The 72,089-nt window shown below is 40.9% G+C and overlaps 1 protein-coding gene across 1 annotated transcript; it reads right to left on the bottom strand.

The window, feature by feature from the left end:
* Nucleotides 1-32,900: 32,900 nt before the first annotated feature.
* NUDT10 (nudix hydrolase 10) lies at nt 32,901-37,808 on the bottom strand. Its single transcript, XM_055268810.2, has 2 exons — nt 37,037-37,808; nt 32,901-34,196 (listed from the first exon to the last, which is right to left on the bottom strand). Coding segments are annotated over exons 1-2 (495 nt in total). The 5' UTR covers nt 37,531-37,808; the 3' UTR covers nt 32,901-34,195.
* Between the last annotated feature and the right edge of the window lie 34,281 nt (nt 37,809-72,089).

Here is a 72,089-nt window from a genome sequence, read left to right as displayed (position 1 = left end):
AAATGTTCTCCAGGAGCTAGGGTCTGGAATGGGGACCTCACAGCTCTGACTGGTGCCCTATACTGTTGTGGCTGAGCTGGTATCCCAGATGTAAGACAAAGTCCTACCCACGCTTCCCTCTCCTCTTCTCAAATGAAGGAAGGAGTCTGTTTTGTAGCCATGAACTGTGCAGCTTGGGGGTAGGGGAGGGGTGATGTCAGCACTCCTTGGCTGCCCTAACTCCTTGTGTCTCAGTAGGTCGAGTCCCCCCACCCCTACTTACTAGTCCACTGTTTTTGGCCCTAGTTCAGCCCTAGGACTGGCCTCTCCCCTAAGAGTTTCACTCCTTATGGCCTAGAGTGCCCTTCACGTTTACTTGGAGACACAGAGTGGTGTAGCCCTTGGTGGTGAGGTCTGTAGGTACTCAAGTTCAGACTTCTGGGATGGGTGATTCCCCTCTGGCTAGGACTGGTTTAAAATGCTCCCTCCGTGGAGAAGCATCAGCTCTGTTTGGTCTAATTTTCCATTCTGCTCTAACAGGACAGCACTGAATTCAATGCCTCAAAATTGTTGTGTTGTTTCTCTTCCAGCACCCAGAGAAGCTCTGCACCACTCTGTCACTCCTGGGGTAGGGGAGGGGTAGTGTTGGCGATTCAGGACTGCTTTTTCTATCTCTTCAGTGCCTCTTTCAGTGATATGAAGTTAAAACAAGGTACTATATGTACTCACCTGATTTTCGATTCTTATGAAAGTGGTTTTTTTTTTTGTTTTTTTTTTTTCCTGTGTAAATAGTTGTTAGCCTTGTGTCCTTGCTGGTAGTGGTGGGTAAGGTGGGGGAGCAATCAGGCAGCTTTCTATCCAGCCATCTTGCTCCACCTTCTCCCCAGCATTTTTTTAAAAATTACTTCTAAGAAAAAAAGGGATACAGGTACAGAACGTGCAGATTTGTTACAAAGGTATATGTGTGCCATGATGGTTTGCTGCACCCGTTGACCCGTCCTCTAAATTCCCCCCTTCGCCCCCTGCCCCCCAACAGGCCCTCGTGTGTCCCCTATCTGTGTCCGTATGTTCTCAATGTTCAACTCCCACTTATGAGCGAGAACATATGCTGTTTCATTTTCTGTTACTGAATTAGTTTGCTGAGGATGATGGCTTCCAGCTTCATCCATGTCCCTGCAAAAGATATGATCTCATTGCTTTTTATGGCTGCAGAGTATTCCATGGTGTATGTGTACCACATTTTCTTTAGTCTATCATTGATGGGCATTTGGGTTGGTTCCATGTCTTTGCTATTGTAAATAGTGCTGCAATAAACATACGTGTGCATGTGACTTTATAGTAGAATGATTTTTATTCCTTTGGGTATATACCCATTAATGGGATTGTTGGGTCAAATGGTATTTCTGGTTCTAGACCCTTGAGGAATTGCCATACTGTCTTCCACAATGGTTGAACTAATTTAAATTCCCACCAACAGTGTAAAAGCATTCAAATTTCTCCACAGCCTTGCAGCATCTATTGTTTCTTGACTTTTTAATAATTGCCATTCTGACTGGTGTGAGATGGTATGTCATTGTGGTTTTGATTTGCATTTCTCTGATGATCAGTGAAGTTGAGCTTTTTTTCATATGTTTGTTGGCCATGTAAATGTCTTCTTTTGAGAAGTGTCTGTTAATATCATTTGCTCACTTTTTGATGGGGTTGTTTTTTTCTTGCTAATGTGTTTAAGCTCCTTGTAAATTCTGGCTATTAGAACTTTGTCAGATCGGTAGACTGCCAAAATTTTCTCTCATTCTGTAGGTTGCCTGTTCACTCTGATGATAATTTCTTTTGCTGTGCAGCAGCTCTTTAGTTTAATTAAATCCCATTTTCAAATTTGGCTTTTGTTGCCATTGCTTTTGGTGTTTTTGTCATGAAGTCTTTGGACATGCCTATGTCCTGAATGACATTGCCTAGGTTTGCTTCTAGGGTTTTTATGGTTTTGGGTTTTACATTTAAGTCTAAATCCATCCAGTTAATTTTTGAATAAGGTGTAAGGAAGGGGTCCAGGTTCAGTTTTCTGCATATGGCTAGCCAGTTTTCCCAGCACCATTTACTGAATAGGACATCCTTTCCCCATTGCTTGTTTTTGTCAGGTTTGTTGAAGAGCAGATGGTTGTAGATGTGTGGTATTATTTCTGAGGTCTCTGTTCTGCTCCATTGGTCTATATGTCTGTTTTGGTACCAGTACCATGCCATTTTGGTTGCCATAGCCTTGTAGTATAGTTTGAAGTCAGGCAGCATGATGTCTCCAGCGTTGTTCTTTTTGCTTAGGATTTTCTTGTCTATACAGGGTCTTCTTTGAGTCGATACGAAATTTAAAATAGTTTTTTCTAATCCTGTGAAGAATGTCAGTGGTAGTTTGGGAATAACACTGAATCTGTAAATTACTTTGGGCTGTATGGCCATTTTCACGATATTGATTCTTCCTGTCCATGAGGATGGAATATTTTCCCATTTGTTTGTGTTCTCTCTTATTTCCTTGAGCAGTGGTTTGTAGTTCTCCTTGAAGAAGTCCTTCACATCCCTTGTTAGCTGTATTCGTAGGTATTTTATTCTCTTTGTAGCGATTGTGAATCAGAGTTCATTCATGATTTGGCTCTCTGCTTGCCTATTGTTGGTATAAAGGAAGGCTTGTGATTTTTCCACATTGATTTTGTATCCTCTGACTTTGCTGAAGTTGCTTATCAGTTCAAGAAGTTTTTGGGCCAAGATGATTGGGTTTTCTTAATACAAAATCATTTTGGATTTTATATATATATAATATAAATTCTTCTGTAAACAAAAACAACTTGACTTCCTCTCTTCCTATTTGAATACCCTTTATTTCTTTCTCTTGCCTGATTGCCCTTGCCAGAACTTGCAATACAGTGTGGAATAGGAGTGGTGAGAGATGACATCCTTGTCTTGTACCAGTTTTCAAAGGGAATGCTTCCAGCTTTTGCCCATTCAATATGATATTGGCTGTGATTTGTCATAAATAGCTCTTATTGAGATATGTTCCATCAATACTAGTTTACTGAGTTTTTAACATGAAGGAATGTTGAATTTTATCAAAGGCCTTTTCTGCATCTATTGAGATAATTGTGTAGTTTTTCTCTTTGGTTCTGTTTGTGTGATGGATTATGTTTATTGATTTGCATATGTTGAACCAGCCTTGCATCCCAGGGGTGAAACTGACTTGATCGTGGTGGATAAGCTTTCTGATGTGCTGCTGGATTCAGTTTGCCAGCATTTTATTGAGGATTTTCACATCAATGTTCATCAGGGATATTGACCTGAAGTTTTCCTTTTTTGTTGTCTCTTCCCAGTTTTTGTATCAGGATGAAGCTGGCTTCATAAAATGAGTTAGGGAGGAGTCCCTGCTTTTCAATTGTTTGGAATAATTTCAGAAGGAATGGTACCAGCACCTTTATGTATTTCTGGTAGAATTCAGCTGTGAATCCATCTATCTAGTCCTGGGCTTTTTTTTTTTTTTTTTTGGTTGGTAGGTTATTAATTACTGCCTCAATTTCAGAGCTTGTTATTGGTCTATACAGGGATTCAGCTTCTTCCTGGTTTAGTCTCAGCAGGGTGTATGCATCCAGGAATTTATCCATTTCTTCTAAATTTTCTAGTTTATTTATGTAGAAGTGTTTATAGTATTCTCTGATGGTAGTTTGTATTTCTGTGGGTTCAGTGGTGATATCCCCTTAATCATTTTTTAATGTATCTGTTTGATTCTTCTCTCTCTTCTTATTAGTCTAGCTAGTGGTCTGTCTATTTTGTTAATTTTTTCAGAAAACCAGCTCCTGGATTCATTGAATTTTTTTTGGAGGGTTTTTCCTGTATCTGTTTCCTTCAATTCTTCTCTGCTCTTAGTTATTTCTTGTCTTCTGCTAGCTTTTGGATTAGTTTGCTCTTGCCTCTCTAGCTCTTTTAATTGTGATGTTAGGGTGCTGATTTGAGATCTTTCTAGCCTTCCGATATGGGCATTTTAGTGCTATAAATTTCCCTCTTAACACTGCTTTAGCTGTGTCCCAGAGATTCTGGTACATTGTCTCTTTGTTCTCATTGGTTTCAAAGAACTTCTTGATTTTTGCCTTAATTTTATTATTTACCCAGGAGTCATTCAGGAGCAGGTTGTTCAATCTCCGTGAAATTGTGTGATTTTGAGTGAGTTTCTTAATCCTGAGTTCTAATTTGATTGCACTGTGGTCTGAGAGACTGTTTGTTATGATTTCTGTTCTTTTGCATTTGCTGAGGAGTGTTTTCCTTCCAATTATGTGGTTGATTTTAGAATAAGTGCCATGTGGCACTGAGAATAATGTACAATCTATTGATTTGGGGAGGAGATTTCTGTAGACATCTACTAGGTCCACTTGATCCAGAGCTGAGTTCAAGTCCTGAATATCCTTGTTAATTTTCTGTCTTGTTGATCTGTCTAATACTGACAGTATGGTGTCAAAGTCTCCCACTATTATTGTGTGGGATTCCTAGTCTCTTTGTTGGTCTCTAAGAACTTGTTTTATGAATCTGGGTGCTCCTGTGTTGGGTGCATATATATTCAGAGTAGTTAGCTCTTCTTGTTGAATTGTTCCCTTTACCATTATGTAATGCTGTTCTTTGTCTTTTTTGATCTTTGCTGGTTTAAAGTCTGTTTTGTCAGAGATTAGGATTGCAACCCCTGCTTTTTCTTTTTTTGCTTTCCATTTACTTGGTAAATTTTCCTCCATCCCTTTATTTTGAGCCTGTGTGTGTCTTTGCATGTAAGATGGGTCTCCTGAATATAGCACACCTATGGGTCTTGACTCCATATCCAATTTTTCAGTCTGTGTATTTTAATTGTGGCATTTAGCCCATTTACATTTAAAGTTAGTATTCTTATGTGTGAATTTGATCCTGTCATCATGATGCTATTTGGTTATTTTGCACACCTAGTTGATGCAGTTTCTTCGTAGTGTCATTGCTCTTTATATTTTGGTGTGTTTTTGCAGTGGCTGGTACTGGTGTTTCCTTTCAATATTTAGTGCTCCTTTCAGGAGCTTTTGCAGGGCAGGCCTGGTGGTAACAATATGCGTTAGCATTTGCTTGTCTGGAAAGGATTTTACTTCTCCTTTGCTTACAAAGCTTAGCTTGGCTGGATATGAGATTCTGGGTTGGAAATCCTTTTCTTTAAGAATGTTGAATATTGGCCCCCAGTCTCTTCTGGCTTGTAGAGTTTCTGGTGAGAGTTCTGCTGTTAGTCTGATGGGCTTTCCTTTGTAGGTGACCTGGTCTTTCTCTCTCACTGCCCTTAACATTTTTTTATTCATTTCAACATTGGAGAATCTGATGATTATTTGTCTTGGGTTGATCTTCTTGTTGAGTATCTTAATGGTGTTCTCTGTATTTCCTGAATTTGCATGTTGGCCTGTCTTGCTAGGTTGGGGAAGTTCTCCTGGATGATATCTTGAAGTGTATTTTCCAGCTTGTTTACATTCTCCCCGTCTGTTTCTGGTACTTCAATCAATTGTAGGTTTGGTGTTTTATGAAGTCCTATATTTCTTGGAGGCTTTGTTCATTCCTTTTCATTTTATTTTTCAAGTCTTGTCTGCATGGCTTATTTCAGTAAGGTGGTCTTCACACTGTTATATCCTTTCTTCCACTCTGTTGATTCAGCTGTTGATACTTGCGTATGCTTCCCGAAGTTCTCATGCTGTGTTTTTCAGCTCCATCAGGTCGTTTATCTTCCTCTCTAAACTGGTTATTCTAGTTAGCAATTCCTCTAACCTTTTATTTTTTTTTAGACAGAGTCTCGCTCCGTCACCCAGGCTGGAGTGCGGTGGCGCGATCACAGCTCACTGCAAGCTCCACCTCCCAGGTTCATGCCATTCTCCTGCCTCAGCCTCCTGAGTAGCTGGGACTACTGGTGCCCGCCACCATGCCCGGCTAATTTTTTTTTTGTGTATTTTTAGTGGAGATGGGGTTTTACCATGTTAGCCAGGATGGTCTTGATCTCCTGACCTCGTGATCCACCTGCCTCGGCCTCCCAGAGTGCTGGGCTTACAGGCGTGAGCCACCGCGCCCAGCCTATTCCTCTAACCTTTTACCAATCTTCTTAGCTTCTTTGCATTGGGTTAGAACATGTTCCTTTAGCTCATCTTTGTTTTTTGTTACCCATCTTCTGAAGCCTACTTCTGTCAATTCGTCCATCTGATCCTCTGTCCAGTTCTGTGCCCTTGATGGACAGATATTGAGACCACTTGGAAGAGAAAAGGCACTCTGGCCCTTTGGGCTTTCAGCAATTTTTCACTGATTCTTTCTCATGTTTGTGAGTTTGTCTAGCTTTGCTCTTTGTTCTGACCCTTGGATGGGGTTTTTATGGGGGCTTTTTGTTGCTGTTGTTGTTGCTTTCCACTTGTTTGTTTTTCGGTCAGTGGTCAGGTCCCTCTTCTGTAGGGCTGCTGCCGTTTGCTGGGGGTTCACTTCACGCCCTATTCATCTGATTCACTCCCACACCTAGAGATGTCACTCGAGGAGGCTGGAGAACAGCACAGATGGCATGGGTGCCTGCTTCTTTTTCTGGGACCTCTGACCTCAAGGGGCACCAACCTGATGCCAGTAGGATCACTCCTGTATAGGGTGTCTGACAACCTCTGTTGGAGGGTCTCACCCAGTTGGGTGGCATGGGGGACAGGACCAATGTAATGAAGCACTTTGTCCCTTGGTGGAGGGGGATGTGCTTCACTGGGGGAAAATCCACTCATCTGGGCTCCCCATATTCCTCAGAACTATCAGGAGGAAAGGCTAAGTCTGTTGGTCCACAGAGACTGGGCCTACCTCTCCCCCTAGGGACTTAGGCCCAGGGAGATCCGGGTTCTGTCCCTGAGCCTCTGGCTAGAGTTATTGGAGTTCCTGCAGGGAAGCCACACCCAATGAGGAGGGATGGGTCAGATTCAGGCCTGAAGAGGCCCTCTGGCCTCAGACTACCACAGCCTGTGTGTTGGGCTGTGGGGGACAAGTCTTGGGACCAAGCCATCCAGCCTCCCTGGCTCCAGCAGGGGAAAAGCGCAGCCTGGGGCTATAGAGATGGGTGCTGCCCTTCCCCTGCCCAGGGAGCTTAGTATGTTAGGCAGTTGTGAGTCCCAGTGATAGCTGCTGCCCCACCCCCAAAGAGCTCAAAGGGCTTAGACAGCAGGCAGCAGCAGCCAGTGCTCATTACCCCTCCCCCCAGGAGTTCTGTAGGCTTAAGCAGATTCTAGCTGAGAGGCTGTAAGAATCTGTGTGTTCTGGGGTTGGGATGCTAGGCCCCGGTGGCATGGATTCATGAGTGCGATATTCTGATCCGTGGGTTGCACAGTTACTTGGGAAAAGCACGGTTTCTCTGGCTGGGTAGCAGGCTCATCTACCACCTCTCTTGGCTGGGGGGAGGGGGTTCCCCTTCCCTGTGTGGCTCTTGTGGCTCTCAGGTGGGCCGCTGCACCACATTGCTCTTCCTTCTCCGTGGGTCACACCAGCCTTCTAGTCAGTTTTGATGATAGAACCTGGATACCTTGGTTGCCAGTAAAGGATTCACACGCTTATTATGTGTTTTGTTTGTTTGTTTCTTTGTTTTTGTTGTTGTCGTTTTCCATGTGAGCCTCAGAACGCCACTGCTTCTAGTAGGCAATCTTGGCCCCGCCCCCTCCCCAGCATCTTTGAAAAGACTCTTTCCAACCAAAATGGAGGGCCCCTTACCAAGTGCTTCTTAGTAACCGTTGTGTTGTTAAATTAGAAGGAATAGACACAAAGATCCACATTTTTCTTCTAAAGAATGTTACATCTCCTGAGTAGACTGTTTCCCCAGAAAGTGACCTCCAACTTAAAATAAGCTGATGCCAGTTCAAGAAGAAGATGACATCTGATTTAGACAGCTAAAACACAAGACTCTGGGTTAGGCCTCTATCTAAATGAATACTTAATATACAGTTATTAATAGATGGGGAACATTTTCCTTTACAAACTCCCACTAAACTTCTTTCCTTTTGTCCTTGTTTCTCCCATGTTGGCACTACTATCACCAGCTGTTGCTTATGAAGCAAATCTCTTTCTGCACTGAGACCAGGATTATGTAATAGATAACAAAAAGGTGCTTGATGGGTGTGTAGTCTCATGCCCCTTTCCAGTATTTCTAGCCTTCTGTGGTGAGTATCTCCTCCCTTCAGACAAGAGTGGATAAAACGTCAGAAATATATCCATCTTTCTCAAAACCAGTCATTGTTGCTTGACACTAGTGTAATTAAGAACAGTGTTCATCATTGGCCTGTTAGTACTTTACAGAAAAAGGGCATGGGAAAAGCTTCTCAGTAAAAAATTTAGTTCATTAGCTTTAACGCTGCCACTACCCCAACTGATATATGAAACAATAACACTGCCCCAATTAAAACCTAAGACAATACTATTTCAGGATCGTAGAACAAATTTGGGATGGTTTTATCTGGTTTAACCCCTCCTTTGGTCAGCTCAGCCAGCTTGGCCCTTTATATTGGGAACAGAGAAATCATACTAAAGATACCTGGCCCAGTAGCACTAGAGATATGGGATGGATACCCAAAGAATATTGTATCGACAACATTATGTTAAAAAGTACTGATTGACATAACACTGAATAGGCACAATGACCATGTATTTATTAGTTAGCTCCAAATAGAATGTCTTGGCTATGTGGCACTAACCTATGGCCATGGTTACCCCCAGGAAGGTTAGGACAATGTTCCCTTGGTTATGGTTGGGTGCAAGGTTAAGTAGTTCATACCTTGTCAAAACCTTCAAATTTTCCTCATTTACAATCTTGATGGATTTGTTGTGTCCCATTGGTATGACCATTTAGCTTCCATCTTCACACCACAACTAGGTATTGAGCATGTCATTTTGCCATGTAGAGACCCTAACCAATTATACACAAAAAGCACTAAATGATAGCTGCATGGGTATTTTGTTATTAAATAATGAAATTACTCTTGTGAGAAATGGTATATTATAGAACTGCATGGCTTTAAGCATATTCAGTGCTGCTGAATATGGGGGGAACCTGCACTATCATAAAAACTGAACGTTGTGTCTGTATCCCAGATGAATCAAATAATATCACTAAATTAAACAATGGCATGAAAACCCAACTAACCAACCTTTCAGATCCAAAACCCTCTCCAAGCAATTGGCTAAGCAGCTTGTTTGGATTTTGGGGAATTTGTGGCAAAATCTGTTATTTATCCTGGGAATTGTAATCATATGTTGAGTTTTGTCCAGTTTTTGTCTACACTGCTGTTATGGCATTTGTTTGCAATAGAGTCAATGCATGACTAAAAAGATTAGAATAATGATTGCCCAAAGAACTGCATTAATTGAAGGTATATCTGTTTAGCCTAACACAGGTCACAAAATCACTTTTTTCATGTTTCTTTAAATTTGGCCTATACTCCATCAACTTTATGGCTTGTCCAATTTCCCTTTGTCATGGCACATGACATTCTAGGAAAGAACCTTCCTAGTGACATGGGACTATACTCCTGAACATAAAAGGAGGCAAAGCTATTGTTGTGCTCATCTATGATGCTTTCTTTGAAATATCTTTTTTTTTCACATAATCTTGCTCCTTCTAATCTTTGAAAGATATTGATTAAAAAGAGGGAAATGTGAAAAATGAATAAGATTTAAAAGCCATTGGAATTTTAAAAAGGCCATTGGAACCCCCAAAACATTTTAAGCCTTGAGCAAGACGTGACTGTAATCTGAGTCACCTAGCATGATTATAACTCTACTTCACAGATAGACTATAGCTTAACTCTTGTCCTCATTGTTATTGTTCTGTAAATGACTAGGAAAGACCAGAGACAAGCCCTCCCCCTCCAATCACTGAACTTTGTTACAGATTAACTGCTTCCTTTATTGTCCTGTACCTAACTCAGACAAGATGGCACCTGAATAGGAACCCCATGACAGTTTCATCTTCACTGTGGAATGTTAAATATACCTTTCATGAAATAAAAGGACCTCCTTAACTAATCAGATCATTGTAACTGTGCCTTAAACTTTACATAGAAAGATACTGAAATTCTGTGAAACTTTCCTGAACTTTGTCTATATAAAAGATCCCAAACTTCTACACTTTGGAATACTGACTTCCATTCTTTGGAGCTTGTGCTTTCTTGGGCAGCCTGTCCTCAACTTTTGCTCATGAATAAAACTCTCTTTAAACTAGAATCTCATCTTTTTGATTATTTTAGATTGATGAGCCCTATTTTCATATTTATAAAAGACAAATAAATAAAAGGTCTCTATTATCTGATTCATGTTCTGCCCCTAAGTTTTCTTCTTTCTCATGGTCTCCAGTCCTCCTCCTGTTAATGTTAAGTTTTTAGAGACCATTTACTATTATTATTATTATTATTGTTATACTTCAAGTTCTAGGGTACATGTGCACAACATGCAGGTTTTTTACATAGGTATACATGTGCCATGTTTGTTTGCTGCACCCATCAACTCGTTATTTACATTAGATATTTCTCCTACTGCTATCCCTCCCCTAGCCCACCACCCCCCGACAGGCCCTGGTGTGTGATGTTCCCTGCCCTGTGTCCATGTGTGTTCTCATTGTTGAACTCCCACTTATGAGTGAGAACATGCAGTGTTTGGTTTTCTGTCCTTCTGATAGTTTGCTTAGAATGATGGTTTCCAGCTTCATCCATGTCCCTGCAAAGGACAATAAATCATCCTTTTTTATGGCTGCATAATATTCCCTGGTGTATATATGCCACATTTTCTTAATCCAGTCTTTCACTGATGGACATTTGAGTTGGTTCCAAGTCTTTGCTATTGTGAATAGTGCCACAAAAAACATATGTGTGCATGTGTCTTTATAGTAGCATGATTTATAATCCTTTGGGTATATACCCAGTAATGGGATTGCTGGGTCAAATGGTATTTCTAGTTCTAGATCCTTGAGGAATCACCACACTGTCTTCCACAATGGTTGAACTAATTTACACTCCCACCAACAGTCTAAAAGTGTTCCTATTTCTCCACATCCTCTCCAGCATCTGTTGTTTCCTGACTTTTTGATGATCGCCATTGTAACTGGTGTGAGATGGTATCTCATTGTGGTTTTGATTTGCATTTCTCTGATGACCAGTGAAGATGAGCATTTTTTCATATGTCTGCTGGCTGCATAAATGTCTTCTTTTGAGAAGTGTCTGTTCATATCCTTCACCCACTTTTTGATGGTTTTTTTTTCTTGTAAATTTGTTTAAGTTCTTTGTAGATTCTGGATATTAGCCCTTTGTCAGATGAGTAGATTGCAAAAATTTTGTCCCATTCTGTAGGTTGCCTGTTCACTCTGATGGTAGTTTCTTTTGCTGTGCAGAAGCTCTTTAGTTTAATTAGATCCCATTTGTCTATTTTGGGTTTTGTTGCTATTGCCTTTCTTAAAACCTAGAAAATAATCTTGGATCTATATTTCTTTTGACATATACCCTCTTGGTGTTACCACTTTATTATTGAGGGCCTTGTTGGGGAGTTTCTCTGGGGAATGTGTTGGACAGGGGAAGTTTGGAATTTGGCAGATTTTCTTCAGAGTTGTTTGATTTGCAGGTGCCTCTTTTTCTAGGAGTGGCTGTGGGGCTGTGATCTCTCCTAGAACCTCAGAGGCATGAAGCTAGAATATCTTCCCCTTCAAGGAGAATAAGCCAAGGTGAGCTCATTTTTTTTTTCTTTCTGGTCTGCCATCTGCTCTGCCTCACTGGCTCAAAAAAGTTCTGAGATCATGATATGGGAAGTACAAGATTCCTTTGGGTTCAGATTGTAAGTACTTTCCTTTTCTCTAGCTTCAGGAACAGCTCTTTCTCTGGTTTCTATGGTGGCCCTAACTCAGGGTCATCACATCTCCTAAGGAGGTTCTGTGACTGGAAATACCAACCCCTGGAACTGGTGGGTGAACCCTTGAAGCATCCATAGGGATGGAGGGTATATTCTGGGAGAGGATTCTGAGGATGGGAGTATCTTTGGATATATTAACATTTAAATTTATTTTTATTTAATAATATTGTTCAGTACCCAGAGGATTCATTTTTTGGAGTTAATTTAATTTTAAAAATATTAAGTACAGGCCATGTGTAGATGAGACAAAAACCGTAGGGAAGACATGAGTTACTAAAGTGATAGAAATGATGCTTAACATATTTTGTATTGAGAACTGAGCTAGTCACTGTGAGGACAGACACAGAAAATGGAGTCCAGTTTCTAGTCCTCAAATACCTCACTTGCCTAACAGAATTTATATAGCACTTGATGCACTAAAATCACAAACAAGACACATATAGCACATACAGAGAAATCATCTACTAATTCCAGATTGGATGTGATCTTTTTCCAATTAGTGTCAATGCTAAAATTAATTTTAATTCAACAAATAGCCTACCATATTTCATTCAGTGTGATATCTACTGGATATGGAAAAGGCAATGAAATGGAATATTTCCCCACAAACGTTTCAGAATCTAGACAGGGAGCAAACACAAACAAAAGTACACTGAAGGAGTATAGGTTCTCAATTTGAAGTTTGTATAGAGTAAAATGTTGAGCAGGGAGGGGAAAAATAGAAGAGACAGCAAAGTAGATTGAGAATGAATGGCTAAATGAGGAGGAGGAAAATGAGATATCCCTCATTATAAATGTGAAAGGCCTAAACAGACTTAGTAATTCTATGGATCACTGGATTCACATCTATGGTTTTCACCCAAAGGAGAATGGTTCTGTCATGGTGCCCTTGTGCCCTGTTTGTATCCACATTGGCAAAGGCTTGAACCACACCTAACCTGGGTTTTAGAAGAGTGCCTTATGATCCTCCTGGAACACAAGAGAATAGGAAGCATATAACAAGCTGCTATAAGGCGATCTCTTACCTTCCTAGCTCCCCAGGAGGCTGTCATGAGACAGTTTCCCATCTACTTCCTGGTTCTGAGGAGATAAGAGGCTTTCTGTCCCATCCTCTTCAAAATAGGGCTGCAAAATATAAAATTACTTAACTGCTATCTAGATTTAGCTCCTCATTAACAAAGTACTGTACAAATTGTGTTGTAGTCTCCTAGTCCCTTTTGTTTTGGTGTCATCCTTTTTGGTGTGTGAGACAAGGATCACAGGGATCTGGCACCTTTGGCTAATCTTTCTTTCACTGTCTATGTAAGTACTAAACTGCCTAAATCTAAAAGCAGCTTGTTGAATTTTTACTAGTCAAATCAGTCAGGCCTTGGCTTTGCCTTATTATTATTTGTGAGCCTGACAAATTTTGTGTCAATGTGAAGCCAGTAAATTTATAATGTCCTTTTAGAAAACATGGAGCTGCACAGTCCTGGTTAAGTGAAAAGATAGATTCCTTGGCATCTGGTTGCACATGCTTTTGCCTATGTGGTGGGCAAAAGGTAAAGGAGGGTCCTCCTATTAAGGGATTACATAGGCCATATTAGGAAGGATAAGACTCCCAGGATCTGGTAACATAGCCCTTGCCTAAGAGGTAGGTGAGGGAGGAGAAGTAAGGGTCCTCGCACAGGGTCTGTATGAGCCCTGTTAAGGGACAGGACTCCCAGGGATCCCATAGTGTTACCTTGTTACCTGCTGATAAACATTTGGAGGTCAAGTGGCTAGAAGTAAGATTGAAACCAGCTGTTCAATTGATACTTTGATGTTATTAAGAGTACATTTGTTGAAGCCCAATGAATGGCCACTTACAACCACAAAAAAGTAAGTGCAAAGATGCACTTATTGGTGTGAGTTGCTCACCCTGTGCCACCCTATTCCCCTATTCTCTGAGCTTCCAGCTACCCTGTAACTCTGGAGGTGCTTCTTGTTCTATGTTTCTGTGAAAAAAAAAGATGCCTAGTAGAGTTTGGGCAAAACTTGCTATGGAGACAGAAAAAAAGTAACTTGAGTGAGGCTTGAGAAGATCCATTGTGTATATAGTTGTAAAAATGTGTAATTGGTTTAAAATAGGTTACATACTTGAATCTTGAATGTTTATACGGTGTTAGGAAATTCCTCTGATGTCCAGAGTTTTCACTGTATAAATGATGTCTTGTTGGTTAACAAATTAAAGGTTTCATTATCAGCAGCCTTGGCTGCCCAGCTACAGGAAAAACTGATAAGCTCCCCCAAAATTCAAGGCCTGCTTTTCAAATAAAATTTCTTTTTATTATTATTATTATTATACTTTAAGTTTTAGGGTACATGTGCACAACATGCAGGTTCGTTACATATGTATACATGTGCCATGTTGGTGTGCTGCACCCATTAATTAGATTAGGTATGTCTCCTAATGCTATCCCTCCCCCCTCCCCCCACCCCACAACAGGCCCCAGTGTGTGATGTTCCCCTTCCTGTGTCCATGTGTTCTCACTGTTCAATTCCCACCTATGAGTGAGAACATGCAGTGGTGGTTTTTTGTCCTTGCGATAGTTTGCTGAGAATGATGGTTTCCAGTTTCATCCATGTCCCTACAAAGGACACGAACTCATCATTTTTTATGGCTGCATAGTATTCCATGGTGTATATGTGCCACATTTTCTTAATCTAGTCTATCATTGTTGGACATTTGGGTTGGTTCCAAGTCTTTGCTACTGTGAATAGTGCCGCTATAAACATACATGTGCATGTGTCTTTATAGCAGCATGATTTATAGTCCTTTGGGTATATACCCAGTAATGGGATGGCTGGGTCAAATGGTATTTCTAGCTCTAGATCCCTGAGGAATCGCCACACTGACTTCCACAATGGTTGAACTAGTTTCCAGTCCCACCAACAGTGTAGAAGTGTTCCTATTTCTCCACATCCTCTCCAGCACCTGTTGTTTCCTGACTTTTTAATGATTGCCATTCTAACTGGTGTGAGATGGTATCTCATTGTGGTTTTGATTTGCATTTCTCTGATGGCCAGTGATGATGAGCATTTTTTCATTTATTTTTTGGCTGCATAAATGTCTTCTTTTGAGAAGTGTCTGTCCATATACTTTGCCCACTTTTTGATGGGGTTGTTTGTTTTTTTCTTGTAAATTTGTTTGAGTTCATTATAGATTCTGGATATTAGCCCTTTGTCAGATGAGTAGGTTGCAAAAATTACTTCAGCCAAGTCTCAGGATACAAAATCAATGTGCAAAAATCACAAGCATTCTTATACACCAATAACAGACAAACAGAGAGCCAAATCATGAGTGAACTCCCATTCACAATTGCTTCAAAGAGAATAAAATACCTAGGAATCCAACTTACAAGGGATGTGAACGACCTCTTCAAGGAGAACTACAAACCACTGCTCAATGAAATAAAAGAGGATACAAACAAATGGAAGAACAGTCCATGCTCATGGGTTGGAAGAATCAATATCATGAAAATGGCCATACTGTCCAAGGTAATTTATAGATTCAATGCCATCCCCATCAAGCTACCAATGACTTTCTTCACAGAATTGGAAAAAACTACTTTAAAGTTCATATGGAACCAAAAAAGAGCCCGCATCGCCAAGTCAATCCTAAGCCAAAGGAACAAAGCTGGAGGCATCACGCTACCTGACTTCAAACTATACTACAAGGCTACAGTAACCAAAACAGCATGGTACTGGTACCAAAACAGAGACATAGACCAATGGAACAGAACAGAGCCCTCAGAAATAATGCCGCATATCTACAACTATCTGATCTTTGACAAACCTGACAAAAGCAATGGGAAAAGGATTCCCTGTTTAATAAATGGTGCTGGGAAAACTGGCTAGACATATGTAGAAAGCTGAAACTGGATCCCTTCTTTACACCTTATACAAAAATTAATTCAAGATGGATGAAAGACTTAAATGTTAGACCTAAAACCATAAAAACCCTAGAAGAAAACCTAGGCATTACCATTCAGGACATAGGCATGGGCAAGGACTTCATGTCTAAAACACCAAAAGCAATGGCAACAAAAGCCAAAATTGATAAATGGGATCTAATTAAACTCGAGAGCTTCTGTACAGCAAAAGAAACTACCATCAGAGTGAACAGGCAACCTACAGAATGGCACAAATAAAATTTCTTGAAACAATGTAGGTTGCTTCACAACACTGAATTCCTCTGGCATCAAAGAAAAACTGCTGTGTTTTGCAAACTAAATAACAGTATGTTCCTAATAGAAAAACTGTACCTCCTACAAAATTTGGCCATTTGTATATAGTAAAAGAGGCCACACTATAGGGGACTTTGGCCTTACCCTGACAGATTGACTCCATTCCAATTTTTAATCCTCTCTTCCTGGAGGCCTATAAAGTCACAACACCTTTTTGGAAAAAAAGACAGCTGTGACCCCACAAGCTGGGTAGCCAGGTATGGAACATTGGTGAGTGGTAGCGCAGACCTGGTTACTGAAGCGTTTGGCAATAAAGGGGGACAAGTGGTCCTTGACCATCATCCCTGAGACCCCTGATGACTTGCATTGGTAGTTAGATATAAGAGATAGGGACTCCATAAAGCCAAAAAGAAGTATTCCATGGTTATTATCCACCCTTCTGTCCCACTGGGAAAGCAAAACTGTTTCCCTCTAATCTGTGGCCATAACCGCAGATAACATGTGCCCTGATAATCAAGGGCAGTCAGTTACTCATACATGTGCCGTGGTCCACTCTTACAATGAGCTAGAAATTAGGTAAATTGGAGAAAGCTTTGAACAGATCCCAATAAGAGTACAGGGGCTTGGCTTATCCGCCTAGCAGATGAGATAGCCAGTCCAGTTTTTATAAATGAGAAGGAATGAAAATCACTCAGTCATCCAAAGACTGGCCCCATGCTCCAAGCCAGCCTGGCCACATACACATCGGCTGATAACGTTGACATAGAAGAGTATGTTGAGACCAGTGAGGAATTGTTGCAGTAGGTCTTTACATTCATAATGAAACAGTGACCAACCTGAGATGAGTTTCTGTCATTTGATAAACACCTATGGGTGAGAGCAGGGGCAGCTATAACTTTCCTTAGAGCTAAAGTAACCTAAGCCTAAGAACAAGAGTTCTTAGGTGATGAGATAGTCATACAGGGTCAGATTCACTGGTTTGTTCAGTTGGCACCACCAGGCTATCAGCGGCAATAAAAATCTTCTCTTGTGTCCCAGACATAGCCTCCAGAAAACTCCTCAGCTCCTGGGAAACAAAATGCTACAGAACACAGGACTAGGAAAATGTCCTTCAGGCTAAGGAGGAGAAAAAGAAACCAACTGAAGATCCAGACAATAGTACCTTGTAGACCTGGCTATTATGCCAGGGTCCCCCAAGAGATTGATAATATTCCCATGAGAGAAGTTCTCTCTCACTATCAGGCCACAAGAGGACCACAAAATTTAAAGATCCTGGCTGTAGGAGGGAAGAATCCTTAGCTAGCTTTGGTATTTACTGTGGACAAACAGGAGGAGCACCAAAAGGACCTAGAATCCTTGATGAAATTTGTGCTGTTCAAGCTAGTGTTGACCCAACACCTTCAACACTACCTCTTAACCCAGGTCCTGCCCTGCTTCAAGAAAAGAACAACTAGGGCAGAGGCCAAGGTCCCTACTTCTCTAAGTGGGACTGGAGGCCTTATACACTGGTCAAGGTGTGTTACTGACTTGACAGCAACCAAGGTTACCAAACCTTTTCAACTCTTTTGAACACTGGGATACAAGCCATTGTGATGCTGGCTAGCTAGCATCCATAGTCATGGCTAGTGTGGCAGGTGGAACGATGCTGTCCCCCCCAAAATGTCCACATCCTAATCCCCAGAAACTATGAATATGTTACATGGCAAAAGGAACTTAGTAGATGTGATTATGTTACAAATTTTGAGATGGGAAAATAATGCTGGATTATCCATGCTGGCCCAATGTAATCACAAGAGGCATTATAATTCTTAGGGAGTCAGGAAGTCAGAGAGGAGAGAAAATACTATGCTGCTGGCTTTGAAGATGGAGTTAGGGGCCACAAGCCAAGGAATGCAGGTGGCCTCTAGAAGATTGAGAAGGCAAGGATATAGATTATCCCCAGAAGCCTCCAGAAGAAATGCAGCCCTACAAACACCTTAATTTAAGGCTTCTGATCTCCAGAATTGTAATAGAACAAATGTATATATTTTTTGAGCCACTGAGTTTGTACTAATTTGTTGTAGCAGCAATAGGAAATTAACATAGCCTTAAAATTACTTTAACTAGATTTGGAAATCTCAGATTGGACAATGAACTTATAAAATCTTACATATGGGTCCTTTGAGACCAATATACACTCAAGTGGTTGTAACATTTCATGGTTGCAATGGATATTCCCTGTGGGGAAATGACACAATTAGAACAGTGCTAGTAGTGTGAGTGCACAACTAGAAGCCTACCAGACTTCCAGACTTCCCCAGTCTGGTCATGTAGTAACTGCAAAGCAATAAAGATATTGCAGTGGGAAATGGATGTCACTATACTAACCAAGGACTAATGGAGGCAGAAGTGACTAAAGAAATTACGTAATTTTATACCTGTCCTTTGAATCTGTACAGACTTACCACTCAGGCCAGTCAGTTCTAAAAAGCCCTTTGAGCTACAAGTGTCACTAATTGACAATTACACAGACAGGAGCTTATGACAAAACAATGTGGTCACTAGGTGATATGGTTTCGCTGTGTCCCTACCCAAATCTCTTCTTGAATTCCCATGTGTTGTGGGAGGGACGGGAGGTAACTGAATCATGGGGGCAAGTCTTTACCATGCTGTTCCATGATAGTGTATAAATTTCACAAGACATGACAGTTTTATAAAGAAGAGTTCCCCTGCACAAGTTCTCTTTTGCCTGCTGCCATCCATGTAAGATGTGACTTGCTCCTCCTTGACTTCTGCCATGATTGTGAGGCCTCCCCAGTCATGTGGAACTCTGAGTCCACTGAAACCTCTTTCTTTCATAAATTGCCCAATCTCAGGTATGTGTTTACCAGCAGCATGAGAACAGACTAATACACTAGGCAATGGTGCTTCCTGGGGTTTTGGACACAGCACTTGGCTGGCATGACCACCTGGCGTAGTCCATTTGTCAGCCTGTTACTGGTTGTTATTGGTTGCTGGTGGACTCTGAGAGACTAACAAAGCAGCAGAAGGTGTTGTGACACCCTGACATTTCTACTGTGAGGTGGGTCAGAAAGGAGAACATCAACAAAGTAGATGTTGCCCAATGTCTTCGTTTGTGCTGTTATAACAAAATACCATAGACTGGGTAATTCATAAGGAATAGAAACTTATTCTCTCACAGTTCTGGAGGTTGGAAAGTCCAACATCAAGGTGGTGGCATGTTTGGTTGTCTGGTAAGTGTTGCATCCTCTGAAGGGGAGGAACCCTATGTCTTCACGTGGCAAAAGGTGGAAGTGCAAAAAAGGGATGAGCTCCCTCTATCTAGCTCTTTTATAATGGCACCTAATCCTATAACAGCTCTACCCTCATGACTCAATCACCACCCAAAGGCCACATCTCTCAATACTGTTGCATTGCAGATTAAGTTTTAATATGAAATTTGAAGGGGACAAAAATATTCAAACTATAGCACCCAACAAGCATCGATTATTAAGTGGAAGTTGTATATCCAGGAAAAAGTAAGCTTGGCATTATGGAGCCTCACAGTTACATGAAATATTGGCTGGTCATGTTTTAGATGAGGCTGTCTTAGATGTGGGGACTGTGCCAGCACCTTCAGCTTCTTGAGTGCTTCAGTACACTGAGGTTCCTGAGGACACCTGGGCCCGGTTTACAGATGGTTCAGCTAAGTTCAAAACCAGTGAGATGTGCTGGGCCACTGCTGCATTGCATCTCCAAATAAAACTGTGTACTGTAACTGCTCGTGGAAAAGGGATGTCTGTTTAGTGATATATTTTCATGATGTTTTCCCTGGAAAACATCCCTCAGAATGCACCCTGTTATATTTTTCATTGACTTATGAGCAGGAGTCAAGAGTCTGGCAGTGTAGTAACTGGCAGTAGGATGACTAGATGATCAATTCTCAGTCCCGGCAGAGACAAACAACATAGCAGCAAATTGCACAGGACCACAACCTCTGTTAATGACTAACAGGGATGCCCACGACAAAGGACCCTTTGAAGATGAACATCAATGGCAACAGCAAGATGATCAAATCTGTACTACCCATAAAAGGACACCTGGGTAGGGCATCCACCTGAATATAACATCACATGGGGTACAGTAATCTATTTACAATTCAGGACTGGGCCAAAATAAAAACAAGACCTAGTGATTCCAGCACATAAGACTTGAAGCCTGGCAGATGTATTCAGACTGAAAGCTATACAACCAAGTGGCAAACGGAGTTTTGGGACACATAGCCAGAGGTACCAGACCTGGCCAATCCTGGAAAATATGTACATCCTATCCTCCTCTTGAGGCTACCACTGGACATTGACTTTCATAGACAACTTTTCAGGCATGGCATTGCTATTCTTATCAACTTAGCAAATGGGGGCCATACTATTCAGTGACTCTAAGATGGACTATGTTACATATTTGGATTCCCTGAACACATCTGGTCAGACACTGGTATTGCCTTTATAGCAAAAAGTAACAAACAGTGGGCAGCCATATAGATATTCTCTGGATATTTTATGCTCCATATCATTTCCAGGCAGCAGGTGCCACTGAAAGATAAAGTGGGCTCTTAAAGGAGAAAATGAAAAAGACAACTGGTTAACCAAGGCTCAGATCCCAGTGGAGCACACACTTAAGACAGGCAGTTTGGTCTCTAAATGTGGTAATTCTTCAGAAGGGTAACTCCTATTTAAATAAAATGTTTAATTATGAGGCTGAAGAGTGGGAAAGGAAGTCCAGGCTGGCAGTAAGAAAATACAAACCATAATTTTCTCCTCTCACTCTACTTTTTCACTCCTACACCTACTCCTGGGAAATCAAGCTGCTAGAACTTGTAAGCTGTGGGGGTGGGAGACTAACCTAATGCTTCTTTTGCCATCTGGCTATATTTGGGCAATTATGGACATTGATGGTACTGATCATAAATATGAAATGACCACTCCTAAGGTGATCTTGGCATGACCCACATGTCAGGGAGTGTGAGATAATCTAGACGGTACAAGAAATACAAAGAAGAAACTTCCAAACCACATAGGGATGAGGTCAGAGATATGGAGTGGGTAAGACATTGGAAGACCGGAAAAACAGTGAAGTGACTACAGCAGAAACAAGTCACATCAGTCTTGTGGCTGTGGAAAGAGAACAACCATGAATGGTGGGGAGAAAACACCGTTGACCCTGAATGGTCAAGAGTTGGAAGGGAGACCATTAACCTCTCTCTCAGCTCTTGTTCACAGGGCATCTGGCCAATTTCATGTTCCCACCGTTCTCAACTTAATTTCTGGCCAAGAAGAAATCCCAATCTAAGAATTCTCAGAAACCTCCTAACATCCACTGAATCCAGAAATAGCCTCCACTTGAAACAATAATAAGACTAATATTTTGTACACTGATATGATTCCCTTTAGCCTCATCTTGTTATTGTTGGGCTCTTTTCTATGCTTTTATATATTTAACTGCCTTGACTACAAGTGGCTGAAGTCTATCCTGCAGATGGGCTCAATCATCCTACCATGAGTTATAGTCATGGTCACTCTACTTCAATGTTGCCTAAGGCAAACAGAACAGATTTGGTATAATCAGTACAAGTAATTGGGATATCTGATAGGGTCATATAATAAAGAGTCTGACTCCAGAATTATGAAAAATAAATGTCTGTTGTTAAAACAACCCAGTCTATGGTATTTTATCAGAGCAGTCTGAGTGGACAAAGACAGAAGTCTACTAAAGTTATGTTTGATCTGTATAAGCAGAAAACTTTAGGTCAAATTAATAAACGTGTAACCTGAATCATAAAAAGAGTGTCACAGCTCATCAACCAATTCTCAGATATGAGCCAGTTCACAGACACAGAAACTCTTGAATTGAAAAGGAGGCCAGATCCCCTTGAGGAAGGACCCTGAAACACTGCCAAAAAATGAATATTATTACTCTGTCTCCCAACCTTTCCCAAAGGAACCTACAGCCTTATGCCAGGGTAACTGCGCATAGGAGAAAAGAAAATAATCAGACCTTTCAGGGACTACTATTGGCTCTGACACTAATTCCAGGAGGCCTAAAACATCATTGTCAGAGTAAGGTTTTATGGAGGTCAGGTGACCAATGGAGTTTTAGCTCAGGTCCACCTCACAGTGGGCCCAGTGGGTCCCTGAGTCCATCCTATGATTATTTTCCCATTTTAAGAATGAATTATTAGTGTAGATATACTCAGCAACTGGCAGAATCCCAAAGAATGACTTTTGCAGTAAGGGCTATTATGGTGGAAAAGGACAAGTGGAAGCTGCTAGAACTTCCTCTACCTAGGTGATATGGTTTGGCTATGCCCCCACCCAAATCTCATCTTGAATTGTAGTTCCCATAATCCCCACATATCATGGGAGGGACCTGGTAGGAAGTGATTGGATCATGGGGGTGGTTTCCCCCATGCTGTTCTCGTGATAGTTCTCACAAGATCTGATGGTTTTATAAGCATCTGGCATATCCCCTGCTGGCACTTCTGTCTCCTGCCACCATGTGAGGAAGGGCGTGTTTGCTTCCCCTTCTGCCATGATTGTAAGTTTCCTGAGGCCTCCCCAGCCATGTGGAACTGTGAACAATTAAACTTCTTTCCTTTATAAATTACCCAGTCTTGGGCAGTTCACGCTTGGCCAGCATGAGAATGGACTAATACACTAGGAAAATAGTAAACCAAAAGCAATACCATGTTCCTGGAAGGATTGCAGAGATTAGTGCCACCATCAAGGACTTGAAAAAATGCAGGGGTGGTGATTCTCACCACATCCCCATTCAACTCAAATATCTTACCTGTGCAGAAGACAGATGGAATTTGGAGAATGGCAGTGGATTATCATAAGCTTAATCAGGTGGTGACTCCAATTGCAGCTGCTGTTTCAGTGTGGTTTCATTGTTTGAGCAAATTAACACATCTCATCTGATATGCAGCTATTGATCTGGCACATGCCTTTTTCTTCATACCTGTCCGTAAGGCCCACCAGAAGCAGTTTTCTTGCAGCTGTCAAGGCCAGGAATATACCTTCACTGTCCTACATCAGGGGTATATCGACTGTCCTACCCTATGTCATAATTTAGTTTGTGGGGATCTTGATCATCTTTCCCTTCCACAAGAAATCACACTGGTACATTACATTGACTATATTATGCTGATTGGACCTAGTGCATGAGAAGTAGCAACCACTCTAGACTTATTGGTAACACATTAATATGCCAGGGGATGTGAAATAAATCTGAGAAAAATTCAGGGGCCTTCTTTAGTGAAATTTCTAGGGGTCCAGTGGTGTGGAACATGTCAAGATATCCCTTCTAAGGTGAAGGATAAGTTGTGGCATCTGGCCCCTCCAGCAATGAAAAAAGAGGAACATAGAGAAGATGTAGGCCAAGTAATAGAAAGTTATGGTATGTAGGATGAATGTCTACACATCTAGTGTACAACATGAGGACTATAGTTAATATTGTATCATATACTGGTAATTTGCGAAGAAAGTAGATTTTAGGTACCTTTATTACAACAACAACAACAAAATTGAGATGATGGGCATGTTAATTTGCTTGACTGTGGAACTCAGCGTTCTACAACAAGTCCAGGCTGCTCTGCAAGCTACTCTGCCACTTGGGCCATATGATCCAGCAGATCCAATGGTGCTTGAAGTGACAGTGGCAGATAGAGATGCTGTTCGGAACCTGATATGGTTTGGCTGTGTCCCCACCCAAATCTCATCTTGTATTCCCATATGTTGTGGGAAGGACCCGGTAGGAGGTAACTGAATTATGGGGACAGGTCTTTCCCATGCTGTTCCCATGATAGTGAATAAGTCTCATGAGATCTGATGGTTTTTAAAATGGAAGTCTCCCTTCACAAGCTCTCTTCTCTTGTCTGCCACCATGTGAGATATGCCTTTCACCTTCTACCGTGATTTTGAGGCCTCCCCAGTCACATGGAATTGTAAGTCCAATAACCCTCTGTCTTTTGTAAATTGCCCAGTCTTGGGTATGTCTTTATCAGCAGCATGAAAATGGACTACTACAGAGCCCTTGGCAGGCCCCTATAGGTGAATCACAGTGCAGGCCCTTAGGATTTTGGAGAGGATCCCTGCCATGCTCTGCATATAACTACTCTCCTTTTGAGAAATAGCTCTTGGCCTGCTACAGGGCCTTAGTAGAGACTAAACAATTAACCATGGGCCCCCAAGTTACCATGGGACCTGAATTGCTGTTCATAAAATGAGTGTTATTTGATCCACTAGGTCATCAAGTTGGGTGTGCACAGCAGCACTCCATGAAGTGGAAGTGGGGTGTGTGTGTGTGTGTGTGTGTGTGTAAATAAAATCATGCCCAGCCAGGCCCTGGAGACACAAATACCCTATGATCAGCTGGCAGAGGAAGAGAAGGCTTGGACCTGGCTTACAGATGATTATGCGTGATATGCAGGCGTCACCCAAAAATGGACAGCTATAGTGCTACGTCCCCTTCCTGGAACATCCCTGAAGGACATTAGTGAAGGAAAATTACCCGGTGGGCAGAACTACAAGGAATACAACTTTTTGCTCACTTTTCTTGGAAGGAGAAATGTCCAGACATGGGATTACATCCTGATTCACAGGCCGTAGCCAATGCTTTGGCCAGATGGTCAGGGACTTGGAGGGAACATGATTGGAAAACTGGTGATAAGCAAGGTTGGGAAAGAGCTATGTGGATAGACTTCTCTGGGTGAAAAATGTGAAGATATTTCATCTCACGTGAATGCTCACAAAGGGCGACCTTAGTATAGAAGGATCTTCATAATCAAGTGGATAGGATGACCCGTTCTGTGGATACCAGTCAGCCTTTTTTCCCAGTCACTCCATCATCATGCAATGGGCTTGTGAACAAAGTGGCCATGGCAGCAGGGATAGAGGCTATGCACGGGCTCAGCAACATGGATTTCCACTCACAAAGGCTGACCTGGCTACAGCTGCTGCTGAGTGCCCAAACTACCAGCATCAGAGACCAACACCAAGTTGCCAATATGGCACTATTTTCTAGGGTGATCAGCTGTCTACCTGATGGCAGGTTGGTTACATTGGACTACTTCTGTGTTAGGACTATTTTTGTTGTTTACAACAGAATACCTGAAACTTGGTAATATATAAAGAAAAGAAATTTATTTCTTACAGTTATGGAGGCTGAGAAGTTCAAGGTCAAGGGGTTGCATCTGGTGCAAGCCTTCTTGCTGGTGAGGACTCTCGTAGAGGTTATTTTTGTATGCCTAAGGTGGTGCAGGGCATCACATGTTGAGGCAGCTGAGGAGTGTGCTCACATGGAGCTCAGGTCTCTCTTCCTCTTCTTATAAAGCTGCCAGTTTCACTCTCATGATAACCTATTAATCCATTAATCCATGAATGAATAATTAATCCATTCATGAGGGCTCTGTCTTTTAAAGGCCCCATCTCTCAATACTGCCACATTGGGGATTAAGTTTCAACATTAATTTTGGAGAGACATTGAAACCATAGCAACTTCCATTATGAAAAGGCAGAATTTTATTCTTACTGGAATAGACATTTACTCTGGATACTGGTTTGTCTTCACTACCTACAATGCTTCTGCAAAACTACCATCCGTGGACTTAAAGAATGCCTTATTCACTGTCATGGCATTCCATACAGTATTGCTTCTAATCAAGAAACTAAGTTCACAGCAAATGCAGTGCTGAAATGAGCTCACGCTCATGAAATTCACTGCTCTTACCAAGTTCCCCATCATCTTGAAGTACCTGGCATGACAGAACAGTGGAGTGACATTTTGAAGATTGCAAGCTAAGTGACAATACCTTGCAGGGCTAGAGGAAGGTTCTCTAGGAGGATATATATGCACTGAATCAGTGTCCAATATATGGTGCTGTTTCTCCAACAGCCAGGATTCACAGGTCTAGTAATCAAGGAAGGGAAACGGGAGTGACACCACTCAGTAACAAGCCTTGTGACCCACTAGCAAAATTTTTGCTTCCTTTCCCCACAACCTTATACTCTGCTGGCCTAGAGGTCTTATGCCCAAAGGGAGGAATGCTTCTACCAGAAGATACAATTATTCCATTGATCTGGAAGTTAAGATTGCCACCTGGCCACTTTGGGATCCTCATGCCTTTGAATCAACAGGTAAAGAAAAGACTTACTCTGATAGCTGGAGTAATTCTGACTACTAAGGAAATCAGATTACTGTTCCTCAAAGGAGGTAAGGAAGAGTATGTCTGCAATATAGGAGGATCCGCCAGGGCATCTCTTAGTATTACCATGTCTTGTAATTAAAATCAATGGTAAACTACAGCAACCTAATTCAAGTAAGACTAGTAATGTCCTTAGGAATGAAGGTTTGGGTCACCCTACCAGATAAAGAACTATGACCAGGTGAGGTGTTTGCTGAAGGCAAAGGGAATACATAATCAGTAGTGGAAGAAGGTAATTATAAATACCAGCTACTACTGTGTGACCAGTTACAGAAATGAAGATGGCAATCACTATGAGTATTTCCACCTTATTTTGTTATATGTTTGTGTTTGCATGCGTGTGTGTGTGTGTAGCAAATATCTTTTTCTTCTCTATCTTATCTCCTTTTCATGTAACACAAGATGTATGAACTTTTTACCATAGTATTTAACTTATGAGATATCAAAGAGATTAAATGCAAAGACTTTGCATCTTCTCCTGGGGAAAAGGTTATTCACTTTCCATTGCATGCAGGAGAGTTGTATCATGTTAAGTAAAAAGTATGGCCTTGTTATTGTCTTTTTGGGGGGATAAAGTATGGTTTAAGATGTGTATGGGTGCCAGTTTGACGAGGGGTGGACTCGTGATGGTTAATGTTATATGTCAACTTGGAGGGTGTTTTGGGATGAGATTAATATTTAAATCAGCGAACTCTGACTAAGCAGATGGCTCTCCACAATATGAGTGAGCCTCAGCCAATCAACTGAAGGCCCGAATAGAATAAAATGGCTGACCTCCCTGAGCAAGGGGGAATACTCTAACAGACTGCCTTTGGACTTCATCTGTACCATGAACTCTCCTGGGTCTCAAGGCTGCTAGTCCACATAGCAGATTTGGGACTCACCCCAGCCTCCATAATTTCATGAACCAAGTCCTTATAATAAATCTGCTTCTATATATGTATACACATCCTATTGGTTCTGTTTCCCTGGAGAACCCTAATACACATGGTAGCCCTGTAATCTTAGGGTAGTTACTGAATATAAAATAGAGGACAAACATGTATGCCTCCATTTAACCATCATAATTGTTGTCTTGACTAAATTCCCCATGGTTATAGCACCCATTGCTCTAAAATATCGAATAGTGGGCATGGAGTCCATGAAAAACTCCCCCACAATGTACAGAGCTAAGGGAGCCCAGTGTCAATTAGACATTGACAAGACAATGGCTCTTAGCTCAAGACAGAGCCTTCAAAGGATTGCAACCCATTTTACAAGGCCTATTTAGAGAAGAGGGAGGGTGATTATATCCAATGCTTCTCCAGTTAACAGCTTAATTTGGCCCGTTCCTAACCTTGGAAAGAATGAATGAGACTTCTTGATGAATTACCACAGCCTTTATGCTGTGGTCCCAGCAACTAGACCCCCTAATTATGATTACAATGGAAATTATTGACTCCATCCAATCAGCAACTGATAAATGTTTTGCTATTGTATATTTGGCTAATACATTGTTTAGTGTGTATTTCAATAGCCTCTCGGCCCATTTTCCTTCCCCTCCAAAGTGAAATGGTACACCTTTACCTGGCTACTTAGAGGGTACCTCAACAGCTCTGCTATCTCACAGAGTCTTTGCAGGCAAGACCTTAACTGCATCTAACTTTCTCCAGGAGCACAGATGTGACACCACATTGATGGCATCCTTTTCTAAGAGAATTCTTTAGAAAACTCATTCAGGACATACAAATATTCTAAGAAGGAGCTCACAAAAAGGGGACGGACTATTGCCCCAGACAGGGCAGAAAGCCTTGCTACCTTGTTTAAATTCCTGAATATTGGTAAACTGAGGGTGTTCCATGCCTGTCAACATTAAAGCTTGCCCAACATATTTAGGCCTTTGTGAGTACTGGAGGTAACATTTTCCTCACTTACAAATTTTACTTTGGCCCATTTATGCCATTACTTGCAAAATAGGCCCACCTTGAGTGGGACCCCCTCCCAGCAAAATATTCTAGAATTTTTTCAACCATATTAGTGCCATGCCCACCCTGAGACTTCTTCACTGTAGAGGCTTTAGCATCCTCCTCTAATGCCTCTTGGAGTCTTTGTACCATCCATGATGGCCATGAGTTGTCCATGACCTTCTGATGCAAGAAACTGCCTTCTTAGGTCTTATGCTGTATATTGTTAGAGTGGCAACTGCTGGATACATACTGGGGTCTTGTGGAAATAGAGGCTTTCATAGGCACTCAGCTCATGACCTTCCATTTCCAGCTAATTATGCCTTGGGTCTTGGAAGCAGCACCCTACAAACTCATCACAGCCACCAAAGTCTCTTTGTTACAGGAAGGAACCAAACCTGGGCCCTCTGGCGTATCACACTTACAGGTGGGGATGGCCTCCCCTGTCCTCAGTCCTTTGCCAGATGCCATGGTGCTGGATGAGGCTACCCCTTTACCAGACCCTTTGGCTACTTGGGGACCCCTGTAGAATCAACTGAATGAAGAATAATGGGGGTTTGTCCACTTTATGGATACACTGTCATAATCACACACAATGGAGCTCAGTGGATTGTTGCTGTTTTTTTTTTTTTTATCCCTTAGTTAGGATGTCTCTGATAAAGAACTGGACCCAAGGATCAGTACAATTGGCCAAAGTTCAGGCTATTATCTTAGCAGTGGATGCCTGGGTCACTAATTGACCCCCTCTGTAAATATTTAGACCCTTAGGTTATTGCCAATTATATGGCTGTCTGGTTTGGACAATGGCAGCAACATAAATTCCTTATCCAGTGTCTCTTTTGGGGTATGGAACTCTGGGAATCTCTTGCCTCACAGATACCAAAATATAAGTCAATACCACACATGCCTTTACATATAATAAAACTATAATACAAGGCCTCATTAAGACACTCGTTACTGCCGTCAGAGTTCCAGACGCCATTTATTGCAACCAAGACATTCATTTCACTTCCCAGAATACACAATGCTGAGCTCTAGAATGAGACAGTTGATGGAACTTTCATCTTTCTTACAGGTATCAGGCTACAGACCTCATAGAGCACCATAATGGATTATTTAAATCTGTTTAAATTCAATTACAAAAACATAGTACATTTTATTTCTCGAACATCAGGAGTAAATTGTAATAAGGAAACTGTCTCTCTCTCTCTTTTTTTTTTGGATGTTTGCTGACAGCATCTAAGCCTCACCTCGGTTCTCCTTAAGCCCTGCATTTGGACAAGCTAATGAAATTCCTGGGTGCTCTCTCCTTTGTTGTTGAAAGGAGTTTTAAACTATGCAAGTCCCCAGCTGCACATTGGAACCCTCACCCCAGCACCCCTAACCACCATAAAAACTGTAAGCTAGTCTCCTTTCCTAGCTCTATCAAGACATTTTCAGATCAGCTTTGGAAGCCTTCCTTGCTCTCCCAAAAGAGCCTCATTATGCGAGTAATAAACCTTTGAATACCCTGTTGATGTGTATACGGCATTATCGCTCTTGGTATCTAAACCAAATTTTGCATGGGGTCCATTCTGTATCTTCAGAGTGGCCACAACAGGTGGCTTATGTTTGTAAAAAGAATCCTTAGGTGGATATATGAAAGGATAGTGGAGTTGTAGGGGAATGGCTCCTCCATGATGGCCTGGCACCCTTGCATATATCCATATAGGCTTGAACTGCAGCTAATCTGAGTTTTGGTTAAATGCTTTGTGATCCTCCCAGAACATGAGAAGATCAGAGGCTGTAAGGAGCTGCTATAAGGCTTTCTCCCAGTCACTTCCCTCTCTCTCCTGAGAGGCTGTCTTGAATGAATTTCTCATCACTTACCAGATTCTGATGAGGTGTGGAACTTTCTGTCCTGTGCCTTTTAGAATAGAGCTGCAGAATATATAGCCACTCAGCCGCAGTATAGATTTGGCTCCTCAGCCAGGGACTATCCCTCAACTTGCATTATAGTCATCTAGCCCCTTTTGTTTCTTTGTTGTCTTTTAGGCATATGAGACAAGGACCTGGGGAGTTGGCCTCTTTGGTTCATTCTTTGTACTGTTTATGTAAGTACTAAACTGTCTCAATCTAAAAGTGGTTCCTTGTATCTTTACCAGTCAAATCAGTCAGGCTTTAGCCTTGTCTATATGAGCTTGTTACCATATAATCCTAATTGCTGTCTATGTTTTTTACCTGTAAATTAAAATAATTAGGATACTGGTGTTCATTCAAAGGTTCTTACATTAAATAAATACCGAAGGATTACCATGTTCTTAAATCATTTGTATTTGGGAAGCTTTAAGCCTTCAGTGAATTATCAAATGCAGCTGTGGGCCAATTTAGCACCTAAGGGAATATCACACAGTCCTTTATGAAGCTAAGAAGTCAGGAATATATTGGTACTGGAAAATCCTGAAAAATAAAGGCATGGTTTATAGATGAAATATTCTTCCCAATAAAGGGAAACTTAAAGAGAAACTTGATCAGAGATCACAGTCTTATGGTATCTCATTTTTCATATTTTCAGGTAAACAAATACCTGGCAAAATAATAGCTATGTGTTTTTCACAAGTAGGAGGTGTGACAACCATTTATATAATAAACGTGTTAGGAACATCTGTGGGATGCCATATTCCAGGCTCTGTGCCTGACTCAGGACACAGAGAAAACCCAGTCTGGGTCTCAGAGCTAGCGGACCTCAGAATTAAGAAGACAGAGACATTCAGGCTAATAAGTATACTTTTGATAAGAACTATAACAAAACAGGGCTGGGTATGGTAGCTCACACCTATAATCCCAGCACTTTGGGAGGCCAAGCCAAGCAGATGGCTAGAGCCCCAGAGTTTGAGACCAGCCTGGGCAACATGGCGAGACTCCATCTCTACAAAAACTAAAAAAAAAGCCAGTGTCGTGGTACACATCTGTAGTCCCAGTTACTCTAGAGGCTAAGGCAGGAGGATCTCTCGAGCCCAGGAATTTGAGGCTGCAATGAGCTATGATCATGCCACTGCACTCCTGTTAGGGCAACAGAGCAAGATCCCATCTCTAAGAAAAAAGAACTTTTTCAAAAAATATCAAGAAGGGCTTCTCAGAAGCAGTGATTTACAAAAGTAGGGCCTGTAATTACCACAAATTTACAGATGAGAAAATTGAAAATTAGAGAGGTAAACTAATCTGGCAGAGGCCATACAGCCTCTGGTCAAGACAGTTTTGAGCTATAGCTTGTTGGATTCCGAATCACTAAATTGTTTTAATTTACATCCACCAAACTACAGCTTCCCTGGCTCTGCTTCCCTCTAAACTTAAAAAAAAAATCTGCTGGCCGGGCGCGGTGGCTCACGACTTTGGGAGGCCGAGACGGGTGGATCACGAGGTCAGGAGATCGAGACCATCCTGGCTAACACCGTGAAACCCCGTCTCTACTAAAAATACAAAAAATTAGCCAGGCATGGTGGTGGGCGCCTGTAGTCCCAGCTACTCCGGAAGCTGAGGCAGGAGAATGGCGTGAACCCGGGAGGCGGAGCTTGCAGTGAGCCGAGACCATGCCACTGCACTCTAGCCTGGGTGACAGAGCGAGACTCCATCCCCCCCCCAAAAAAAAAATCTGCTACAATCAGAGTAGACTCAAATTAGAAAACAATTTCCAGGGAAAACTTGATTAAAGTTTTTCTGGTATATCATGGTGCCTTCTCACAGGGGAATCTTGGAACTGAAAGCTCTGTCTGGCTATGACTGGTAAAGGGCTCTAAGGTAAACTTTTCACCTCCCCTTTTCCCAGTAACAGTTGGTTCTGGGGAGTTGCTTGCTCTTGGGATTGGAACACACTAAAGAACAGAAGTAGAAGGGGCAGCTTCAGCTTCAGTACTTCACACTTAGGAAGGAATTCATCTTCCCTAGGAGGGACTTTTAATACTCTTCTCACTTTCTGCCTGTTCCTTCTTGACTCACAAAAACATCAGGACAGACACCATGTTTGTTGATGTAAGCACAGCCTTTACAGAATTTTAGCCTTTGCAGAATTTTAAGCACAGTCCAGAACTGAAGGAGTATCTGCAATCTGTGAAATGCAGAATGGTCCACTGAAGTCAGGAATGTTAACTGCTTAATTTCCTGTTTTACCTACCTTCAAATATAACTTTAAACTTAATTATGTGCAACTAACAAGTTTACAGCTATTGTTCCCCTAAAAACTATTCAAAAAGTGGCTTATGTAGGTTTTTATAAAATTCCATAAACTTTCTCCTTGGAGACTCCACCTCTTTGATTTTTCACATTTGTATGAACTGGTATGTAGGTGTTATCAAAACCCCTGCTCAACAGCATATAAGAATCCATTCTTATTTTCTAGTATGAATAAATAAGAATTTAGCTTTTCCTATTTCAGTGGGCCAAATTAAAAGAAAAAACTGCTAACATTGGTCTACATCAAGGGAACTGCTAGCCACTCCAGGGTATTTCTCCCTTTTCTTTTTGGGCATTCGACCTCTTGGGCCAGAAGCAGTATGCCACAGCCAACCTTTTTTAAACAATCTAATTTTTTTCCTTTTTTTCTACCTTATATATTAGGCTTAATAAGAATAACTCCAGTAATTATTTTTATAAACTTTATTACGGAAAATGCCAAACATACAAAAATAGAGATGAACATATATAATGAACCATCATTTTAGCCATTACCCAGCTTCAACAATTATCAAGGCCAATTTCGTTTCATCAATATTTCCAATGCACTTAACATCCAGACTTATTATTTTGAAGCAAATTCCAAGAATCATATCAGCCACAAATGTTTGAGAATGTAGATGAGGACCCTTCTTTCTAACATAATGATAAAACGATTATTCTAATACCAAATACCCCACCAATGTTCAAATTACCCCGATTGTCCCATAAATGTATTCGTTTTACAGTTCGGTCAAATCACAATTCAAATAAGATCCATACAATTTGTTAATTATGTCTCTTAAGTCTCTTTAAATCTATAGGTTCATCCTCCATCTTTCATCCTTGCAAGTTATTTACAGAAGAAACTAGGTCATGTGTCTGTGTCCTGTAGTTTCGTATAGTCTGGATTCTGCTGATCTCATCTCCATGGTATAAAATAATGTTTCTCTGCCCTCTCTATTTTCTAAAGATTAGGAATTATTTCTAGGGGCATGGTCAAATTTAGGTTCAATGTTTGGGCAAATATTTTAAGAGATGGAGTCTCATTATATTCCTCAGGCTAGACTAAAGCTCCTGGGCTCAAGCTATTCTTCTTCCTCAGGCTCCTGAGTAAGATGCATAACACTGTGCCTGGCTTTGCAAATATATTTTACAGATAGTGTAGTATACTGCCATCTGGAGGCACACATCTGGGATGACACAGACATAGGAGTAAGAATTTTTGCTTTCTAGTATCTCACAGCTGCCTTGAAGTAGTTGTGTGACACTTGATAAACAAAAGTCACATATATGCTAGACAGATTAGAAAGGGATTGTTTAACCATTCAGTATCATTACAAAATATGAACTACTGAAACAAATCTTCAGTGATGTCTACCATATTCTAAGCAATATCTTATATGCTAGGTATATAAAAAAGACTAAGGAAACAAGTTCCTTGCATTCAAGGGCATATAATCTGCTGGGAAATACAGACACATAATCATAAAAGCACAAAAAAGGCCACAGGTGCCAAGTCAGAATTCTGTACAGATACAGCGGTAGTGCAACAACCTGGAGAATAGTCATTGTAATAAACAGGGAAGAAGTGTCCAAAAGCATAGGATGAGCTGTGTCCTTGGAGTGTGAAAGAGCTCATCTGTGCTTCACAATTCCATTCATCCATCCATTCACATACTTGATTCTTTCAAAGTAAATCTGAACAACATCTATGCCATTCACCTAAAAAAAAAATTCTTATTAATAGGGTTTTATTGGTTCATCCATTTCTCTAATCAACAAATACTTATTGAGCACCTACTGTGGCTCATCAACCATTTTGAATTGGAAAAGCCTTCAGTGAATTATCGAATGCAGTTTCACTGTGAGGCCAGATGAGAGCCCGAGGGAATAACAGATTGTCCCAGGTACATTATGAAGCTGAGAAATTGAGAATACACTTGTAGTAGACATTTGTAATCTGTGGATCAATGACAAATGTCTCCAAATTCCAGGCACTATTCTAGGCTCTGAGGATATGGGGGAGGATTCAGTCGGTGTCCTAGTCCTCGAAAAGTTCATATTCTAATAGGCCAACAGTCATTCAGAAAGATGATTGCAATACGAGAATGATGCTGAGAATATTTGTTTTGACTGGTGCTTCCACAAAAGGAACTCTGAAAAAGAAAATTCTGGCCAGCTGGTCGTGCTGTAAGCTCTAACCTCCCTTTTCCCAGTCAACAACTATGGAAGGAAGACATGCTTTTTCTTACAACTGAACTCCACTTAAAGGCAAGTGAGACAAGGAGCAGTTCCAGCATCAGAGCCCTTTAAACCATCTATCCCACAAGGGCCCTCTAATGTTGCTGTTTCTTTACAAGCTCTTACACATACACACTTCAATTTTTATCGATTTTCTAAATACAAAAATGTTGAAATCTTTACAATGGTTCTCTTAAATGAAACTATATACAGGACTTAAAAATATTTATAGCCACCTTTCACCCCTTTCAGGGTTACGTCTTTCAAAGGTGACCTGATCAACAGAACACAGGTTTCTTAGAAAATATGTCAACCATCCAGAGCAAATTCTGTATCAAGCAACCAAACTTACCTTTACTCCAACATGTCATCTTCAAATTTTTTTTAGAATAAGAAAAAGTAGGCACTTGTCCAGTGGGGGACAGGGACGAGGGGGAAAATTAGTCTTTTTTTTTTTTTTTTTTTTTTGAGACGGTCGCCCAGGCTGGAGTGCAGTGGCACGATCTCGGCTCGCTGCAACCTCTGCCTCCCGGGATCAAGCAATTCTCCTACCTCAGCCTCCCGAGTAGCTGGGATTACAGGCATGCACCACCATGCCCAGCTAATTTTTGTATTTTTAGTAGAGACGGGGTTTCACCATGCTGGCCAGGCTGGTCTCGATCTCCTGACCTCGTTATCTGCCCGCCTTGGCCTTCCAAAGTGTTGGGATTACAGGCGTGAGCCACCGCGCCCGGCCCCCCAGCCCCCACCCACACTCTCTTCAAAAACTAGACGTTTCCTCAACTGTTATGGGAGATGAGATCCAGAAGAGGAACCTAGAATTTACATAGCAAAACCCAAAATTTCTTAATAGAAAGTGCATAACAGTGACCCACAGAACAAGACTCCGTCTCAAAAAAAAAAAAAGTTAAGGGACTCCAAATACCTGTCAGTAATGTTTAAGAGATATGACATAGTCTAGGTTGCTCTAGAAATTAGGAATGATCTTTTCATTCGAATACCCTCTTCACAAACTAGGCTTTCCTTCTACCTAATGTCAGACATGGCTGGGGAAACACAGGAAGGTCCAGAAGAGAGATTTAGCTATTCTAGATGGGATTCCTGACTTCAAGCAAGTATTGAGGCAAACGTGAGAGCTTTTAATTTGGCACCCAGAAAAGGTGGTACTGTGAGACAAAACAATTACTCTCCATCATTGAGAGATTGTTCAGGAATCCTAATAGTTTGACAATTCTGTACCAGCTGAACATCACTAGAGCTAACTCAGTTGGGATGTAATCGCCACAAAAGATTCCACTCCTGTGGTTACTGGGAGTCAGGGAAGTTAAGCGGAATGTCACTACATTCAAATATGGAATGGAAACCACTTTCTTTCAAAAACAAACTTAAATCCAGAGAACCATGGTTCTTCTATGGTATCCAGTAAGGGGCAATGGGAGTTGGAAGTTGAGTATGGGAAATCAAATTCTGTGAATACAGTTTTTCTGATAAGATGTGTTTGGCTAGCAGATCCCCAGCAGCATCTATTCAATAAGGTTAATCTACATGGGAAATAGCCATTTGAAGTCAGCAGTGAAAAATTACTTGTGAAAATTTTTTGAAAACCAAATGATCTACACATAGAAATAGAAAAAGAAATTTCTGAAAGGGGCAAATGAGATCCCATTTCAGAGGCTAGAGTGACTGTCGAGTGCAGAAAGAGCGCAACATGTAGAATTTCCTAATGTTTTTACAAATTCAAAACTGATTTTTTTAAACCAACTCCCACCACAGAAGGGCTCCCTGACAACAAGGGCGAACGCTGTGAAGGAGAAAACAACTCAAGGGAAAAAAATACTAAAAGATGCCACACAACCAAGCTGGTCAGACTTTAAAGGCCTCCACTACCAAACAAACCACAAGGCTGGTATCAAAAATGCGCACGCACGCTCACCCACGAATATGTGTGAAATATAAAAGAACCAAAAACATCACAGGGCGCACAGGCAGACACACACACTCCCCACCCACCCCTCGCCCCCCCCTCCCGCCGAAAAGCAGGGTGAACAGTTACAGCACCTAAAACCCCAAGCGGCATAGGCTTCCCCGAAAACATTTTATAGTGTAACCAAGAAGCGATTTTGAAAGCAACTGAAAAACGTGCAAACTGAAAACAGGGCCTGGCAACAGTTTGCAAGCGTGATTCAGAGGGTCTGCCAAGGAAACAAAAGCCTCCCTCCTCCCCATGAGACCGCACATGGCACGAGAGGTGCTCCAGGCGGGATGCATTTTAAGCAAGGCAGACAAACAGAAGTCCGTGCGGGCGCGCGAGCGGTACATACTAGGGATCGCTATCTGGCGAGGATGGGGCCATGGAGTTTCCATTGGTTGGGGAACCGCCCAGCTTTAGTTTCTCCAGATATTCGGCGTGCACGGGCTTGTGGCACTGGAGAACCTTGATGGCATCTTCGACTTTGAACCACTCTCGCTTCCTCCCAATGCTAACCGAATCTTCCCAATCCTCCAGCAGCTCCGTGACAGTCAGTACATATACGTATGTTCTGTGCTTGGGGTCCTGGTTCTGTTCGAAGACGCCCAGGAGCCGGCCTAACTTCCCCTTGACTCCCGCCTCTTCGTACACCTCTCGGACCGCCGCACCGCCCGGCTCCTCCTCGGGCTCCATGCCCCCGCCCGGTACGATCCAGCGGTCCGGGTACCGGCTGCTACTCACTAACAGGACCTCGTCCTCGCGCTCGCTCCGGAAGCACAGGCACGCCGCCCGCTTCTTGAACCCCTCGGGGTCGTAGGTCCGCGTCTGGTTGGGTTTGCACTTCATCCTCGAGGCAGCCTCCTCTCGCTGCTTCTCTGCTCGCTGCTGTGTGGGCCGCCGACGCAGCTGCTGCCGCTGCCGGGGAGCAACCGAGGTGCTGGGAAGAGAAAGGGCCGAGGCGAGGGGCGGGGAGAGAGAGGCGCCTCCGTCTACCGTCTGCCCGGGAGCCCGGGGAGCGGAGGGAGAGATGAAGCTGGGCGGGGCACGGGCGGAGGCGGGGGCAAGCGAGGCGTGTCAGTCAGCCAGTCGGCCAGTCTGATGGGCGGCCGGCCGAACCCGGGCCCGCTGGAGTGGAGGAGGTGCTGCCGCCCGCGAGCCCGCGCCTCTCCACAGAGCCCACCCGCTTCTGCGAGGTGAAGCGCATTCTCGGGCGCGTCCGCGCTCCCGTTCACGTGCGCGTTCGCAGGGGAGGGCGTGGGGCGAGGGGCGAGGGGCGAGGGGCGGGGGTCTCCTGGCTCCCGCAGCGCGCGATGCCTGGGGCCCACTGCGCAGGCGCTTTACACTCCTGGAGCCGGGAACCTCCTTGGCGCACAGCGAAATTCACCTCATTGTGACTTTGGCCAAGACTGCCTCCACGTGTGCCTTTGACCCAAACGCACTGTGGCGCGGCAGGACGTTTCTCCTCTCACTCCCCACTGCGCTGCAGGAAACCCACACGCAGTTGTTTTACACAAGACAGGGGCAAAGGCAGCGTGGTCATCATCCTCCCCCACTATCAACCATTCTGGCTTACTCGTGGGACCTGGGCCCTGGTGTTGTCAGAACAACCCACGGGATTCTTGGCACAGTAGCCGGGCATCTTTGCTGAGTCACATGATGCAGTTTTATTTCTTCAACAGGTTCCCACCTTGCAGAGCATCTGGGCGCAGCCAGTAATTTAACGCTTTTCTTAAACCCCTGTTCACAACCTGCCTGACCTCCCTGCACCTCAGTTTCCTCATGGGTACATTCCTCGCCTCCTTGTTGCAGCCATTTGCACTTCCATGCAAGTACACCTTAAAGACCAGAGCACCACCCATCTAGTAGTCCTGCGTTAAAGCCCAGAGACATTCTCCTATTCTCCACACACTCCACCCTTGTCTGTCTTTCTCTTTGATAAGCACCACTTGGTGTTTGGGAAACCATGCACATGGAGATCCCGTCGTATTTCACAATTTTATTTTATTTTTTGAGACAGAGTCTCGCTCTGTCACTCTGTCGCCCAGGCTGGAGTGCCGTGGCACGATTTTGGCTCACTGCAACCTTCGCCTCCTGGGTTCAAGCGATCCTCCTGCATCAGCCTCCTGAGTAGCTGGGATGCCACCACGCCTGGCTAATTTTTGTAGTTTTAGAAGAGACGGGTTTCACCATGTTGGTCAGGCTGCTCTTGAACTCCCAATCTCGCGATCCGCCCGCCTCGGCCTCCCAAAGTGTATTATAACCACCACAAAACAAATAAAATACTAAGGGGTCCTAAAAATATGGTTAGGACTTAGTAGTACAAAATGGTTGAACTTCTACTCAGAGTTTTGAAACATGATTTGAATGAATCACAAGACACTCTAGCAAAACTAGCAGACTAGTGGGGTGTCTGGGGTTGAGAGGGCCCAATCCAGGCTCCGGCCACAGGGCAGGGCTGCTTCACAATTGCCAGGTGCTATCTCCTTTGTCTCACAAGAAAGAGGTGTCATTTTCTAGTCTATCCCATCAGTATCAGTTCTACATCACACTGTGCCTCTGCAATACGTCCCTTCCGGGGGCATACTTGTGGCAGGGAAGAGGAATAGGACATTATAACATGGAAAGAGGCACAGACTGAAACCCTACTGGAAAAGTCTGGATATGGAGATCCACAACTTAAAACAGGCTTAATACAATAGCAAGGCAATTTTTTAATTACCTTTTCCCCAAACTTTCACAGCTGACATAGTTTGGATACTTGTCCTCGCCCAAATCTCATGTTAAATTGTAATCCCCAGTGGTGGAAGTGGGGCCTGGTGGGAGATGTTTGGATCATGAGTGCGGATCCCTCATGGCTTGGTGCTGTCTGTGTGATAGTGAGTGCTCACAAGATCTGGTGACTTAAAAGCAAGTGGCACCTTCCCTTGTCTTGCTCATGCTTTCGCTATGTGATGCACCTACTCCCCCTCTGCCTTCTGCCACCAATGTAAGCTTCCTGAGGCCACCCCAGAAGCTGAGCAGCTGTTGGCACCATGCTTCCTGTAAAACCTGCAGAGCCATGAGCCAATTAAACCTGTTTTCTTTATAAATTACCTAGTCTCAGGTATTTCTTTATAGCAATGTGAGAATAGCCTAATAACTTTATTATTCATCTATAATATAGTAAAAGGGCAAGAAAAGCTTAGACTTTTGTAGTGATAGTAAAAATCCTTTTTAAGAGAACAGCGTTCCACTGTCTGGTTTTGCATATTTATTTCTCCAATGATGAAGAGTGTAATTCAGGAATCACTGTAGTAGTGGACTGTTACAGTGAAACTGCAATTTGTTCGTGGAAGCCTGTATCTCCTTCCACATTGTTGTCTCTGGTCTTGGCCATGTAATTTGTTGTGTCCAGTGGGACAATAACAAATGTGAACAGAAGTCAGCAGAGAACTGAAAGGTGCTTGCACACTGGGGTGTCCCCTCTCTTTTCGCTCTTGAAACATTGTCACAGCAATGTGAGGAAGACTGGCCGGGCTAGCTGGATGATGAGATACCCATGGCCGATTCTTCCCTTTCACTCCAGCTGACAGTGAAACCGTTGCCCAACATATGGGTGAGGCCATCCTAGACCATTCGCCCACAGGCAAAACTACTTAGTTCATAAGAGGGCACTAGCTGAAGATGCATAACTAAGCCTAGCCATGAACAGCAAAAAAAAAAAAAAAAAAAACCAACCAACCAAACAAACAAAAAACACACAAAAAACCCCACTCAGATGGGACCAGCTGAAATTATTGACCTGCAGAATTGTGAATAAAATAGTTTACTGTTTAAAGCATAAAATTTGGCAGCACTTTGTTATGCATTAAAAACTAGCTGCTCCAACCATTGACATGATCTATAAAAATCAACCAAAAACAATCAGAGAAAGACAAGATTGTTCGCTGTAGAAATGTAACGTCTACTTAAAGATGCTGGCATTTCACTTTCCCTGGAGTCAGAAAGGGATGAAGTTAAGACATCTAACGTGTTGAGTACAGTCCCTGTGAGAGGTCCTGTGTTATGCCCTGTATCCTATTTAACTGTTATCTCATTAATTCATAGGGAGGGAGGCAGTTCATATGTCCATTTTACAGAAGAGAAAATGAGGACTTAGAGTGGAGTTTGTATTCGAGTTTAAGCCTTCATGTCTCCGTACCCTGCACACTCAAAAAATCAACATGTCTTAAGAGAAGGATTCTTCTTATCCACAGCTATGGTTGTTGCAGCCTTCGTTGATGACATTCAGCATTGACTTCTTGGGTAAGGTATTCAGTAGTTAATATTCACTGACTCCAGTGAAAGGTATTTTTCCATCATGTTGTTCTTCTTCTCAACAATATATGAAAAGAGCATGTGAGTACTTCTCTCACTCCCAGCAAATAATTGTTGTGTCACCTCCACATGTTTCTTCATGATTTGAGGCTTTGATTTCCCCTGCAAGATAAAATGCAATGAAGTGATTCAGAAAAAAAGAAATTCTATGCTGTCATCACACTAGGCCATGATGTTGATTTATGGATGGCCTGCTTTCTTATATGCACTTAATATTTTTGTACAAGCAAACCTGAAAAGTGTGTCAAAATCCCCTTTAACAGATTAACAGACTGAGATGGGTTAAAGTGAGCAAGCCGGGAAGTGGTGGAGCTGGGATCCACACCCTGGTCTGTCTTGAGTCCAGATGTAATCATCTTGCATTCACTATGGCATGTTTCCCTTATGTTAAGAGGTGCTGACATAGACAGTGCATGTCATTCCTTTTGGTATGGTCTTCCTCCTTTCTAGCTTTTTTCTGCCTGGAAGATCCAGGCACCCAAGAGAATGGAGCTTCCATGTAAATTTCCAGAATCCCTAGGATGAAAGTAGAGAGGATCTACCCTGAAACCAACAAATCTAGGATACACATTTCTGCCTTTTTTTTCAGAATTAGGAAGGGGCAGGCAGATGGGCAATTGACAGGAATAGTAGAAGCATCCTCGGGGAAGTTGGCTGCTTTACTTAGAAAGCAATGGAAAGTGACATTTCTAACTGAGTTTTAAGTGAAGTATAGTCCTAAGAGAGGAGCTCTGAAAAACAGCTGTTACCTGGGATTGGGAATGTTAAAGACCTTCTCAGAGCCTGACTGTACTCACAGCTGGACCCAGCTGTCAGAAGAGGGACTGCAACATACCTGAGAAACTTTCAGGATACTTAACGGAAGCAGAGTCGGGGAAGTGATTTTGATAGTAGTCCATGAGAAAAAAAATATGGTGTTTTAAAATGCAAATGAAATAAAATTTAAGTCCTGCTCTCTCAGTAGCTATGCAGCCTTAGGCAAGTTAATATCTTTGACCTTAGTATTTCTCAGGTGTAAAGAGGGATAATTACCTACTCAGAACTTCACCTCTCCCAAGAAAGCTTTCCTGACCATGTGCTGGCCCATCCTTTACATTGGGATTAAGGTACCCCCCTCTGTTTTTCCAGGCTTCCTTGACTTTAATTCTGTCATAGCTCTAATTAAGGAGTTCTGTAATGATCTTTCTGCAAGCTTGTGAGAAATTTGAGGACTGGGAACCAGCCTGAAACATGTCTGTTCCCCTCTGAGTCAAGACAGTGCCCGGGATATGGTGTCCAGTAGGGATTTAAAACAAATTGATTGAATGAGAAATGATGAGAGGATCTACATGGATCACAAAGGATAGTTGTTATTTTACCTGTTAACTACTTAATAGTGATATTAAATGAAATATGAATGAACCTAGGACCGGCGAAAGTGGGGTAAGTTGTGTCTTTCACATCAACCTTCATATGTTCCCCAATTTTTTCTTCCTTCATGTACCTAGGACACTCTTGTTCAAACACAAAGGCGGTTTCATTTTGGGTCTATACTAGCTAGTTCCCTAGAAAGGTCTTAAATACAAAATGAATGGAATACAAAATAACCTCCCTTATTGTTTTGTTTCCCAGACAAATGACAGGATGTATACAGAACTGCTACTTTTGTGATTTTGCGAGTAATGGTATAGATGTGCACAGATCATGGATGTGGTCCCAGTGATCCATGGAATTGTGAAGTCCAAGTGAGCGCTGCCTCTCTCATAAAGATGCAGCACACCTTGATTTCTCCCACTTCTTTGCTCACTACCTGATCCTGCCTCACTGCTGTCACCCTCCTTTTCCCTTTTGTCTACACTGCAGAGACTTCTAATTCAGAAACCAAACCCTTTCTAGTGGCCCTGTGTTTATGCATCAGAGTAAAATGTTAAATGCTTCCAAAACCTACAAGGCCCTACAACATCTAGCCCATTTCCTCCTCAAAGTTGCCCCTACCACTCCCCATGGGCCACACATCTCTAGTGGACCTGGACTCTGCAGCTTCTGGGTTGTGTCAGGCAGGCTCCTTCCCTCCTCAGGGCCTTTGCTCTAGCCATTCCCTCTGCTTGGAATATTCCTCTCCCTTGTCTACAAGGATAACTTCCTTACCCACCTTGAGGCCTTGATCACTTCTCACCTTCTGGATGCGGCCTACCCAGGCCACCTTATGATGGACTGCTAAACCCACTCTTCCTTGCCACCCTGTGGCTGATACTTCTGATCCCCTTTTCCTTGGCCCAAGTGTCCTTTCTGTTATAGCATTTTGCATCTAACAGACTACTTAATTACTTATTGATGATTATTGCTGTTTTCTTTGCTAGCCAGTGATGCCTCCTGCTAGAGTATTAGCTCCTGATGGTAGGGATCTTTGTCTCTTGCTCACTGGTATATCCCAAGCAGCCCAGATCTCTGGTGAGCATACACTGGAGTCACTCAGAAAATACCTGTGGATGTAATAAATGTGTTTGTGTCCTGTGCTAGATGGGAGACTTGTGAGGGAAAGGGCCATGTTTTGTTGGTCTTTGTGAACCCACCATCCACACTCTCTGATACAACCAGAAGGGCAGTACTGAATAGTCGTTGAATTAATTAATCTTTTGAAAATGACACTTATAGGGAAAACATTCTCTCTGTAGTCTGCAGCTATTCCAGTAGTTGCCATTTGTTTCGGCACCATATAGGTACCAGATGTCATAGGCAGAATCTGGCACCATATAGGTACCAAATGCCATAGAAAGGCAGCCATAGGATACCTGAAGACCAGAAGTCTGATTCATTTTCCGTGGCATCTTCACAGAGTAGCACAGTTCCTACCACACAGCATGACTTGAGGTGGTGTTTTCAGATTTCGGTCATTCATCGCCTAAATTATTTTGGTTTTATCTGGGCAGGACATATACTATGATTTACATATTACATTTTATTTTCACAAGACAGTGGCTTTCAGAAAGAAACATAATTATATAATTAAACACCAAGCAGAATGATGTTACAAAAACGTTGAAAACAAAGTAGAAGCTATTGTTTTGTAATAGGATACATAACAATGGATGGGCTACAGTAGGCAGTTCATGTACCTTTTTTATTTAACCCTAATGAAAACCCTTCAATCACAGTGTTGTCATTCCCATTTTCAAAAGAGAGAAGATTGAAATCTAAGGCCTTATGTAACTTGCCCAGTATCTAACAGCTAGGAGGTATCTGAATGAGATGGAATCTTCCAGGCTCATTGATGAGAACACCCCACAAAGATGGCAGTGTAGGCAGACCCCCACCACTTAACTTGCCCCTGGAGTTCTCTCTGCTCCCCTCCCCGTTTCTCATGCACACATCTCTGCAACATTTTCCTCCCATCTCCTAACACTTTCAGAAGCTCCTCATCTTAGAAGTTGTTCTCCTGCTCCTTTGGCCAAGTGCTGGAAAATTCAACACTAATTTCTGCAGAGGCAGAGGAATGGAGTTTGTTTCAAGTCCTTGTGAAGGGACAAAATGATTGGTACTTACAGCTGCTTCAAGGTTTTGATGAGGCTGGATCTGGAAGAGGGTCTTTTATGCACAGCTAGTCTCTGTGTAAGAGAATTCCGGTCTTGGAAGGATGCCTTCCCCTCCACAAAGACATCAGGCCAGCCCACGAGGAAGATAGTTTACTTATCAATGACACTGTGTACCCACAGGCTCAGGCCAGTTTCGTCAGAAGCAGAACAGGCTTTCCAAGGTCACCAAGCTGTTCTAAACTTCACCGATTCATTAGAGAAAGGCAACAAGACACATGCATGTTTGGTATCAAAATTGTGATCCGGAAGATGGCTGCATTCCCTGTTCCATGGTAAAACATCTCATACCACCAATGAACTCAGCCAGTTCTAGAGAGATTTCCACCATGATAGAGCGTTTCTGACTGTGGGCTCTGGGCCAGCCATTCTTTGGGAGTGCAAGATGGAAAAATATGAGGCTTCCCTTTCCTCTTTTCAATCTTTTTCCAGGTTATTTATTTCGAGGCAAGTTTGAAAATCAGTAGTTCTGTTAGCAGTTTTCCTACACTGCAATAGTATATCGTATGAGTGAACAGCCATCACATTCTTAGATTCTTTCCCTTTAGCTTTGATCAAATAGCTTTTCCTTTGATCAAATAGCTTTTCTGGTTATGGCTGAGCCAGATACTAGTCTTCATCTCCGCAGTGGTTTAGATAACGCAGTACATCACTTTAACCACAACAGATTCCATATAGTAATAACTTAAATACCTGTATATTAGTTTTCTATTGCTTCATAAAAAATTACCACCCACTTAGTGGCTTAAAACAGCACGCATTTATCATTTCACAGTTTCCATAAGTCTGCCATGGATCAACTGTGTTGTCCGTTTAGGACCTTGCAAGGCTGAAATCAACTTGTCACTCTCACAGACACACCCAGGATCATGTTTGCTCAAATGTCTGGGTACCCCGTGGCTCAGTCATGTTGACACATAAAATTAACAACAAGCGTCTTGACACAGCTTGTAAATTAACCATTATATTTTAATTCCCTTTTTATCTTAAATGATCTATTTCCCTGTTTTCATACCTATAAAATGGAGCTATGAATAATTTTACTTTGTTAGTTGCATGTTTATTAATTTTAAGGTTATATCTGTGAATAGGCAAAACAGTTAATCAGGCAGTTGATGTTCTTTATTGCAAAAGGGAACTTTTACCATGTGGCATGCAGACTTTTAATAGTTATGAAATTTTTACCACATAGCAAGTTCTTCTACAAGCTCTTTAAATGCTTTACCTCATTTGATTCATAAGTACCTTTATTATCCCTATGTTCATAGGAAGATATTTTGTATGACACACAGAAGCTAAGTAATTTATCCTAAATGACATCTTTTAGGTGGCAGGCCCAGGATTGGAATCTATGACTGTAGAACCAGTCCTCCTATCCAATTATTGTGACCATATAATTTATCATTCAGACACGTGGAAGAGAGCAATATTAAAATTATGCCTCCACAATTGGCACAAGGCAAAAAGTCAGACATATCAAGCCAATTGCTCACTATGTGACAGTTTTTTTTTTTTTTGCTTACACATAACAGAAAAATCTTACTTAGATTGGCTAAATCAAAAAGCAAGTTCATGATCTCACAGCATTTGTAACATCCTCGTGACATGACTTTTTCTCCCTCTACTATGTTATTCCTGTCAACATACATACTGGTGTTATTTTTCCCAAGTTAAAAAAATGCAAACACCAAAAACCTGTTTACCTCACTCCTTTTACTTGCTTAGTGCCATTTATCTGTTCCCCAATTGCAGGCTTCCCACAGAGCATTGTCTATGGTCACTGTGTCCCATTTCTCTCCTCCTATTCTGTCTTAATCATACTTCAGCCAGGCCTATGCACCTTCCACTAAACAAACTGTTCTTGTCAGGGTAACCATGACACCAGTATTTCTAAATCGAATGGCTATTTCGCAGTCTTCTCCTTAATTGACCTATTTATACTTTTGCATAAAGTTAGTGTGGGCGGTGGCTTGCACCTGTAATCTCAGCACTTTGGGAGGCCAAGGAAAGTGGATCACCTGAGGTTAGGAGTTCGAGACCAGCCTGGCCAACATGGGAAAACCCTGTGTCTACTAAAAATACAAAAATTAGCTGGGTGTGGTGGCACAGGCCTGTAATCCCAGCTGTGCGGGAGGCTGAGGCAGAAAAATCACTTGAACCCAGGAGGTGGAGGTTGCAGTGAGTGGAGACTGCACCATTGCACTCCAGCCTGGGCAACAAGAGTGAAACCCCGTCTCAAAAATATATATATATATATAATATATTGGATAGAGTTGATCAATCCGTCTACCCGGAAGTTCTTTCCTGAGTTCCAGTACAATACTCTCTTGGTTTTTCTGTGACCTCATTAGCTGTAACTCCTGAGTCTCCTTGGCTGATTCTCCTCCTTTCCTCGTGATCTCTTGAAATTGAAGTGCCTCAGAAGTCAGTCCTCGGTCTCCTTCTCTTCTCTGCCTACATTGATTACCTTGGTGATCTTTTCCAGTATTGTGATGTCCTATGTGATCTACACTCTCATCTCTGTCCAGTTTAGATAGCTGACCTAAACTCCACAGTCTATTTCCAGTTGCCCACTTGGCAAGTCCACGTGCATGTTAAACAAACATTTTGATTTTAACTGTGTAAAAATTGGATATCTTATTTCATTCCTCTGATTTCATCTACTTTGATTCTTCCTCATCTCAGTTAAAGTTAACCTTATCTTTTTAGATGCTCGCTTAGAAACAGTGGTGTCAATCTTGGCATTAAATTTATCCGGAAATACTGTTGGGCCTGCATTCTAAATATATTGAGAATGTGAGCAATTCTGCCCCCCTCCACTGTACCACTTCATTGAAAACCACTACAATTTCTTGCCTGGATTATGGCAATAACGTTTTTACTGGTTCATTTCCCTATACCTTTGTTTCTAATAATTAGTCTCATCCCAGCAGCCAGAGGTATCCTTTTGAAACCTGGGTCAGATCATGCCACTCCTCTGTCACTCCTCTGTCATTGTTCTCGGTCTCATTGAGAGAAAACAAATATCAAAGCATTTGCGGGGGCTGCAAGATCTGATACTCTGTTACTTCTCTAAAATCCAACAACTCCCCCACTAGATCCCACTACATCAACCCTACCTATAATAGTCATACTTTCAACTAAAGGCTTTTTACTGGCTATTCTCTCTGCCTGAAATATTCTTCCTCCACATATTTAACGGTTCATTTCATCAACCTCATTAGATTTTGCTCAAATGTCACATTGAGAGAGAGCCCTATCCTCTCCAACTTCTCAGCCCTATCCAACTTCTCTGCCTTCCAGATCTTTAACTTCCTCTAATTTTTCCATACCATTATAATCTTATGACATACGGTAGGATGTAATTGTTTTATTTACTGTTTGCATAATTACATGAAAATGTGAGTTTCATGAGGCCAGACACAGTTGTCTGCTTTGTTTGCTGTAGTATCTTTAGAGCCCACATAGTACCTGGCAGTTAGTTATTCTTCATTAAATATTTGGTCTATTTCCAAAATAGACATGAAGTCAAAAGTAGGTGGATTCCATACATGGGGAACTCCAGCTCAAGGATGCCTTGAAGGGTTCAGATTTTTTTCCTCTCTTCTGTGCCACTCTCAGTGCCCTTAATGTACTGGTCTCAATGTGGCTGAAGCCCTTTTAGGTCTCTGATTTCGACATGGTAATGTTTACAGACAGAAAGGAATATATCTTCCAATGTGGCCTTTCAAAGAGACAAGACCCGTGACATAGTATTTTCCAGAAGATATCCCCACAATCAACTCCAGCATATGGGACTGAATTAGGTCACATGCCTGTTTGAAAACCAGTGAATGTCAAGAATATTGGAATTGCCATGACTGGCTTAGATAAACAGGAGACAGAATGGATGTTGGGGAGTCAATGACAATGTCCACTGAAATACATCAGTGCCCTGGTGTGATTGGATGTGTGTGTGTGTATGTGTGTCTATGAGCCTGAGAAAGAGGTAATTTCTGGTACACAAGTGTTACAAAATGAAAAGAAATGCATTAAGGTTATTAATCGGTTTAATTAAGGTAATTAAGATGGGGAAAGAGCTGACACCTTGCATGGATACATTTTGTCTGTTAATGGTATGAGGCTAGCATCATTCAATATTTCCATCTCATACTAGGTAATGCTTTGACAGTGGGACCAGAAATCATGTAGAGACTTGTTTTTCCCACACAATGCCTATATGGGCGTTTCCAGTATTTCCTTTCATGGATGGCTGACAAACCCCCTTCTGACTGATACATTCTTCATGTAGCCATATTAATACCTTTATTCAAATCTTGGTGTTTCTTTGACGTAGAATCAATCTTATTCTTTTTTCTTGATTTCAGCTTAAAGTACATAAAACGGATATACAAAGATAAATAATGAATAGTTATAAAGCAAAAACCTGTGCAACTACAACCCAAAACAGTGAAATGAAATATTGATAAAACCCTAGAACCCCTTATGTCCCTTTCCCTGCCACGACTGTCTATTTCCTCAATGGACGTTCCTGCCATCCTGCTCATTGTTTAGAATCTCCACTTTGCTGCTTATTATAGCTTTCCCACCTGTATAAACAACTCTAAACTATCTTGTTTAGTTTGTAGCAATTTTTACAGAATCACATTTCTGCTCAGAGTTTTTAGAATACACTTAAAGAGTAACCTTATTGAACTTGGTTATAGAGGCTTTTAGAAATATTTAAAAGCAAGCCGTCTTTTCTACATTAAAGAGAACAGATATTCCTTGGATACCTACTGTGTGCTTAGGCGTGAAGAAGGTACCGGGGTATCCAGGAGAGCTAAATTGTGCTGTCTACCTTCACTGAGATTGGAATCTAGTTGAGAAGATAGTGCCTAATAATAGTGTATGGTGTTAGAACTGAATACAGCTCAGTTATGCAGCAAGGCCCTGGGTATTGCAGTGAGGCATTCCATGTACCACATCTTATTGGTCTCTGACTCTGGGAAAGTCTCTCCACCTCTCTGAGCCTGTGTATTCACTTTGAAAAAGGAGATAGATTTAAAATCTGCTCCCCAGAATTTTTGTGCATGGTATATTTAGGCTGTAAATGAATGGCAGATATTTTTACTATGGTCCATTGGGCTAGTCAGAAGGAAGGCTGAAAATAGTTACATTCCCACTGAACATACAAGTAGCACATATAGAAGCCTAGGGACCTTAGTACACACTAAATGTTAAAGTGAAGACATTTGGCTCCAGGAACACACATAGGCAGCTAAGTGGAATGGTAAGAGACTAGATATTAAGATCAGAAATGTTTGGGCCAATAATTTTAATAAGTATGAAAGGTATCCTTTGTTGAGTAATTAATTATATGACTCTCAAAACTTAGAATCTTATCTCTGGTAGGCACCTCAGAGACATGGTTAGATCTGAGTCCTTGGAACCAGAACTGTCTAATCAAATGTTATCCTCTAAAAACCAAAAGTAATAAAAAAATCAATGTGAGTTAACTTTTACCGTGTACTCACCCTGTCCGAGATATTGCTGAAAACATATGTGCATCATCTTGTTTAATCCTTACCATGGCCCTAGGAGGTAGGTAAGCTCAATGATTATCCTTTCTTACAGGTCAAAAACTTTGAATTCAGAAATATGTATTTATTGTGGAATGGCTAAATCGAGCTCATTAACATGTACATTACTACCTGTCATACTTAACATTTCTTGTGGGGAAAACACAAAATCTACTCTCAGTGATTTTCGAGAATACAATACAGTGTTATTAACCGTAGTCACCATAACGTACAGTGGGTCTCTTGAACTTATTCCTCCTATCTAACTGAAAATTTGGATCCTTGATGAACTGCTCACCAACCACCTCCTTTCAATTTCCTGGTAGCTAGGATTCTACTCTCTCCTTCCACGAGTTCAACCGTTTTAGATTCCACACATAAATAAGATCCTGCAGTCTTTGTATTTCCCTGCCTGGGTTATTCCGTTTACACAATGTCATCCAGGTTGTCGCAAATGACAGGATGTCTTTTGTTTTTGTTTTTTAGAGACATGGTCTCACTCTGTCACCCAGCCTGGAGTGCAGTGATGCGATCATGGCTCACTGTATCCTTGACCTCTGGGACCCAAGGGATTGTCCCAACTCAACCTCCTGAGTAGCTGGGACAACAGGCATATGCCACCATGCCACATGAATTTTTATTTTTTTGTAGAGACAGGATCTCACTACGTGGCCCAGGCTGTTCTCAAATTCCTGGGCTCAAGCAATCCTCCCGCCTCAGCCTCCCAAAGTGCTGTGAGTAGTTGCATGCATCACCGTGCTCAGGCAGGAGTTCCTTCTTTTTTAAGGCTCAATAGAATTCCATTATCTCCTACATTTTCTTGATTCATTCATCTGCTGATGGACACTTAGTTTGATTCCATATCTTAACTGTTTTCAATAGTACTGCGATGAACATGGGAGTGACAAGAGCCTTTCAACATTTAATAAGTTGGCATTGTACTGTCATGAAGAGCTTTCCCATCATATTAGTCAGGGTTCTCTAGAGGGACGGAACTAATAGGATATATGCCTATATGAAAGGGAGTTTATAAGGAGAATTGACTCACACGATCACAATGTAAAGTCCCATGATGGGCCGTCTGCAAGCTGAGGAGCTAGGAGGCCACTGGTGGATCAGTCTGAGTCCCAAAACCTCAAAGGTAGGGAAGCCGACAATGCAGCCTTCAGTTTGTGGCCAAAGGCCGGAGAGCCCCTGGCAGACGACTGGTGTAAGATGACAGGTGTAAGTCCAAGAGTCCAAAAGCTGAAGAACTTGGAGTTTGATGTTCCAGGGCAGGAAGCTTCCAGCACGAGAGAAAGATGAAGGCCGGAAGACTCAGCAAGTCTGCTCTTGCATCTTCTCCTGCCTGCTTTATTATAGCCATACTGGCAGCTGACTAGATGGTGCTCACCCAGGTTGAGGGTGGGTCTGCCTTTCCCAGCCCACTGACTCCAATGTTAATCGCCTTTGGCAACACCCTCACAGACACACCCAGGAACAATACTTTGCATCCTTCTATCCAATCAAGTTCACACTCAATATCACACACATCTTCCTCATTTATTAACTTACTTATGTATTTACTTACATCATTATGAGCTCATGGGTGTATATTTAATCACTGGGTACTAATAGATTATCATCAAAATTTATTTTGCTACTCAAATTGGCCCAGATTGGGCTAGTCAAAGCTTGAAACTTCCTGTATGTTTTTGTCCTATCTTTATCTTAGCTGGAACACTTTCTTTACTTTCTAGTGCAACAAGATGCTCCTGGCTGTTTGTACTTTCCCTGTTCCAGCCCTTGAGTCAGACATTTCTCTAAAGCGCCTCTGTTTGTTTTAGTGTGGAATGATTTTTACAAGCAAGTCTGCACTCTAAATCACCTATCTACTGACAATATGACTTTGAAACCCTCCAAACTTTCCTTGATTCTATTTACCCAATATGTAAATGCACATAAAAATAGGATTTTTGTCTAGGTGTGTTGTGAGATTTAAAATAAGTTATTGAAAGCATTTAGCAAAGAACATGGCACAAAAGTATTTTTTGTAATTTGACCATTTGAACATTAGAATGAGTAATAATAATAATAATAATGGGTTGTGACCCAGTGAATAAAACCAGAATCCATAAGGCCATTTGAAAATAAGTGGTAGCTATTTTATCATCATTTTGTTACTGTCAAATACTCTTGTCAGTGAATAAGTTTTGCCCTGTGAAAAATTTCAAGTTGACACTTACAGCCTTGTCAAGCCAAAGTAAGATCCACAGAGTCACAGAGCTTGTGAAAGTACAAATATGGAGGAATGATTCCAGAAGCAGGCAGGCCTTAGGCCTTGATGACTGGTGAGACTTCACCAGTATTCATGAGGAAATAAAAAAGATTAAGCGAAGAGCAGCAACTACTCCTACAACCCTTGCTACCAGAACCCTGTATTTCCCCTATCATAGCAACAAATCCAGTGTTCTGTGAACAATTATTTGTCTGTGTCCTCCATTAGACTGAGGGCTGATAGATGTGACTTATTTACCAACTTACCCCAATGCCTGAAATGGTGCCTGTCAGATAAGAGACATTCAATAAATGTTTGCTGAAGGGATGAACGAAAGTATTGAATAATTTCAAATGTCTCATGAGGATAATTAGTGAGAGAAGGAAACTGAGACCCCGAGAAGTAAGGAAGCGTGCCCAAGGTTATACAACTATTATAGTAAGAGAGAGTGAGGTAGAATTCCATCCTGATCTGACTCTAGTAGCTTTGGGTGTATTGGTCTCTCTAGATGCTGAGCCTTCCCAGTAAGATTAACTTGTCCAATTTCCATGTTTCCCAGAGTTCTATGGGAGTCCCATATGTGCCAAACTATGTATGCAAGACTGGTTCAAGCGTTCAGTAATGAATTCAACAACTGTTTATTGATCACTTGCTATAGGCCTTATAGATTCTGGAGATACATCAGTGAGTACATCAGATGGATAACCTCCTCTCATTGATATTCCATTCTGGTGCACAGAGACAGAAAATAAGGGGATACAGAAAACTTAAGATGGTAAAGAAAGTAAAGCTTGATTAACAAATAGAAAATTATACAGCATGCGTGTGTTTGGAGGAGAGAGTGGATATGGAGGTGAGAGGAGGGTTGCTAAGTTCAGAGGACCTGGAGGAGTTTGTTGTGTCTGGAGTTAGAATGGGATATAGGCTGGGAGTTGAAGTGAGAAATTAGAAAGTAGAATCCACAAGAAAATGAGCCACTTAACTTTGAGACTAAGTGTTTTTACTTGGAAAACAAGGATTCAGACATCTGAGTTCATGTGTAAAAATGTAGTGTAAAGCTAAAATCTGAAAACATTAATGTTATTCAGCTTATTTACTGAACAATAATAGCAGCTGGTACTTTTGAATGCTTGCTGTTAGGCAGTATGCTAGTTGCTTTCCATGTTTATTTCATCCACTGCAATGAAAAGTAGTTAGGGTTTTTATATTTTATAAGGTTGGATAGCAATAGATTCCAGGTATTAGGATTGAAGCCCATGTCCAGTCTGTCAAATTTCAAAACCCTTGTTCTTTTTCACAACTTTGTGCTTCCAGAATCAGAAACAGGCAACTGGTAGTGACCAAGATGAGTTGAGTGGTCAACATTTACAAGGCAGTTATGAAAATTACTTAGCATAGCATTTATGGAATTCTTTTTATTTGAGCTGTACTTTTAAAATTTAATTATTATACTTTTAGGGTACATGTGCACAACGTGCAGGTTTGTTACATATGTATACATGTGCCATGTTGGTGTGCTGCACCCATTAACTCGTTAACATTAGGTATATCTCCTAATGCTATCCTTCCCCCCTCCCCCCACCCCACAACAGTCCCCGGTGTGTGATGTTCCCCTTCCTGTGTCCATGTGTTCTCCTTGTTTAATTCCCACCTATGAGTGAGAACATGCAGTATTTGTTTTTTTGTCCTTGCGATAGTTTGCTGAGAATGATGGTTTCCAGCTTCATCCATGTCCCTACGAAGGACATGAACTCATCATTTTTTATGGCTGCATAGTATTCCAGGTGTATATGTGCCACATTTTCTTAATCCAGTCTATCATTGTTGGACATTTGGGTTGGTTCCAAGTCTTTGCTATTGTGAATAGTGCCGCAATCAACATACGTGTGCATGTGTCTTTATAGCAGCATGATTTATAATCCTTTGGGTATATACCCAGTAATGGGATGGCTGGGTCAAATGATATTTCTAGTTCTAGATCCCTGAGGAATCGCCACACTAACTTCCACAATGGTTGAACTAGTTTCCAGTCCCACCAGCGGTGTAAAAGTGTTCCTATTTCTCCACATCCTCTCCAGCACCTGTTGTTTCCTGACTTTTTAATGATGGCCATTCTAACTGGTGTGATATGGTATCTCATTATGGTTTTGATTTGCATTTCTCTGATGGCCCGTGATGATGAACATTTTTTCATGTGTCTTTTGGCTGCATAAATGTCTTCTTTTGAGAAATGTCTGTTCATATCCTTTGCCCACTTTTTGATGGGGTTGTTTGTTTTTTTCTTGTAAATTTGTTTGAGTTCATTGTAGATTCTGGATATTAGCCCTTTGTCAGATGAGTAGGTTGTGAAAATTTTCTCCCATTCTGTAGGTTGCCTGTTCACTCTGATGGTAGTTTCTTTTGCTGTGCAGAAGCTCTTTAGTTTAATTAGATCCCATTTGTCAATTTTGGCTTTTGTTGCCATTGCTTTTGGTGTTTTAGACATGAAGTCTTTGTCCATGCCTAGGTCCTGAATGGTATTGCCTAGGTTTTCTTCTAGTGTTTTTATGGTTTTAGGTCTAACATTTAAGTCTTTAATCAATCTTGAATTAATTTTTGTATAAGGTGTAAGGAAGGGATCCAGTTTCAGCTTTCTACATATGGCTAGCCAGTTTTCCCAGCACCATTTATTAAATAGGGAATCGTTTCCCCATTTCTTGTTTTTGTCAGGTTTGTCAAAGACCAGATGGTTGTAGATATGTGGCATTATTTCTGAGGGCTCTGTTCCGTTCCATTGGTCTATATCTCTGTTTTGGTACCAGTATCATGCTGTTTTGGTTACTGTAGCCTTGTAGTATAGTTTGAAGTCAGGTAGCGTGATGCCTCCAGCTTTGTTCTTTTGGCTTAGGATTGACTTGGCAATGCGGGCTCTTTGTTGGTTCCATATGAACTTTAAAGTAGTTTTTTCCAATTCTGTGAAGAAAGTCATTGGTAGCTTGATGGGGATGGCATTGAATCTATAAATTACCTTGGGCAGTATGGCCATTTTCTTGATATTGATTCTTCCTACCCATGAGCATGGAATGTTCTTCCGTTTGTTTGTAGGCAGATACTTAAATAAAAAGAGATACTCACTTTAGCAGTAATTAATACTAGAAAAGCCATTGGGGTCTTACAAAGTGAACATTGTAGTATATTAAGTGAATGAAGCAGAAATTAGTGATTGAAATTAAACATTGTCTCTAACAGAGTGCCTGTTACATGGTGGGTGCTCAATAAATATTAGTTGTATAAGTAACTTTATGCATTATTTTCTCCTTTAATTGGTATTTTGGAGTACTTAATATGTGCTTTACCTGGGCCATATGTGCTGCCTGAAAAGCTTTCCGCATTTCTTCAGTAAGTACTCACTCTCATTCTGCACACAGCCTTTTCAAAATCTCTTACTTCTCATCAGACCGGTCCTCTCACCTTTTATCTCTCACCATACCCAGTCACAGCATAAAATCCTGCCTACCAAATCACCAAGGAAAGGGAAAATATCTAGTAATTTTTAAATTGTTTTACTACATTATAGTTAATATACCAAAAGGATCATCCATTGTAACCCTAAATTGAGATAACTTATTAGGAAATGTTTACAGTTGCATAAACATCACAACAATCCAGTTCAAGAATACTTTTGTTATCCATAAATTTTCCCTCAAGGCCATTTTTAACAGCTTTTTTTGTGATATAATTGTCATATAAGAAGTCTTGTGTGTTAAAATTGTACAATTTGAAGTTTTGACATACGTATAGATTTGTAAAACCATCCGTACATTCAAGACAATGAATGTATTCATTACCCCTAAAAGTTTTTCTTTTGACCCTTTGTAGTTCATACTTAACACTCTGCCCACCACTCGTTAAACCCATGCAACCATTGAACTGACTTCTGTTATTTTCTTATTAATTTGCACTTCCTAGAGTTTTATATAAATGGAATCAGATACACTATGTATTTGTTTCTTGCTTCTTTCACTCAGATAATTATTCTGAGATTTATCCATATTGCATGTATCAATACTTCCTTCATTCTTATTACTAATATTCCATTGTATGACTATGCCACAACTAACCATTCGTCAGTTAATGGGCAGTTATGTTATTTCCAGTTTAGGGGTATCACAAATAAAGCTTCAACAGACTTTCAGGTGAAACTTTTTACTTGGTGTCTTAATCTGTCTCATGTTGCTATAAAAGAATACCTGAGACTGAGTAATTTATAAAGAAAAGAGGTGAGGAGGGCAAGATGGCCAACTGGATGCAGCCAGGTGGAACGGCTCCCACTGAGGGACCCAGATGATTGGTGTGCTCCTAACAGATCTTCAGAGGGAAGGCACTGAGAGTGGATGGAGGGAAGACACAGAAGCTGGGCTGAAGGGGGAGAAAGCTGGGAACCCTACATGGGACTACCCCTCACTGGGACTCATTCCTGGCCCACAATGCTTGAGGGGAATTGGGTGAGTTGAACTGGCAAGGAGCAACCCACTTTCACCACGGGCCTCTGGAACCCAGCGGGAGGAGACCCTTCAACCACCAGAGACACTAGAGTTAGCAGGGAAAGCTAATAGAGAAGTGGTAGGGGCAGCAAACTAGAAGACGTGGAGCTCACAGGGTTTGGTGCGGAAGTGTCTGTAGCAGAGCATGGCCAGAGATGGCCATTACCCTAAGCTTGAGTTGCTTCCTATAGGAAACTCTAGACCTAGGGGAACTGTCAGACCTGAACTCTGCAGGGTGGTCTTGCCCATCAGACAAGTCTGGTCTGACCTGAGCACCCCTTGGTTTGCTGGCCTTTCCTGGGACCCCAGCCTGGCCATTCCAGTTTGCGTGCAGTCTCGGGTGCTGTGGGGGCCCACGCAATAGCTTCTGCACTGGTGGACCATGCCTGACTGGTGGAGAGCTCCAACTCCAGCAGGGCAGCCCCTACAGACACACAACAGCCCACCTACTCCCTCCCCATACAGCAGCTTCCCCCATGACCACAGCAACTCCCCACATCACTTTGCTGGCACCTGTTTGCATGGGTGAGTTTTGCTTTTCTTGTCTGGCTAATGTGCAGGAGTACAGTCCAGCCCCCCACCCCTGGCCAAAGAGCCAACTAGCCCTTCCCCCACCGGCACCCCACCCTTGTGCTAACACTGCACAGAGAAGAGCAGATCATCTCCCACCCTGAGTGATCACTCCTGCTTGCAGGGTACAAAGAAAGCATCCAGACTGGTGCCTGCCAGCACCCCACAGCTGAGCCAACACCACCTTCAGCACACTGCTCACACAGTTGCCAGCAGTAGCTCCCTGTCCCTTCCCTAGCTGCCTTGCTTCTGCCACTGTATTGAATGCCTGCAGGGAGGCAGGTACCCTGGGACCTGCTAGAACTCTGCCACAGCTACTGTACCTTGCATCCCAGTGCAGTGTATTCCTAATCTCAAGGAGCCAGAGAACAAAGTCAGGACCCAATCCAAGTCCCCCAGAATTAAGAGTATGCAGTCCAGGATTTGAGAGCTGTGCATTGGTCCCATCAAATCTTTCAGAAACCAAGCCAGTCAGCTGAATCCACCTCATACTACAATCAAACCCTCAGAGTCATCAAATAGGATAGAAGAAGAAAAAAAACCCACCAAAGGCCAGCAACCTTAAAGACTGAAGGTAGATAAGCCCACAAAGGTGAGAAAGAATCAGCACAAGAACCCTGGAAACTTAAAAAGCCAGAATGCCTTCTTTCCTCCAAATGACCACATCACCCTCCAGCAAAAGCTTTGAACTGGGCTGAGATGGCTGATATCGCGGAAATAGAATTCAAAATATGAATAGAAATGAAGGCCACTGAGCAATAGGAGTACATTGAAACCCAATCCAAGGAAGCTAAAAATTATGATAAAACAGGAGCCAACAGACAAAATAGATAGTATAGAAAAGAACATATCCAACCTGATAGAGCTGAAAGGCACACTACAAGAATTTCATAAAGCAATCACAAGTATTAATAGCAGAATAGACCAAGTGAAGGAAAGAATCTCAGAGCTTGATGACTGGCTTTATGAAATAAGACAGTCAGGGCCAGGTGTGGTGGCTCATGCCTCTAATCCCAGCACTTTGGGAGGCTGAGGTGGGTAGATCACTTGAGGCCAGGAGTTTGAGATAAGCCTTGCCAACATGGTGAAACTCTGTCTCTACCAAAAATACAAAAAGTAGCTGGGCATGGTGGTACATGCCTATAATCCCAGCTGCTTGGGAGGCTGATGCATGAGAATTGCTTGAACCTGGGAGGAAGAGGTTGCAGTGAGCCACTGCACTCCAGCCTGACTGAGAGTGAGACTCTGAAAAAAATAATAAAATTTAAAAAATGAAATAAGAATAGAGAAGAAAGAATGAAAAGGAATGAACAAAATCTCTGCGATACATGGGATTATGTAAACAGACTAAATCTATACTGATTTGTGTCCCTGAAAGAATAGAATCCACTTGGAAAACATATTTCATGATATCATCCGTGAGAACCTCCCTTAGCTAGAGAGATTGACATTCCAACTCAGGAAATGCAGAGAAGCTCAGTAAAATATTTCAAAAGAAGACTATCCCCATGACACATAATCATCAGATTCTCAAAGGTAAAAATAAAAAATGTACAAGCCAGAAGAGATTCAGGCCAATATTCAACAATCTTAAAGAAAATACATTCCAACCCAGAATTTCATAGCCAGCCAGACTATGCTTTATAAGTGAAGAAAAAATAAGATCATGTTTAGACAAATGCTGAGGGCATTTGTTACCACCAGACCTGCCTTACAAGAGCTCCTGAAGGAAGCACTAAATATGGAAAGGAAAGACCATTACTAGCCACTACAAAAAACTGAATTACACAGACCAGTGACACTGTAAAGCAACCACATAAACAAGTCTGCAAAGTAACCAGCTAACATCATGATAGGATCAAATTTACACATATCAATACTAACCTTAAATGTAAATGGGCTAACTGCTCCAATTAAGATGCTCCAGAGTGGCAAGGTAGATAAAGAACCAAGACCCATTGGTATACTGTCTTCAAGACACCCATCTCACATGCAATGACACACATAGGCTCAAAATAAAGGCATGGAGAAAAAATCTACCAAGCAATGGAAAACAGAAAAAAAGTGAGGATTACAATCCTAGTTTCAGTCAAAACAGAGTTTAAAACAACAAAATCAGAAACAGAGAAAGGCATTACCTAATGTTAAAGGATTCAATTCAACAAGAATATCTAACTATCCTAAATATATATGCACACAACACAGGAGCACCCAGATTTGTAAAGCAATTTACTACAGACCTTCAAAGAGACAAACTCCCACACAATAATACTCGGAGACTTTAACACCCCACTGACAATATTACACAGATCATTGAGAATGAAAATTAAAGATATTAGGAACCCTGAATTCAGCCCTAGATCAAATGGACCTGATAGATACCTGAAGAATTCTGCACATGAAAACAACAGAATATATATTCCTCTCATCACCGCATGGTGCATACTCTAAAATCCCAATCACATAATTGGAAATAAAATACTCTTCAGCAAATTAAAAAAAAACTGAAATCATAACAATCTCTTGGACCACAGTGCAGTTAAATTAGAAATGAAGACTAAGAAATTCACTGAAAACCATACAATTACATGGAAATTGAATAACTTGCTTCTGAATGACTTTTGGGTAATAATGAAAGTAAGGCAGCAATAAAGATGTTCTTTGAAGCTAATGAGAACAAAGATACAACATACCAGAATCTTTGGGACACAACTAAGGCAGTGTTAAGAGAGGAATTTATAGCACTAAGTGCCCACATCAAAAAGTTAGAAAGATCTGAAGTTAACATCACAACTAAAAGAACTACAGAACCAAGATCAAACAAATCCCAAAGCTAGGAGATGACAAGAAATAACCAAAATCAGAGCTGAATTGATGGATATTAAGACATGAAAAACCATTCAAAAGATCAAATCCAGGAGCTGGGTTTTTTTTTTTGAAAAAATTAATAAAATAGACCACTAGCTACACTAATGAGAGAGAAGATTCAAATAAACACAATCAGAAATGACAACAGGGATATTTCCATTGACCCCACAGAAAAACAGTGAACCACCAGAGCATATTATGAACACCTCTATGCACATAAAGTAAAAAATCTAGAAGAAATGGGTAAATTCCTGGACACATACACCCTCCCAAGACTGAACCTGGAAGAAATTGAATTTCTGAATAGACCAAAAATGAGCTCTAAAATTGAAGTAGTAATAAATTCCCTACCAACCAAAAAAGGCCCAGGACCAGATAGATTAACAGCCAAATTCTACCAGATGTACAAAGGAGCTGGTACCATTCCTACTGTAAGTATTCAGGAAAAAAAATATGAGAAGGAGAGACTGCTCCTCAACTCATTCTATGAAGCCAGCATCATCCTGATACCAAAACCTGGCAGAGACACAACAAAAAAAGAAAACTTCAGGCCAATATCCTTGGTGAACATTTATGCAAATATTCTCAACAAAAACTGGCAAATCGAATCCAGCAGCACATCAAAAAGCTTATCCACTGTGATCAAGTAGGTTTTATCCTGGGATGCAAAGTTGGTTCACCATATGCAAATCAAGAAATGTGATTCATCACATAAACAGAACTAAAGATAAAAAATCACATGATTACTAAATAGACGCAGAAAAGTCTTTTGATAAAATTCACCCCTTAATGTTAAAAGCTCTCAATAGACTAGATATTGAAGGAATATACCTCAAAATAATAAGAGACATCTATGACAAACTCACAGCCAGCATTATATACTGAATGGGCCTAAGCTGTAAGCATTCCCCTTGAAAACTGGCACAAGGCAAAGATGCCCTCTCTCACCACTTCTATTCAACATAGTATTGGAAATCCTGGCAAGGGCAATCAGAGAAAAAAGTAAAGCATATCCAAATAGGAAGAGAGGAAGTCAAACTATCCCAGTTTGCAGATGACATGATCCTATATCTAAAAAACTCCACAGTTTCAGCCCAAAGCTTCATAAGCTGTAAACAACTTCAGCAAAGTCTCAGGATACCAAATCAATGTGCAAACATCACTAACATTACTATACACAAACAAAAGTCAAGCTGAGGAGTGCAACTCAGGAATGCACTTCCATTCACAGTTGTCACAAAAAGAATAAAATAACTGGAAATACAGCTAACCAGAGAGGTAAAAGATCTGTACAAGGAGAACTACAAAACACTCCTCAAATAAATCACAGATGACACAAACAAATGGAAAAACATTCCATGCTCCTTGCTAAAATGGCCATACCGTCCAAAGTAATTTATAGATTCAATGCTATTCCTATTAAACAAGCATTGACATTTTTCACAGAACTAGAAAAAACTATTTTAACATTCATATGGAACTGAAAAGATCCTGAATAGCCAAGGCAATCCTAAGCAAAAAGAACAAAGTTGGAGGTGTCATGCTACCTGAATTCAAACTATCCTACAGGGCTACAGTAACCAAAACAGCAGTATATAGGTATAAAAACAGATTCATAGACAAATGGAGCAGAATAGAGAACCCAGAAATAAGGCCTCATAGGTACAACTATCTGATCTTCAACAAAGCTGACAAAAATAAGCAAGGGGAAAGGATTCCCTATTTAATAAATGGTGCTGGGATAGCTGGCTAGCCATATGCAGAGGATTGAAACTGGACTCCTTTCTTATACAACATACAAAATTTAATTGAAGATTGATTAAAGACTTAAATGTAAAACCCAAACCTATAAAAACCCCGGAAGACGACCTAGGCAATACCATTCTAGACGTAGGAACAGGCAGAAATTTCTTGAGGAAGATGCCAAAAGCAATTGCAATAAGAGCAAAGATTGACAAATGGGATCTAATTAAATTAAAGAGCTTTTGCACAGCAAAGGAAACTGTCAATAGAGTGAACAACCTACAGATTGCGAGAAAATTTTTGCAAAGTATGCATCTGACAAAAGTCCAATATCTAGACTCTATAAGGAATTTAAACAAATTTACAAGAAAAAAACAACCCCATCAAAAAGTGGGCAAAGCATATGAACAAACACTTTGCAAAAGAAGACATATATGGGGCGAACAATCATATGAAAGAAAGCTGAAAATCACTGATAGTTAGAGAAATGTAAATCAAAAACCACAATGAGATACAATCCCACATTAGTCAGAATGGCTATTATTAAAATGTCAAAAAAAAAAAAAAAAAAAGCAGATGCTGGAAAGGTCGCGGAGAAAAAGGAACACTTCTACACTGTTGGTAGGAGTGTGCGTTAGTTGAACCATTGTGGAAGACAGTGTGGAGATTCCTCAAAGACCTAAAAACTGAAATACCATTTGACCCAGCAATACTATTATTGGGTATATACCCAAAGGATTATAAATCATTCCACCATAAATGCACACGCATGTGAATGTTTATTTCAGCACTACTCACAATAGTAAAGACATGCAATCAGCCTAAATAGCCATCAGTGGTAGACTGGGAAAAGAAAATGTGTACATATGCACCATGGAATAGTATGCAGCCATAAAAAAGGACAAGATAATGTCCTTTGCAGGAACATGGATGGAGCTGGAGGACATTATCCTTAGCAAACTAACAAAGGAACAGAAAACCAATAACCACATGTTCTCACTTATGAACACATAGAGGGGAGCAACACACACTGGGGCCTGTCAGAGGGTGGAGGCTGAGAGGAGAGAGAGAATCAGGAAAAATAACGAATTGCTACTAGACTTAATACCTGGGACGACAAAATCTGTACAACAAACCCCCATGACACAAGTTTACCTGTATAACAAATGTGCACATTACCCTTGAACTAAAATAAAAGTAAAAAAAAAAATAGTGGCTTATTTAGCTCACAATTCTGCAGGCTGGGAAGTACAAGAAGCATGGTGTGAACATCTGCTTGGCTTATGTTGAGGGCTTTGTGTAGGTCAAAACATGGTGGAGAAGGTCAAATGAGAAGACACACGTGATGAGAGAGGATCTGAATGGCATCCTGGCTTTATAACAACACACTCTTGTGAGAACTAATCCATTCTCAGAGAATTAATCCAGTCTTTCAAGAACTCACTACCATGAGAATGGCACCAAGCCATTGATGAAAAATCTGTCCCCATGACCCAAACACCTCCCACCAGTCCCTACCTCTTAACACTGCCACACTGAGGATCAAATTGCAACATGAGTTTTGGTGGGGACATACAAACCTTATCCAAACCATAGCACATGGACATATATATTTTTTATTCTTTGGTAAATACATAGTAGTAGAATGGCTGGACCATGTGATAGATATATGTTTAGCTTTTTAAGTAACTAAAACACTGTTTTGCAAAGTGGTTGTACAATTTTACATTTCAACTGGCAGTGTATGAGAGTTCCAGTTCCTCCACATTCTCATAAAACTCGGTATGGTCAGCTTTTTAAAATTGTAGACCTTGTAATAGGTATGTAGTGGTTTCTTACTTGGGTTTTAATTTGCATTTTCCCAAATAACATTGAGCATATTTTCCTGTGCTTACTTGACATGTTTTCAAATCCTTTGCCCATTTTTGATTTGGTTGTTTATTATTGTTGAGTTTTGATAACTCTTTATATATTATAGATATAAGTTCTTTATCAGATATATGCTTTGAAAAGATTTTTTTCCAATCTGTGACTTTTCCTTCTATTCTATTACTGTTTTTGAGGAACAATTTTTAACATTGTTGAAATCAAATTTAACAATTTTTTATGTTGTGCATTATGTTGCAGATTGTACTTTTGTGTCACATCTAAGATCCATGGGCCATTCATCCCCTTCACCCCAAGTGACAGTGATCCCATTGTACAACATATAGGTGAGGCCATCCTAGACTATTAGGGCCCCAGAAGAATTAAATAGGTCATAAGAGGGAACTATCCTTAGATGCGTAAGTAAGCCTAGCCAAGAACAGCAGAACAACTGAGATGAGCCCAGTTGGAATTTTTTTAAATTTTAAATTTTTGTTAGAGGCCAGGTGTGGTGGGCCATGCCTGTAATCCCAGCACTTTGGGAGGCCTAGGTGGGTGGATCACCTGAGGTCAGGAGTTCAGGAGCTTGACACCAGTCTAGCCAACATGGCGAAACCCTGTCTGTACTAAAAAATACAAAAATTAGTTGGGTGTGGTGGCACACACCTGTAGTCCCAGCTGCTTGGGAGGCTGAGGCAAGAGAATTGCTTGAACCCAGGAGGCAGAGGGTTGCAGTGAGCGGAGATCATACCACTGCACTCCAGCCTGGGTGACAGATGAGACTGTCTTAAAAAAAAAAAAAAGAAAAAAAATTGTGGTTTATATATTTATAGAGTACATGGTATATACAGCTCATAGTAGTCATATCAGGGTAAATGGGGTGTCCTTCACCTCAAGCATTTATCCATTGTTTGTGTTACAAACAATCCAATTATACTCTTTTAGTTATCTTTAAATGTACAATAAATTGTTGACTTTAGTCATTCTATTTTGGTATAAAATAGTAGATCGTATTCGTTCTAAGTATGTTTTTGTGCCCATTAACCATCCCCACAACTTCACCCCTACTAACTACCCATCTCAGTCTCTGGTAACCATCATTCCACTTCCTATCTCCATGAGTTTGATTGTTTTAATTTTTAGCTCTCACAGATAAGTGAAAACATGCCAAGTTTGTCTTTCTGTGCCTGGCTTATTTCACTTCATAGAATGATCTCCATTTTCATCCATGTTGTCGTAAATGACAGGATCTCATTTTTTAATGGCTGAATAGTACTCCACTGTGTATATGCACCACATTTTCTGTATCCATTCACCTGTCGATGGACACTTAGGTTGCTTCTAAATCTTGGCTATCGTTAATAGTGCTGCAATAAACATGCAGGTGCAGATATCTCTTCCATATACTGATTTGCTTCCTTTGGATACCTAGCAGTGGTATTGCTAGAACATATGGTAACTCTGTCTTTAGTCTTTTGAGGAACCTCCAAACTGTTCTCCATAATGGTTGTATGACTTTATATTCCCAGCAACAGTGTAGGAGGTTTCCCTTTTCTTCACATCCTCAACAGCATTTGTTATTGCCTGCCTTTTGGACATAAGCCATTTTAACTGGAGTGAGATGATATATCATTGTAGTCTTTGCATTCCTCTGATGATCAATGATGTTGAGCACCTTTTCATATAACTATGTGCCATTTCACTGTCTTCTACTGAGAAATAATCTATTCAGATATTTTGCTTATTTTTAAATTGGATTATGAGGTTATTTTGTTATTGTGTTGTTTGAGCTCTTAATATATTCTGGTTATTAATCTGTTGTCATATGGATAGTTTGAAAATATTTTCTCCCATTCTGTGGATTGTCTCCTTAATTTTTTTGTAGTTTATTTTGCTGTGCAGAAGAATTTTAACTTGATGTGATCCCATGTGTCCATTTTGGCTTTGGTTGCCTGTGCTTGTGGGTTATTACTCAAGAAATGTTTGCCCAGACTGATGTCCTGGAGAGTTTCCCAATGTTCTCTTGTAGTAGTTTCATAGTTTGAGTTCTTAGATTTAGGACTTTATTTTGATTTGATTTTTGTATATGGTGAGAGATAGAGGTCTAGTTTCATTCTTCTGCATATGGATATCCAGTTTTCCCAGTACCATTTATTGAAGAGTGTCTTTTCTCCAGTGTATGTTCTTGGCACCTTTGTAAAAAATGATTTTACTGTAGATGTATGAATTTATCTCTGGTTTCTCTATTGTGTCACACTGGTCTATGTGTCTGTATTTATGCCAGTACGTGCTGTATTGGTTACTACAGCTCTTAGTATAACCTCAAGTCAGGTAACATGATTGCTTCAGTTTCATTCTTTTTGTTCAGGACAGCTTTGGCTGTTCGGTGTCTGTTCTGGTTCCATATAAATTTTAGAATTATCTCTTCAATTTATGTGAAATATGTCATTGGTGTTTTGATAGAGATTGCATTGCATCAGTAGATTGCTTTGGGTACTACGAACATTTTAACATTACTGATTCTTCCAATACATGAACATGTTATATCCTTCCATTTTTGGATGTTCTCTTCAGTTTCTTTCATCAATGATTTATAGTTTTCATTGTAGAGATCTTTTACCTCTTTGGTTGGGCTAATTCCTAGGTATTTAATTTTATTTGTAGCTATTGTAAATGAAATTAAGTTCTTGATTTCTTCTTCATATTTTTTGATATTGGCATATAGAAGTGCTACTGACTTTTGTATGTTGATTTTGTATCCTGCAACTTTCCTGAATTTATTACTTCCAATAGTTTTTTTAGTGGAGTCTTTAGGTTTTTCCAAATATAAGATTATATCATAATTTGACTTTTTCCTTTCCAGTTTGGATTCACTTTATATCTTTCTCTTGTCCAATTTCTCTAACTGGGCCTTCCAGTACTGTGTTGAATAATAGTGGTTAAAATGGGCTTTCTGGTCATGTTCCAGATCTTAGGGGAAAGCTTTCAATTTTTCCCCATTGAATATGACACTAGCTGTGAGTCTGTCATATATGGCTTTTATTGTCTTGAGATGTGTTCCTTTCATACCCAGTTTTGGGGGGTTTTTATCATGAAGGGATGTTTAATTTTATCAAATGCTTTTTCACCATCAGTTGAAATGATCATATAGTTTTTGTCCATTCTGTTGATATGATGTGTCACATTGATTAGCGTATGTTGAACCATCCTTGCATCCCTGGGATAAATCCCACTTGGACATGATGAATGATCTTTTTAATGTGTTATTGAATTAAGTTTGCTAGTATTTTATTGAAGATTTGTATTAGTGTTCATCAGGGATATTGGCCTTTGGTTTTCTTTTTTTGATATGCTTTTGGCTGGTTTCAGTATTAGGACAATACCGGCTTTGTAGAATGAGTTTGAAAATATTCCCTCTTCCTCTGTTTTTCAGAACAGTTTGAGTATTAGTTATTTTAAAAGTTAGCAAAATTCAGCAGTAAAGCCATCAGACCCTGTACTTTTTTTTTTTTTTTTTTTGCTGGAAGACTTTTTACTATGGCTTTGAAGTTGTTATTTCTTATTGGTCTGTTCAGGTGTTGGATTTGTCCATGGTTCAGTCTTTGTAGGTTGCATGTGTCTAGGAATTTATCCATTTATTCTAGGTTTTCCAATTAATTGTCATATATTTGCTCATAGTGGCTTCTAATGATCCTTTGAATTTCCATGGTATCAGTTGTAATATTTCATTTTTCATCTCTGATTTTATTGATTTGAGTCTTCTATCTTTTTTATTAGTTACTTTAAATGAATTTTTGTTAATTTTATCTTCTCAAAGAAGCAACTTTTTGCTTCTTTGATCTTTTGTATTGTTTTCTTCATTTCAATTCATTTATTTCTGCTCTGGTCTTTATTATTTCTTTTCTTCTAGTAACTTTGGATTTGATTGGTTCTTGCTGCTCTAGCTCTTTAGGGTGCATTGTTAGGTTGTTTATTTGAAGTTGTTTTATCTTAAGTAGGCACTTTTAACTATAAACTTTCTTTTTTTTATTATTATACTTTAGGTTTTAGGGTACATGTGCACAATGTGCAGGTTTGTTACATATGTATCCATGTGCCATGTTGGTTTGCTGCACCCATTAACTTGTCATTTAGCATTAGGTATATCTCCTAATGCTGTCCCTCCCCCCTCCCCCCACTCCACAACAGTCCACAGAGTGTGATGTTCCCCTTCCTGTGTCCATGAGTTCTCATTGTTCAATTCCCACCTATGAGTGAGAACATGCAGTGTTTGGTTTTTTTCTCCTTGCGATAGTTTACTGAGAATGATGTTTTCCAGTTTCATCCATGTCCCTACAAAGGACATGAACTCATCATTTTTTATGACTGCATAGTATTCCATGGTGTATATGTGCCACATTTTCTTAATCCAGTCTATCGTTGGACATTTGGGTTGGTTCCAAGTCTTTGCTATTGTGAATAGTGCTGCAATAAACATACGTGTGCATGTGTCTTTATAGCAGCATGATTTATAGTCCTTTGGGTATATACCCAGTAATGGGATGGCTGGATCAAATGGTATTTCTAGTTCTAGATCCCTGAGGAATCGCCACACTGACTTCCACAATGGTTGAACTAGTTTCCAGTCCCACCAACAGTGTAAAAGTGTTCCTACTTCCTCACATCCTCTCCAGCACCTGTTGTTTCCTGACTTTTTAATGATGGCCATTCTAACTGGTATGAGATGGTATCTCATTGTGGTTTTGATTTGCATTTCTCTGATGGCCAGCGATGATGAGCATTTCTTCATGTGTATTTTGGCTGCATAAATGTCTTCTTTTGAGAAGTGTCTGTTCATGTCCTTCGCTCACATTTGATGGAGTTGTTTGGTTTTTTCTTGTAAATTTGTTTGAGTTCATTGTAGATTCTGGATATTAGCCCTTTGTCAGATGAGTAGGTTGCGAAAATTTTCTCCCATTTTGTAGGTTGCCTGTTCACTCTGATGGTAGTTTCTTTTGCTGTGCAGAAGCTCTTTAGTTTAATTAGATCCCATTTGTCAATTTTGGCTTTTGTTGCCATTGCTTTTGGTGTTTTAGACATGAAGTCCTTGCCCATGCCTATGTCCTGAGTGGTATTGCCTAGGTTTTCTTCTAGGGTTTTTATGGTTTTAGGTCTAGCATGTAAGTCTTTAATCCATCTTGAATTAATTTTTGTATGAGGTGTAAGGAAGGGATCCAGTTTCAGCTTTCTACATATGGCTAGCCAGTTTTCCCAGCACCATTTATTAAATAGGGAATCCTTTCCCCATTTTTTGTTTTTGTCAGGTTTGCCAAAGATCAGATAGTTGTAGATATGCAGCATCATTTCTGAGGGCTCTGTTCTGTTCCACTGATCTATGTCTCTGTTGTGGTACCAGTACCATGCTGTTTTGGTTACCATAGCCTTGTAGTATAGTTTGAAGTCAGGTAGCGTGATGCCTCCAGCTTTGTTCCTTTGGCTTAGGATTGAGTTGGCGATGCGGGCTCTTTTTTGGTTCCATATGAACTTTAAAGTATTTTTTTTCCAATTCTGTGAAGAAAGTCATTGGTAGTTTGATGGGGATGGCATTGAATCTATAAATTACTTTGGGCATTATGGCCATTTTCACGATATTGATTCTTCCAACCCATGAGCATGGAATGTTCTTCCATTTGTTTGTATCCTCTTTTATTTCGTTGAGCAGTGGTTTGTAGTTCTCCTTGAAGAGGTCCTTCACATCCCCTGTAAGTTGGATTCCTAGGCATTTGATTCTCTTTGAAGCAATTGTGAATGGGAGTTCACTCATGATTTGGCTCTCTGTTTGTCTATGATTGGTGTACAAGAATGCTTGTGATTTTTGTACATTGATTTTGTATCCTGAGACTTTGCTGAAGTTGCTAATCAGCTTAAGGAGATTTTGGGCTGAGACAATGGGGTTTTCTAGATATACAATCATGTCATCTGCAAACAGGGACAATTTGACCTCCTCTTTTCCTAATTGAATACCCTTTATTTACTTCTCCTGCCTGATTGCCCTGGCCAGAACTTCCAGCACTATGTTGAATAGGAGTGGTTAGAGAGGGCATCCCTGTCTTGTGCCAGTTTTCAAAGGGAATGCTTCCAGTTTTTGCCCATTCAGTATGATATTGGCTGTGGGTTTGTCATAGATAGCTCTTATGATTTTGAGATACGTCCCATCAATACCTAATTTATTGAGAGTTTTTAGCATGAAGAGTTGTTGAATTTTGTCAAAGGCCTTTTCTGCATCTATTGAGATAATCATGTGGTTTTTGTCTTTGGTTCTGTTTGTATGCTGGATTACATTTATTGATTTGTGTATGTTGAACCAGCCTTGCATCCCGGGTATGAAGCCCACTTGATCATGGTGTATAAGCTTTTTGATGTGCTGCTGGATTCAGTTTGCCAGTATTTTATTGAGGATTTTTACATCAATGTTCATCAAGGATATTGGTCTGAAATTCTCTTTTTTGGTTGTGTCTCTGCCAGGCTTTGGTATCAGGACGATGCTGGCCTCATAAAATGAGTTAGGGAGGATTCACTCTTTTTCTATTGATTGGAATAGTTTCAGAAGGAATGGTACCAGTTCCTCCTTGTACCTCTGGTAGAATTCAGCTATGAATCCATCAGGTCCTGGACTCTTTTTGTTTGGTAAGCTATTGATTATTGCCACAATTTCAGAGCCTGTTATTGGTCTATTCAGAGATTCAACTTCTTCCTGGTTTAGTCTTGGAAGGGTGTATTTGTCGTGGAATTTATCCATTTCTTCTAGATTTCCTGGTTTATTTGCGTAGAGGTGTTTGTAGTATTCCCTGACGGTAGATTGTATTTCTGTGGGATTGGTGGTGATATCCCCTTTTTCATTTTTTATTGCGTCTATTTTATTCTTCTCTCTTTTCTTCTTTATTAGTCTTGGTAGTGGTCTATCAATTTTGTTGATCTTTTCAAAAAACCAGCTCCTGGATTCATTAATTTTTTGAAGGGTTTTTTGTGTCTCTATTTCCTTCAGTTCTGCTCTGATTTTAGTTATTTCTAGCCTTCTGCTAGCTTTTGAATGTGTTTGCTCTTGCTTTTCTAGTTCTTTTAATTGTGATGTTAGGGTGTCAATTTTGGATCTTTCCTGCTTTCTCTTGTGGGCATTTAGTGCTATAAATTTCCCTCTACACACTGCTTTGAATGTGTCCCAGAGATTCTGGTATGTTGTGTCTTTGTTCTCGTTGGTTTCAAAGAACATCTTGTTTCTGCCTTCATTTCATTATGTACCCAGTAGTCATTCAGGAGCAGGTTGTTCAGTTTCCATGTAGTTGAGCAGTTTTGGGTGAGTTTCTTGATCCTGAGTTCTAGTTTGATTGCACTGTGGTCTGAGAGACAGTTTGTTATAATTTCTGTTCTTTTATATTTGCTGAGGAGAGCTTTACTTCCAACTATGTGGTCAATTTTGGAATAGGTGTGGTGTGATGCTAAAAAATGTATATTCTGTTGATTTGGGGTGGAGAGTTCTGTAGATGTCTATTAGATCCACTTTGTGCAGAGCTGAGTTCAATTCCTGGATATCCTTGTTAACTTTCTGTCTTGTTGATCTGTCTAATGTTGACAGTGGGGTGTTAAAATCTCCCATTATTATTGTGTGGGAGTTTACATCCCTTTGTAGGTCACTCAGTACTTACTTTATGAATCTGGGTGCTCCTGTGTTGGGTGCATATATATTTAGGATAGTTAGTTCTTCTTGTTGAATTGATCCCTTTACCATTATGTAATGGCCTTCTTTGTCTCTTGATCTTTGTTGGTTTAAAGTCTATTTTATCAGAGACTAGGATTGCAACCCCTGCCTTTTTTTGTTTTCCATTTGCTTGGTAGATCTCCCTCCATCCCTTTATTTTGAGTCTATATGTGTCTCTGCACATGAGATTGGTTTCCTGAATATAGCAGACTGATGGGTCTTGACTCCTTATCGAATTTGCCAGTCTGTGTCTTTTAATTGGAGCATTTAGCCAATTTACATTTAAAGTTAATATTGTTATGTGTGAATTTGATCCTGTCATTATGTTGTTAGTTGGTTATTTTGCTCGTTAGTTGA

Source organism: Symphalangus syndactylus, chromosome X, assembly GCF_028878055.3.
Source record: "Symphalangus syndactylus isolate Jambi chromosome X, NHGRI_mSymSyn1-v2.1_pri, whole genome shotgun sequence".
Taxonomy (NCBI): Eukaryota; Metazoa; Chordata; class Mammalia; order Primates; family Hylobatidae; genus Symphalangus; species Symphalangus syndactylus.
The sequence above is the reverse complement of the archived record's forward strand: the minus strand, read 5'-3'. Positions and strand labels throughout refer to the sequence as shown.

Bases quoted from the DNA above. Each gene is read 5' to 3' on its own strand.
- NUDT10 (XM_055268810.2), bottom strand. From the start codon at position 37,530: ATGAAGTGCAAACCCAACCAGACGCGGACCTACGACCCCGAGGGGTTC.